General features: G+C 54.9%; 2 protein-coding genes across 7 annotated transcripts; one reads left to right on the top strand and one right to left on the bottom strand.

The window, feature by feature from the left end:
• Positions 1-22,502: 22,502 nt before the first annotated feature.
• Positions 22,503-52,701, top strand: CCR6 (C-C motif chemokine receptor 6). 6 transcript variants are annotated; one of them, XM_060617094.3, is made up of 4 exons: positions 34,960-35,189; positions 36,334-36,431; positions 49,549-49,654; positions 49,753-52,701. In XM_060617094.3, the coding sequence occupies exons 3-4, from the start codon at positions 49,646-49,648 to the stop codon at positions 50,872-50,874; spliced, it is 1,131 nt and encodes a 376-aa protein (XP_060473077.1). In that variant the 5' UTR covers positions 34,960-35,189; positions 36,334-36,431; positions 49,549-49,645; the 3' UTR covers positions 50,875-52,701. The 6 variants fall into 6 exon arrangements, with proteins under 6 accessions (XP_078303690.1, XP_060473082.1, XP_060473077.1 ...); XM_060617093.3 differs by having other exon boundaries at positions 36,337-36,431; XM_078447564.2 differs by lacking the exons at positions 34,960-35,189; positions 36,334-36,431 and adding an exon at positions 22,503-22,792.
• Positions 52,702-58,198: 5,497 nt separating this feature from the next.
• On the bottom strand, positions 58,199-65,804 carry GPR31 (G protein-coupled receptor 31). The gene has a single exon (XM_060628023.3). It carries the CDS (start codon positions 65,669-65,671, stop codon positions 64,730-64,732), a length of 942 nt encoding a protein of 313 aa, XP_060484006.3. The 5' UTR covers positions 65,672-65,804; the 3' UTR covers positions 58,199-64,729.
• Positions 65,805-70,195: the final 4,391 nt, after the last annotated feature.

The following is a 70,195-nucleotide window of genomic DNA, read 5'->3' on the forward strand; positions in this document are numbered from 1 at the left end:
CCAAATTCACGTCCACCTGGAACCTCAGAACGTGACCTTCTCTGGAAAGAGAGTCTTGGCAGACGGAATGAGCTCCGGGTCTCAGAGGGAATCATCTTGGCTTGAGGGTGGGGTGCCCGGCCCAGCCTCAAGCCGTGTCCTTGTCAGAGGAGAGGGCGCAGAGACGCACAGACGGAGGTGTGCAGGGGGGGGGGGGGGGGGGGCAGAGACGGAGGGGTGTGTCTGCCCCCGGGAGCTGGGAGGGAAGCGTGGCGGGGTCTGTCTGCCGGAGCCTCGGCAGGAACCAGCCCCGATTTGGGGCTTCTGGCCTCCCGACCTGTGAGTGAAAAAGTCTCTCGTTAAGCCACCGAGTGTGTGGTGCTTTGTTAAGACCTCCGTGGGGAACGGGAGTGGGGGCTCGGCCTGGATGGAGCCAGACGGGGCGGGGCCCAGGGGACCCTGACCTCCAGGGCAGAGAAGGCGAGGGCCCCAGAGCAGGACCGGGCTCAGGCTCTTCAACGTTCCCGTGGGATCCAGAAACAGCCCCCGTGGGAAACAACAGTTGGGAGCTGCCGGCTGCGGGAACGAAGCCGCGTGTCGGGCGGGCCATCATTCGGCCTCGCCCCGGCCCGGTGCCCAGTTCTAGAAATCCACCTCGGATGTCTTCGCCCGGTGGGGGGGTGGCACGTGTTTTAAAAGTCAGCTTTATGGAGAGACAACTTACATGCCACAAAATGCGTTCATTTTCAAAGTCCTTTCAGCAATCAAAATAGAAAATCTGTCTTCCGTCCCGGAAGTTCCCTGTGCTCCTCTGCCGTCACCCCCTGCCCCTCCCCCTGCTGTGAGCCTCCCCTGACCTGTGCGGGGCCACTATGAGCCAGGGGCTTCCCCTGGACCTCCTGTCCGTGGAATCACACGGAATGTACTCTCCTGTGCGTGCTGTTCTGAGCCCTCCACCCTGCAGGTGCATCGGTGGGCGGGAGCCCCGGGGCCGGCTGCACATCTCTCCCCGGTCCCGGGTCGGTGGCGTTGTGGGGCCGCTTGACCTTGGCTGACGCCCCAGATTCACACCACAGGAGTCGGCAAAGTGCTGTCAGCTGGGCCTTTTGGGCCTTTTTATCTCCCGCAAAGCCAGCTGATACGTGTTTAGGAGCCTACCGCCCGTCACGGCTCTAATTTCCTCATCGTTCTTCTGGCCACGGGAGCAGAAAACCCAGCACCTGTTGCTGCTTCTGTCTTTGCAGCCCTGCTCACACCTGACTGCCCCCCATCTCCCAGGAATCCTGGGAGGGTGCCCTCGAGGGGCTTGTCCTGCTTCGAAGGCACCACTGAGGGAGAAATGGAGACCCTGGCCCATCCCCCAGCCTGAATGCATGGGGACACGTCTTCGGTTGTCGTGGCTTCTGTCGCACGGTGGTAGGAGGATGAGTGGTCCCTCGCGGTGGTTCGTCTGGAACGTTGTGCGGGCCCGAGGGGGTCTCCCCACGGAAGGGGACACCACCACCGAGTCAAGGGTGTAGCCTGCGCTGGCACAAACTCAGTTGTCCCCCGGTGTGCTCAGCCCACTGGTGGAGGGACAGGCAGACCTATGAGTCCTGGTCACCTGTTGGTCCCCCCTCCTTCATGGCCTGTTTCCCCCGGGGCTTGTGATGTTCTCTTGGCCAGTGGCCTTCAGTGGAGACCACCCTAATCGTCCCGGAAGTTTTGGTAATGCTGAACCCCCAAAAGAAACCTATGGCTTTTCTCATAGGGGTGCCTCTGTCCCGTGCAGATTTATGCACCTTCTCCCCAGAGCCTGACAGTTTTGTAAACTGAGTCAGAGAATGGCTCTCGTCGAGCCGGCTACAGAAGTTCTCGTTCCCACCCGCCACCGTGGCCTCCTTGTCCTCCGCTTACATGACTTCTGAGAACCAGGAGGGTTCCGGAACCTCTTCGGGTTTCTCCGGAGGCTGGCAGGAGGCTGTCCGCTTTGAGCCCGCGGCCCCTCCAGCTGTGTGGGACTCGGCGTCCCCGGCAGCCGTCCCCACCACGAATTCCCGGGACTCGAACTTGTACTCATAAGGAAGCAGGCGATTCGGCGTGATGTGCTTGCTTTTCACGCCAAAGCCCCGGCTCTCCTGGTCCTGAATTCCAGCTCGGGTGCTGCTGGCCGTTTGCTGTGGTTTCGCCCGGAGGAAGCTAAATGACTTCGCTGTGGACAGGAATGCTCAGCAGTCCCACCATGAGCCCCACGAGAAGGCAGGTCTTGCACGGGTTCAGGCTCACGGACGCCGTGTCCGGGTTTGTGGTTGGACGGTGACGGGAGCCGGGAGCGCCGCACGGATGAGCCCAGCCTCCGTTTTACTTCTGGCTCCACCGGCTGTCGTCCCCCGTGAGCCCCAGTCCCAGGCCGGTCCGCGCTTTCTCCCCATTTTGTGTCACAAAACAGTGCCCCGGACACCTCGCGACTTGGGGCTGGTTTGAAGACGGGCCATCGTGTCTCCGATGGGAGCCCTTTGGAAGTCTGGCTGGGTCTGTAGGCAGAAGGGTGCTGTGACGTGTCCCCACGCGCCAAAGAGCTGCAGCTGGGAGGCCGGCGCGGACAAGAAAGTGCTGGAAGGCCCCCTGGGCGGCAGCTCCGTGACCCAGCCCCGGGAAGGGGTCCCTCGGTTCCCCACCTCTGCCCGAGTACTTCTAGTCTCAGACCTCATGTGGCAGGTGCATCATTTGATAGGAAGGAGTCCTTTTGTTAGAAAGTTCTCCTTTGAATGAACCGGTATCTGCTGGAACTTCCCTTATTCGGCCGGTCTCCTCATCTGGCCCACTTCCTCGTGTGACACGATCCCTCAGAAAATAGGGGAACTGAGAGGAGCGCTGCTTCTTGCCCGGGATGGCTCGCCCCAACCTGAGGACAGCTGTCGGGCCGTCCCCCCCGCCACGTTCTCGTCTGGGGCCCACACGGGTGCAGTTCGTGTGGCTCCTTACAAAGGGCAGGGTCCCGGGAGCTCAGCCGTCAGGCCGCGTCACTCCGAGGACGCGGTGCCCGGCCTGGAAGAGACGACCCGCTTGTGTGGTCAGCGCGGACCCCGCCTGAGGTGGACAGGTGGCCCCGGGGGCCCCGCGTGGTGGCCCAGCACTCCTGTCCTTTGCAGTGGGGTTTCACAGTTTCCTGTCAGGAGGCGGACCGTCTTCCCGGCTCGCGGGTCTGCCTTGGCCATCTGGCTCAGTCGTAGAGCCGCCCAGCTTCCCCGTAGACTTTCGAGCGATAACGAGGGTCAGCGTTGCACGCCACTGAGGTGCTAGGGCTGTTTCTCACGCAGTGTCCTTTTGGTCGTAGATCACCGATACCTCCTGCCACCCGTGCCGTCCAGGACCGGATGACCTATCGTAGTGACTCGCGTCAAACCTGCGAGCGACCGCCTTCAACTCGCAGTTTTGACCTCTACCCACGTGGGACTCGTGCCACCCAGTACGGTGGCCGTAGCCACGCACGGCAAGGGCACACTTGGAATGCGCTCCGTTGACCTGACCAAACGCACATCTGATTTTGAAGCCTTCATACAAAAATAAGGAAAAGTGCCTCACCGATAAATTTCGTATTGATTACATGTTGAAATGATTACATGTTGGATATACGAATATTTCAAAGATGAATCTCCTCCGTTTCTCTTCACCTTTTTTAAATGTTCTACTAGAAAATTAAAAATTACACGTGGGACTCATGTGTCACAACACCATTCAAGATAGTATCTTTCCAGCCTCTGTGTTTATAGTTTTATTTATTTGCTTATTGAAAGAGAGAGAACACAGGTGCGGGACGGGGGCAGGGGGAGAGAGAAAATCTTTTTTTTTTTTTTTACTGGGCAAAGAACTTGATTCCAAGTCTTCTTCAGCTTCATTAGCTGCAAAGAATGAATTGTGTCTAAGCAAATACTGAAAAGAGCTGTGATGTCCGAGGGGCTTGGGCTTTAAAAATATTGGCAATTGGGGTGCCTGGGTGGCTCAGTCGGTTAAGCGTCCGGCTTTGGCTCAGGTCATGATCTCGCGGTCTGTGGGTTCAAGCCCCGCGTCAGGCTCTGTGCTGACAGCTCAGAACCTGGAGCCTGTTTCAGATTCTGTGTCTCCCTCTTCCTCTGACCCTCCCCTGTTCATGCTCTCGCTCTCTCTCTGTCTCAAAAATAAATAAATATTAAAAAAAAATATTAGCGATCTAGATTTTCTCAGCTCCGTGAACACGATTTTGACAAAGCAGTCATAACAAAATGGCAGCTCCCAGGAATTTCTTCACATTTTATCTTCTTCAGAAGTTGACACAATTCCGTTTGCTTCATTCATTGATGAAGCTTGTGAACACATCCACTTCTTCAATACCAGAGAGGTTGTTTACCCCAACTTCTTTAAGGAGAACTGAAGATTTTTTATCACCTGCCGTGGCTGTTCTACGAGCCACCTTCTTTCGGCCAGCGGTTCCTTTCCCATCAATGCACACTTGTGCTCGCGGTGCGGCGAGTTTCTCCTGGTTCGTGACAGCGTCTTTCAGTTTTGTGAAGTGCTTTGCCGAAATGAAAACACACTTGTGGAAATCCAGATCTGCAGGACAGGGGTTAAAATGGAGATCTGCAGAGTGAGGGGTGCTCCCCAGCATGCACCAGTGAACTGACACCACGAGAACAGAAACCAGGCGTGAATCAACCAAGATGATGGCACAGGACGCTCCTGAGCCCCCCTCCTCCCACGGCCACACCGAATTTGCAGCCACACACAGAGCAATTCCCTCTGAAAGAAATCCAGACGCTGGTGAAGTGACTTCCACACCTGAGACATGTGAACAAACACCCACGTCCAATCGCCTAAGAAAGGCTGAGACACACGTTTACCATAAACTCTGCCCCTGGCCCAGCACCAATCAGGCAGGAACCCCAACTCCTAGCTTCTCCCCGAGGGGTAAAGGGTTTGCATCCCCCACCCAGTACCCAACTCTTAAGGCTCCCGCCAGAGGGGAGGGCCCCTGCAACAACCCGCTCCGAAAGCCACTGGGATGTGTGTCCCTGAGACTCACAAGACTGGGGCAACGGGAGAGGCAATTGTCGATGAGCAAGCAGGTAGGCACCTGGCCGTCCCCCCAAAGTCAGCCCGGAGAAAGCAGGCAAAATTGCCCATCTCCCAGTCTTTCTCCGAAAGCGGGTTATCTGCATACTTTAAAAGTTGGTATCCAGAGGCCACGTTTCTAGTTTAGAAGGCGTCAAGGTGCCGGCGGAAATATTCCCGAGACTGGGCTGCTGGTCGATACCTTTGATCCTCTTGCCCTCCAGTCATAAAACCCAGCCGCCAGTGTCTCCTTGGAAAGCTCTTGCACACACGTGTGGCTTCTCAGCTTTGTGGCTGCACCAAGGGACAGAGCCACAGATCACCCGTCCCCAGTGGCCAATGGGGCTTGTACTTACGCTTCCCAGGGCTGTAGCAAACAAACAGTTCTTTTTTTCTTTCAAAGTGATTTCTTTCTATTTTTTTTAAAGTTTCTTTATTTATTTTTGAGAGAAAGTGTGAGGGCAGAGGAGAGAGAGAGAGAGAGAGAGAGAGAGAGAATCCCAAGCAGGCTCTGCACTGTCTGCACAGCCCCTGATGTAGGGCTTGAATTCACAAACTGTGAGATCGTGACCTGAGCTAAAATCAAGAGTCAGATGCCTCACTGACTGAGCCACCTCGGCACCCCAAACAAACAGCTCTTAATGGTCACAGGAGCAACATATCCTCATCTGCCCCACGTGCCCTGCCAATGGCTGTACACCCAGGCCCAGAACAGAGGGAGCAGGTAAAAATGCCCATCTCCAAGTTTCTCCCTCGAAGGGACCTATTTATTTTCTCAGCTTCTAATCAGCCTGCAGCTAGGTGCTGACTGCAATCCCCCCCTTTGGGTTGATGATGGGTCTCAGTACCCCTCAAGCATGGGAAGCCACTGAGAACAAAGAAGGAGGCTTGGAAAATCACCAGAGTTTGAGAGACAAGGAACTAGGAGCATGGGCCAGGCTGACTGATGATGTTCATCTACACAAGAGTATTCTTGTCAAGTCTAGGAGAGGTGGCCGCTTTGGCCAATGTGTAGAAACCAGAGCAGAGAGTAAAGGAAAAGAAACAGAGAAATACATTCCAAAGAAAAGGACAAGATAAATATCCAGAAAAAGATCTTAAACAGAGATAAGTGATTTACTTGATAGAGATTTCAATATAATGGTTATAAAGATGCTCACAGGGATCAGAACAGTGTATGAATGAAGTGAAAATTTCAACAAAGAGATAGAAAATATTCAAAAGCACCAAATGAAATCACAGAACCGAAACATCATAACTGAACAAAAAAATTCAGTAGAAATGTTCACCAGCAGACTAGATCAAGTAGAAGAAAGGATCAGCAAGCTTGAAGACAGAGCACTGGAACTCAAAGGGGGGAAAAAAGAAAAAAAAAAGTGGAAAATAGTGAAGACAGCTTAAGGGACTTATGGGACATCATCAAATAGACTAATATAGGGGCTCCTGGAGCCCCAGTAGGGTTATATCAAATATAGTAGTCTATCAAATAGATTAATATAGGGGCTCAGTAGGTTAAATGTCTGACTTTGGCTCAGGTCATGATCTTGAGGTTTGTGAGTTCAAGCCCTGTGTCAGGCTCTGTGCTAACAGGTCGGAGCCTGGAGTCTGCTTCAGATTCTGTGTCTCCCTCTCTCTCTGTCCCTTCCCCACTCACGCTCTCTCTCTCTCTCTCAAAAATAAATTAAAAAAAATTTTTTTAAATTTACAAATGGACTAATATATGCATTTTAGTGGTCTCAGAAGGAAAACAGAGAGAAATGAGCAGAAAGTTTATTCAAGAAAGTAATGGCTGAGAATGTTCCTAAGCTGGGGGGAGACACAGACATCCAGATCCAAGAGGCTAAGACCGTTCCAAAGGTGAATCTAAAGAGACCCACTCTGAGACTCATTGTCATTAAATTGTCAAAAGTTAAAGGCAGGGAGAGAATCTTAAAAGTAGCAAGAGGAAAGCAACCTGCTATGTATGAGGGGACCCCCATCAGACCATCAAGAGATTTTTCAACAGAAACTTTGTAAGCCAGAGGGAGTGGGATAATGCATTTAGAGCATGGAAAGAAAAATACTGCCAATCAAGAATACTCTACCTGGCAAAGTTGTCCTTCAGAATTGAAGAGAAATAAAAAGCTTTCCAGACATAAAAAATATGTGGGGGTGAGGGTCTTTGGTATATGTTCAGAGTTAGAGTCTTATCAGCTTAAAATAGGTGGTTATGAATATAAGATATTTTATGTAAGCCTCATGGTAACCATAAAACAAAAGCCTGTAGAAGATACACAAAGCATAAAGAGCAAGGAATGAGCACACCGCTCCAGAAAGTCTTCGAATCACAAAGGAAGAGAGCAAGAATAGGAGAAAGGAACAAAGGAACACAAACCACCAGAAAACAGTGAACAAAATGGCAACACAAGTCCCTTATCTATTAATGATTACTTTAAGTGTAAATGGACTAAATTTTTCAATCAAAAGACATAGAGTGACTGATTGGATTAAAAAAACCCCAACTAACTACATGTTGCCTACAAGAGACAGAAATAGACTAAAAGTGAAGGGATGTAAAAAGATATTCCATGCAAATGGGAAAAAAAGCAGAGGTAGCTATACTTGTATCAGACAAAGTATACTTTAAGTCAAAGACTGTAATGAGAGACAAAGAAGGTCATTATCTAATGACCAAGGGGTCAAATCAGGAAAAGGATACGTGACAAGTGTAAATGCCTACGCATCCAACATAGCAACACCTACATATATAAAGCAAATGTTAACAGAGCCGAAGGGAGAGATAGCAATACAATAATAGTAGGGTACCTCAGTGCCCCACGTTCAACAACGGCTAGAGAATCCAGATAACAATAAAGAAACACTGGACTGCACCACTGTTAGACCACATAGGCCTACCAGATATAACATTCCATCCAACAGCAGCAAGACGCACACTCTTCTTGTGCACATGGAAGGCTCCCCAGGATGGATCGTATGTTAGGCCAAAATGCATGCTTTATTAAAACAAGTCTTAATAAATTTCAGAAGGTCAAAATCATATCAAGCGTCTTTTCTGACCACAATGGTATGAAACTAGACATCAATGATTATGATAAGAAAACTGAAGAATTTACAGAAATGTAGAAACAAAACAACATGTCCCTGGCCAACCAATGGGTCACAGAAGAAATCAAAAAGTAAATTTGAGACAAATGAAAATGGAAACACAACATATCAGAACTTATGTGGTGCAACAAAAGAAGTTCTAAGAGGGAAGTTTATAGCAATAAACACATACATTAGTAAAAAGAAAGATCTCAAATAAACAACCCACCTTTACACTTCAAGGACCTTTACACCTGAAGGAACTTGAAAAAGCATAACAAAGTAGGCCAAAGTTAGTAGAAGGAAGGAAATAACAAAGAGCAGAGCAGACATAAAGTAGAGACTAAAAAGGCAATAGAAAAGATCAATGAAACTAAGTTGTTTTTTGAAACAATAAACAAAATAGGAACCTTTAGCTAGACTCCCCAAGAAAAATCGAGATGACTCAAATAAATAAAATTAGAAATGAAAGAGGAGACATTACAACTGATCCCACAGAAATACAAAGGGCCATAACAACTGCTGTGAACAATTACACACAAAAAATTTGACAACCTAGAAGAGGATAAATTTCTACAAACATGTGACCTACCAAGACTGACTTGTGAAGAAATAGAAAATGTGAACAGGCCAATTGCTAGTAAGGAGATGGAATCAGTAATCAAAAATCTCCCAACAAACAAAAGTCCAGGGCCAGATGGCTTCACTAGTGAATTCTACCAAACATTTAAAGAAAAATTAATACCAATCTTCTCAAATTCTTCTAGAAAACAAAAGATATGGAAACATTTTGAAACTCATTTTATAAGGCTGAAATTATTGCCCTGATGCCAAAGCCAGACAAAGTCATTACAAGAAAAGAAAATTACAGGGCAATTCCCTGATGAACACTGATGCAAAAATCTTCCACAAAATGTTAGCAAACTGAATTCAACAGTACATTGAAAGGATCACACACAATGATCAAGTGGGATTTATTCCAGGAAGGACAGCTCCACATCTGCAAATGAATTAACGTGATCCACCACATTAACAAAAGAAGGATAAAAATCACATCATCATCTCAATAGATGCAGAAAAAGCATGTGACCAAATCCAACAACCTTTCATGATAAAAACTCTCAATGAAGTGTGTATAGAGGGGACATCCCTCAACATAATAAAGTCCGTATATGATGAACCCACAGCTAACAATGTACTCAGGGATGAAACACTGAAAGCCTTATCCCAAAGGTAAGAAGTAAGACAAGTATGCCTGCTCTCACTGCTTTTATTCAAGATAGTGCTGCAAACTGTAGCCAAAGCAATTAGTCAAGAAAAAGAAATGAAAGTCATCCCAATCAGAAGAAAGAAATGAAACTGTCTCTCTTTGCAGAGGACATGATATTACAGAGAGAGAACCCACAACACTACACCAAAAACTGAACCAAAATTATTTCAGCAGTACAGGATACAAAATCAACACACCAAAATCAGTTGCATTTTTATACACCAATAATGAACTATCAGAAAAAGAAATTGAGAAAACAATCCCATTTACAATTGCATCCAAAAGAATAACATTCTTAAGAATAAACTTAACCAAGGAAGTGAAAGATCACTGAAAGATCACACTGAAAAGTGTACGACATTGATGAAAGAAATTGAAGAAGAAATAAATAAGAGGAAAGCTATTCTGTGCTCACGGATTAGAAGAATTAATACGGTTCAAATATGCACGGTACCCAAAGCCATCTACAGGTTCAATGCTATGCCCATCAAAATCCAATGACATTTTTCACAGAGATAGAGCAAGCAATCCTAAAATGTGTGGAGAACCTCAAAAGACCCCAAGGAACCAAAGCAGTCCTGAGACAGAACAAAGCTGAAGACATCACACTTCCTGATTTCAAACTATATTATAAAGCTACAGAAATCATACCAATATGGTAGTGGCATAAAAACAGACACATAGATCAATGGAGCAGAATACAGAGCCCAGAAATAAACGCATCCATATATGGTCAACTAATTTGCCACTAAGGAGCCAAGAATCTCCAATGGGGAAAGAACAGTCTTTTCAATAAACACTACTGGGAAAACTGGACAGCCACTTGCAAAAGAATGAGACCGGACCCCTATCTTACTCCCATACACAACAATCAACTCAAAATGGATTAAACATAAGACCTGAAACCATAAAACTCCTAGAAGAAAACATAGAGAATAAGCTCCTTGACATCAGTCTCGGTGAGGAGTTTTTGGATATGACACCAAAAAGCAGAGGCAACAAAAGCCATAATAAGCAAGTGGGACCGTATCTCATGAAAACGCTTCTGCACTGTGAGGGAAACCGTGGCAAAGTGAAAAGGCAAAGTGCTGAACAGAGAAAATATCTGCAAACCGAATATCCGAGAAGGAGTTAATATCTAACATATACAAAGAACTCCTACAACTCAAGAGCCAGAAAATCACCCCAAAATAAAGCCAATTGAAAAATGGGCAAAGAACCAAAATAGACATTTTTTCCAAAGAAAATACAAATGGCCAACAGGTAAATGCTCAACGTCACTAATGAATCACCAGGGAAATGCCCATCCAAACCTCAGTGGGTTCCCCTTAACCACGCCAGGATGGCTGCTGTCAAAACCAACAAGAAGTTTAGGGGCACCTGGGGGGGGCTCAGTTGATTCAGTGTCTGACTTTGGCTCTGGTCATGATCTCACGGTTCGTGAGTTGGAGCCTCGCGTCGGGCTCTGTGCTGACAGCTCAGAGCCTGGAGCCTCCTTCCGAGTCCGTGTCTCCCTCTCTCTCTCTGCCCCTCCCCCGCTCATGCTCTGTCTCTCTCTCTCTCTGTCTCTGTCTCAAAAATAAATAAAAACATAAGAAAAAAGACAAGAGGTAACAAACGCTGGCGAGCATGTGGGGCAAAAGGACTGTTGGTGGAAGTGTCAGTGGTGTAGGCAGCCATGGTGGGAGAAGGTATGGAGGTTCCTCAAGTAACTGAAGATAGAACTACCGTGTGGTCCAGGAATCCCACTTCTGGGTATATGCCCGAAGGGGATGCAGCTGTTGTCTCAAAGAGATGTTTGCACTCTCGTGGTTGCTGCAGCGTTCTTCACAATAGCTGAGATGCAGAAACAACCCAAGTGCGTGTTGACTCAAGATAAAGAAACTACGGCACACGTACACGATGGAGCATTGTTTATCCCGAAGCAAGAAAGAAATCCCGTCGTTTGCAGCAACCTGCATGACCCCGGAGGGCATCGTGCTACGGGAAATAAGCCAGGCAGAGAAAGACAAAGGTGGCGTGGCGTCACTCGTATGTGGAACCTAAGACAAGAAAGTTGCACTCGAACGGACAGCAGAAGAGTGCTTGGCCGGCGCTGGGGGTTCGGGGAAGGTAGGGAGAAGTCGGTTTTCAGAGTACAAATTTTCAGAGCGAGGTCTGGGGATCTAACGTCCAACGTGGTGACCGTAGGTGATCTCACTACCCCGTGCGATTGACATTTGCTCCGAGCGGAACGTCAGTGTTGTCACACGTTGAAACCCAAGCTAGTCCTGTGAGGCGGTGGGTGCAGTCACTCCACGGGGGGGAGTCCTGTCACGTGACACACGCACTGAGCCATCACGCCGCAGGCTTTAAATATCTCGCCATTTTATGTGCCAACGTAGAGCGAAGACGGTGCTTTCCGACCATGTGCTCAGAGGCCTCCGAGAGTATTCATGAGACAACACGTCCTAAGACACGTCTGGGTGTCGAGGGGCAGCTGGTCCTCCGTGCTTGTTTTCCGTGCTGCTTCTTGGAACTCGGGACATCTGTCGTCTGCAGCTCGGTGGGGGTCCCTCCCCCTGCTCCCATCTCCTCAGGCGTGCGGGACGTTGGTCATCGTCACGCTGCGCGTGCTTCCGTTCCCTGGTCCCCGCCAGGCGTCAGAGGCTGCCGGCCTCCGCACAAACCCACTCAGACCGTCAAGGTCCTGCAGAAGTCACTGCTGAAATGCCTCAGTCAGGGTGGACCCCGGAGCCACTTCAGCCCCAGACATAAAAAGTTCTGTTCATGGAGGCAAGCTGAGTTTTTCACTTAAACAGTGAGAACAATCTCCTCTGAAGTTTTCGTAAAGTTCAACACCTTCCTTAATACTCTCGATTTGACTTTTCTCCCATGAAGTATGTTCTCACTTGTAAAGGACACACGACAGATTTTCTCTAGGTGCCCTCACACCTGCACCTGTGAGCCCCTGTGCCTCCCGCATGCGTTAGGGTCCCGTGGGCACCTGAGAAGGAGCTGCTGGGGGAGGGGGAGGGTTAGGGTCCTGTGGCCCCTGGACAGGAAGGCTGGGGGACGACTCCCCAGCCTCAAGGCTTTGCGCGTGCTGTTCGCTCAAGCCTGGAACGTTTTCTCCCCACGCTCCCTCTCCGGAAGGTGGCCGATCAAGGGCGCCCAGCGCTCTCCCGGCACTGACCCCCGCCTGCCACCTGTGTGTCACGCTCGGCCCCCGAGTTCCGGATTCAGGTGTCAGTTCTGCTAACTCTTCCTTCAAAACCTTCTCCTACGTTTCGGTTTTCCTCTTTCGTCCCCCCCGGGTCCTGTGCCGTCCCCCACCCTGGGTTCTCCAGCGGGGGCCCCGCGAGGAGGGCTGACCACTGGCCACACTCGGATCGACAGAAGCTGATTCGGACGGCATTGTGTTTACTTGCGGGGGCGCCCGGAGATGAGTCCCCCGACGGCTGGTTGGAGTGCGGGCCTGGACACCATCGGTGAAGGGCCAGAGCTTCTGGGCAGGGGGAGGCGGGCTGGGGACGGCCAGGAAAGTAGGGTGAGGAGGGCCGCGAGTCAGGTTTGCCGTGCAGATTTAAGCCTGTGCCTGCTTCGCTGGGGGAACTGGTGAGGCCCCCGCTTCCCGGGCTGGGGCAGGGGGATGTGCCCCTTTCCCCACGAGAACGTGTGCCAAGCTTTAGAACTTGTTCCCACATCTGCTGGTTCTCAGGGGGCTTTCGTCCAAAACAATCTGTACGCCAGAGAGACAGATTTTGGGGTGGCGTGTCCCTTGCCCTCGCTGTGTCCAGACCGCTGCGGTGGTTTACTTAACTCGTCCGCCTGCCTCTGTTTCCTCCAGCTGACCGGGCATCCCGCCTCCAGCATACGGACCATACTGTAGAGCAGTGTTCAACCTGCTCACCAGTGCATGACCCTCAGGGGCTCCGAGGGCCTCTGGCTGTAACGGTCAGGCGGCTCTCACTGTCTCGGACCGACCTGATCTTGCTTCTGCCTGCAGACCCCGGCAGTACTGACGGGCCGTCCGGCGTGACTGACCGTGTGGGCTGTTCTCACGTGTGGGGAATTATTCTCGTAGGACCATGACCCCCCGAGGATATTTGGATGCGGCATAAAACCCGTTGAGCGTTCCTCTTTGAAGCGTTGCCCGACGGTGTATGCGGTGGGACTGTCTCCTGTCTCTAGTCCTCCCCGTCCCCCCCGACCCCAGGCCTCCTTGCTGCTGCCCAAGGATCCTGAGGGTTTACTATTTTTACACCCTGAAGTGAGTTTTCTTACGCGGGCGAGCGCGACGTCCCACACGGCAAATTCGGGCTTGAAAAAGCCGAGTCAAAGCCTCTTTATTCCTGTCTCCTCTCCAGGACGAAGCGTGCTGATCCCGCCTCCCCACCCCCCAGACGCCCGGGTGTCCTCCCCTTGTTCCTTTGTCCCAGCCTTCCTTCCCCGCGATGTCCCGATGCCCACAGTCTCCTACCTGCGTCCTTTGGGAGACAGTGCAGGGGTCTGGCCGCCGACCTCACCTCCTTGAGAGCCTGTTTCCTGCCGCTTCTCAGGACCGTCCCCGGGTATCTGTGCCCTGGATCGAACCCCCAGGAAGGCTGTGGTTGCGTTTTGTTATCTTTTGTCCCCGTATCAGCTAGCCGCGAGCAGTCTGAACACACACAGAAAACTTGAGTCTCAAGTGAGGTGCGGTTGGCTTTTTCTGCTATACCGTGGACGAGCTGTCCCTAGACGCGTGGCCCGGGGCTCCCTGCCCCCACTGTCCCCTCTCCCCAGGGTGGGCCCTCTGCTCACACGGTCAAATGCCGTGGACGCCTCCCAGCCAGGGCCTTGTGACGTTGCCGCGCTGGATGCTGCCAGGCTGCCGTGCAGACCCAGGCCTCTGTCCCGGGGGCCCGCGTGTGCAGGCAAAACGCCCACCAGGGTGGGAGACAGGGCCACGGTCTGGGGGGGGGGAATCAGTCTCTAGGACAGCACTCTCCCTCACTGCCATCACGGGGACCTCTGTCACGCGTTGTGACTCGCCCGCGGGGCCACACGTGGGTCCAAAGACAGAACAAACGCTCGGGAAGTTTCGGCGGCTTGGGCCGAGGCTCTTGCTGGCTCGCATGAGATGCCCTCCTCCGACGGTCTTCCTTGAGCCCCGTGGAGCCGTGTCGTCTCTGTGTTTCCTACGGAAGATGCAGTTTTAAGCAGTTCAACGATCGGAGAGTGTGCGTGTAAGTGGTCAGAGGCTGGTGGCTTCGGGAGGCAGGGCCCCGAGCGGAGAGCTGCGCGCCACAAAGGCGGCGGGACGGCCTCGGTGCTCAGCGCCTGTCACCCCGGGGCCGTGGAGAGAAGAGGAAGCCGGCCTGGGTGGGGGGGACAGCACCGAAAGCCCGTGTGGTGCAGGCGGCCCGCCGTCGCCGGGACAACCAACCCCGCAGGGTTTGTTTGGTTACAGCCGTGACCCTCCAGGAAGTGAATGAGGGACTTGGGGACAAAATAAGAAACAAACGCCTTTGTGAACAAGAGAAATAGGCTCTTTCCGGGCTGCTTAGGGTACGTGGCCGGTGACTTTTACTGGCAACAGCTGAAAAGACTAGTCACGGACAGAAGTCATTTCTGTCTCTCGTATGTCCAAGGGAATGTCCTAGAAACCAAACTAAGGTCACGGTCCGGGAAGATACCCGGATTCTCGAGAGTAAACGAGGAGCGGAAGTGTGGACTCGGAAAGTCCTAACGAATCCTGAGGTCCCGATAAACGTTAACCCAAAGGATCATATTCTAGCATGAATCAGAGTCTCGGTACGTACTGACCAAGTGAAAGAACTCTATTTGAGGAAAATTTTGTTGACAAGTTTCTTCAGGTGGTTGGAGAGAAACAATGTTCGTGAGTTTACTCTTGCAGTCATCTTTTCTTTCTTTTCTTTTTATTTTGTTTTAACATTTATTTATTTTTGGGACACAGAGAGAGACAGAGCATGAATGGGGAGGGGCAGAGAGAGAGGGAGACACAGAATCCAAAGCGGGCTCCAGGCTCCGAGCTGTCAGCGCAGAGCCCGACGTGGGGCTCGAACCCACGAACCGTGAGATCATGACCTGAGCCGAAGTCGGGCGCCCAACCGACTGAGCCACCCAGGCGCCCCTGCAGTCATCTTTTCATAAGGGCTGATGTGTTAGTAAATATCTGAAGAAAGTTGAAGAGCCTGGAAAGGAAACTAGGGTCAAAAACTCCCCAAACTATGATTGAACGGTACACAGACTCTGATTTTTTCAGTGTACATCCTGTGCAACCATGAGCAGCAGACCAGCTTACAGCTACTCGTGTGTGAGTTAACGTTCAAGTGCCTGGGGGAGCTGTGGCTGTGGACGCTTGGTGCAGGGTGGACACATAGCCCAGAACACAAGAGGGTTAAGGAGGTGGCTTATGTGGGAGTGTGGGTGGCAGCCCAGAGTGGGGTGTGAGGGCCAAGGCAAGTGGAGACGGTAGCGTCTCAGGATGGCAGCAGTGGTGATGGGAGCCTGGTTGGCTAGAGGGAGGGTTGATCCAAGAGATAAATATCCTGAGGATTGTGGAAGCCACGTTTCTCGTGGTCAGAGAAGGGAATTACGAAGATGGAAAGAGAGAAGACTAGAATAAATTATCGGGCGCTGAATTAAAATTGGGGGTATTCGTGGGGAGTCCTGGTTTCAGCCCATGTGGGCAGATACGAGTACAGGGGCACGTGTGTGCTCTAGCAGGTGAGTGTGTGTGTGTCAACATAAATGTATCCCCCAGCTTTTCCACCCAGAGGGCCTGGGAGCAGACACCCCACAGCAATGCACCTGCTAGAGCTCACGTATTAGTTTCTATATACGGTTCCCCTCAGAAAGGAGCCAGACTTGGAGAAGTGGCAGATTCCAGGGCGGGGGCTGGAGAAGAACGGGACGGGCTGAACGCGGGATGTAGGAGGTCCCAGCCTGAAGGGGCTCCTACTGGTCGGCTCTGGAGTGACATTCCAGCAAGATAAAGAATGATGTTCACATTAGTGGAACAACAGCGGGTTATTCAACAAATAAAATAGGAATCCAGGAGTCTGTTTTGACATCGACGAATGGGGAAAAGAGGAAGCTTTCAGCAGGAGGCCAGTCTCGTGATGTCGAGGGGCTGGGGAATGGACAGTCACCCCTGGACAGTCGTAATGAGTAATGCGAGAGATACCCGGGAGTGAGGGGGCTGGCGGGGGGCGGGGACACGTGCAGAGCCTCACCGGCTGCTCCTCCTATGATGCATATTCATTCCAAGGTGGAAGAGAATGATTTGCCAGAGGTGAAGTCCGGTAGGGCCACCTCCATCACGGGGTCACTGTTAACACTGGCCTGGGGACAAGTCCCGGCCGAGCACCAGCCGGCAGGACCCGGTGATAAGAGCACAGCATCACCTCTGTGATATCTCCGCCAGAAGTGGGTATCCCGCCTCGAGGCATAAGGACAAACCCAAACTGAGGAGCATTCTGCAGTCATCAGGAGTCAAGGTCTTGAGACCAGCGACAGACTGGTCTCGGTTCTGAAGGAGACCTTGAGAACGGGACAGGCCCCGTGACTGTAGACGGGCCGTTTTGCTCCGAATGGCTTTAATGGGACAAGTGGTGACCCCTGAAGGCAGCTGAGGATGCGATGCTGGCGACGGGTCTGTGCTGACAGTGAAGGTTTATCGGCTCTTGTGTCTGTGTCGTCACGGGATCCTTACCGCTACTCCGTAACATGGCGAACCACAGCCTGGCCACAGATAGTTTCTTCTACATTTGCTGCCCACTTAGAGCCGGGAAACGCGGGATGTTGCGAAAAATGGAAGGTGGGTCCAGAGGAAGTGACTTAATGGAGACCTCATAAGATACCAGAGAAGCATGTTCAGCGGTCGGACGGTACAGACCGTGGAGTTAGCGTTTCAGTTTTATCATGGTGACCCTTTTCCCATCAGACACTTGGGAGCTCACTCTATTTCGGAATTCCCTTTGCACTTATTTTCACGAACGAACTTTCCGTTTTATCTGACCATGTGTTGGTTCCGAAGCACTAACACAAACAGGGAGCATCACTGGAAAGCCGAATGCCCGAATGTGACCGATGTTTAGAAATTTAATCTTGGGAGAGATGTAAGGCAGCGCGTGGGACTCTATGACCATATTCAGAATTTGACTACGACCTCACGTCAGCCCCTCTTCTTGGGAGCCGTGGGACGGCCAGGGGGGCCGAGGAAACGTTGAGCCGTTTTGTTCAACTCCTGGAAGCTCTGCTTTTAGCTAATAATCACGTCAACCCAATACGCAACAATGGGTGCCAGCGATGTTTCTACATAATGAGGTCTCACTATGCGCTAAGGGAAGTCATTACCACGAGGGTTAGAACGAACAGCCTTCATTATTTACACTCGCAAGGAGTCTCAAATTCCCTGCGTGCAATAGCACACTCCCTGTTCGTGTTACTCGTGGTTATTAGCGGTTCTTCTTTAGAAAGAATCGAGTCCCGCAACGTTGTTCCGTTTGGCAGCAGGAGGCAGATTGGGCCCATTTTACTCTTTCAGAATAAACGAGTTTTGTGACCGGCATGGGTCTCCTCCTCAAACGTTAAGGAAGTCTCCTGCCCACCCTGCCAGAGCCCCGTTTGGTGTTCTCGCAATTGTGTCTTTCAACAAGACAAAACGTTTAACTGTGATATCTTTTGCACGTTTTGAAAAACAGTGTATGTGTTAAACCAATGAAAACAAGGCGCCTGGGGGCTCAGTCGGTTGAGCGTCCGACTTCAGCTCAGGTCGTGGTCTCGCGGTTCCGTGGGTTCAAACCCCGCGTCGGGCTCGGGGCTGACGGCTCGGGGCCTGGAGCCTGCTTCGGATTCTGTGTCTCCCTCTCTGTCCCTCCTCCGATCACACCCTCTGTCTCTCTCTGAAAATAAATAAGTAAATAAAACATTTAAAAAATAAAAAAAAAAAAAAACCAGTGAAGGCATACATTTATCTCAGGGCAATGTTTACAAGTTTTCTGAGTTCTTTGGCATTTGCTGGAAACAGGCCTTGGGTTCGAGCTGGGACTCGCTCTGTGTGTTTCCGTGGGCTCAGGTGACTCAATTATTCCGGGTGGTACAAAGTCAGGCCAGCCAGCTCAGTGGAGAAGAACTCGCTCGGAAGGTAAGTCACCTTCCGACTTCCTGCTTATTGGCAGCACGTGGGAAGCTCTGTGTGCGACCTGGGTCACAGCGGGACACCTATAGGGGACTCTCAGGGCCACCACACCCTGGTCCCGCCGCCTGCTTTCCCAATGGTCCCAGGGTTCTGACACTGCTCTCAGCCCCTGGCCACACAATTGCCCTTTCGGTGCCTAATTCTGAAGACCTTTTCTTTTCTTCATTCCCGTGCCTGTGACGCTCCTCTAATGTCTGGCCAATGTATGGGGCCGGGTGTTCCCTCCAGTTTAGGGTTAGTGGAGTGCTGGCTACATCACAGGTGAGGCCAGGGCAAGCTAAAATCGAAGGTTAGAAATCTCCGTGCCCCCAGATTCATGTTATTTTAGCAGAGTAATGTCTCCCAAACCCCGGCCCAGGTTGGTCTCTGGGCCTCCATTTGATGTCTAAGAGCACCCATTATTAGCAAGCTTTCGGTATCAGTACGGGCAGGTAACCCCAAGACCTCTCATCCCATTTATTGCACTCGCTAAGAACGCAGAAACAATTTCAGTTAGCTTTCGCTTAAGTAGCACTTTTACCTGCCTGCAAAATATCTACCGCGTAAACGGCCTGATGCAGCGATCGTTATTATCGAGGACGTTCCTGTACGACACGTGGGCTTGCCTGCTAAATATCAGAACACGAGAGCGTATTAGATGCAGCGTCGGAGACAAAACCGTGGGTTGGCTAAACCCTGTGTCTGAAGCTAGATGGTGATTGTTATTTTTTTGGGGGGGGGGTGTTATTTATCTTTGGGCCATCACCGGGATATTCTGGTTGGAGGGGTCTGTCCATGGGCCATCACTGGAGTATTGTGGGTGACGTGGGTAGAAGGCAGTGTAATACTTCTGTTGCACACACTGTCACCAACTGGCACGCTCTCTGTCTTACTCAGCTGGCTAAACCACGGCCCTGCTTGAATTAACCTCTCCTCCTACTCAGCTCTTACACCCACACAACTGATACGTCTACAAAAAGACAGCAAACAATGATGGGGGCTGGCCTCGCTGTGGATTCACGGTTGCTCGCCGACTGTTGTCTGGCGGCTAGAGAATTCTCTATCTTTCCCCCCCTGGCTGCCTCATTCTGCTTTCTCTCTGGTCAAAGCTCTGACACCTCTCTTTCCATCGTTCCTCTCAGGGCATGGCCCGGTTTCCTGTCTCACTGAGAACTCAGGACCAATCGGAAAGGAACCTGCAGAAGCATGACCACCCCCACCTGCTCCCGGCCTCGGTGCCCACGGTGCTGCCTCCGCGCAGGGTGGGGAGGGAGGGCCGCCCCGCTCCTCGCCCTCTCTCCCAGACACCTCGGTCTCCTCGGTGATGGAGAGTGAGCACGTCTCCCTCTCCTGCATCGTCACCGTTTTCTTCTTTCCTGGGCCATTCCCACCAATAGGCAAACCCCTCCCTTATTTCTTGCATCTGAACCAAATATTTTTGACTTTAGTATCATATCTAGCTACTGCCTATTTCTCTTTCCCTCATGCAAACTCCCTGAGATAAACGTCTGTATTCTCTCCTATTTTTAACCCTCTTCCAGTCAGATTTTTTTCCCCTACACCACTCGACAGAACCCACGTTGAGGTTGCAGGGATTTGCATGTTGCTAAATGGTCTGGTGGTCAATTTTTTCAGTTTTGTGTTGCTTGATTTGCCGGCAGCATTGACATGGTTGACTATTCTCCCCTTCTGGAGACACATTTGCACTTGGCCTCCGATTCTCAGACCCCGGGCGTCTTCTCTTGTCCATCTACACCCCCTCCCTTGGTGACCTCATAAGCCCATGAGCCCAGACGGTCCACGTCTGGCCCCACGCTCTCTGGACTCCGTAAACACGTATGTGCTAAATATCGCCGCTGGGACGGTCCACTTGTTCTCTGACTTCTCAAGTCCCTAACCTACTTCCTGATATCTGCCCCCACCCCCCACCCCTGCCGTTGCTTCAACGTTTCCCACCGTGCTAGGAATTCCATCTCTCCACGGTCCAGCTCAGCCACCCTGGGGTGATGGTTAGTGGCTTCCTGTCTCCCAAACCCTGTGTCCGGTCCAGAAGATCCAGCTGATGTTTTCTCCAACACGGACTCATCGTTTCTTGCTGGGATGGTCACCGTAATTGCGCCTGGGTTCTCCCTAATCTACTCTTAACATGGACACCAGAGTAACGTCCTTACAGCGTAAGTGACAACAGAGATACCGTCCACTAGCTTCCCACCTCACCCCGACGGGAAGGCAGAGGTGAAGTCATCACCGTGGACGGCACGGCCCCACGACCTGGCTCCTGTCACCTCTTTGACTTCAACTCCGGTCGGCCTCCCCTGGCCCACCCCACCCACACTGGCTTCGAGCATGTCGGGGACATGTGTGCTGCAGGGACGCGGTCTTTGTTGTTCCTTCATCCTGGAATGTTCCTTCCCCAGGCGAACGTATGACTCACCCCCCCCCCCCCCCTCAGGGCTCCCCTTAAGTCGTGCCTTCTCAGTGAAACTTTCCCTGGTTATTCTACTTGAAATGGCCTCGACAGTCCCTGTCTGACCCCCCCGTGCTTGATTTTTCTCCCTGGAGCTTACCACCATCCACCATACTGTATATCTTTTTATTTAGTTTGTTTATTGTCCAGCTCCCATGACTAGAATGTGAATCCCACGGGCTCAAGGATTTTGTCTGTTTTATTCACTGCTGTAACCCTTTTGCCTAGAAAAGTGCCAGACGCATAGCAGGTGCTCAGTAAGTGTTTCCTTCAGCAAATACAGTGTAAGGAGACTTAGAAGACCCGGGGCTTGCTTTTTGAGTCCACTATTCCTGATTTACAGACTCGGGCAAATCAGTTAACATTAACCTGAAATGTTAACATAAATGAACATCTACGTGCTAATTTCTTTCCATCTGTAGAACGTCTCTTTTTTTGTCTTTTGCTTTTATTTATTTACTTTGAGAGAGACAGAGACAGTGCAAGTGAGGGAGGGGCAGAGGGCGGGGGTAGGGATCCCAAACGGGCTTTACGTTGACGGCATAGAGCTGGACGCGGGGCTCGAACTCATGAAACCACGAGATCATGACCTGAGCCCAAACCAAGAGTCAGACGCTTAACCGACTGAGCTACCCAGGCCCCCCATCTGTAAAACATTTCTATTCGTCAAACACTTTACGGAAATTGTCAGGATGAAACGAAATGATAAACATGAAAAATACCTTCTAATTTGTGTCTATACAAGAGTTAATTGACATTAACAATACTACCGATTATCCTCTGAAAAAGAAAGGAAGCAGACGAACCAGAGGTGTGTCTTATCACTTTTGCCCAACAGAGTCTTGTGTTTTATATCAATGGTCGAGCTGGGACCTTTCCTGGGGCCTCTGTAGCTTGAATAATGCCCATTTTAGATAGATAGAGACGGTAACTCAGATTGCCCCTTGAATTACAGGGCTGTCCCCAAACTGAATTTTGATAGTTGCTCTGGGGATATGAAAACTCGGGTTTCTGTTCTCCTTAAATAGGTCAAGTTGTGATATAATGGCCACATGCTGCAGAAAACAGCTAGGAAAACAACGGGGGGGAATTTCTCCTTTGCAACTGGGTGATGCCTTCTTTCTGAGGTGATCACTGGCCGGTGATGTTTGCGACACACTGATTCTCTATTCGTTGTATTTTTACCTACAAAAGCATCACTCACATTTTCTTTCAGGCTTTTTGTTCTTTTCAGAACAGGAACGTGGGTAGTTGGTTATAAAGTTCATTAGGTATTGTGTGGAGCTTTTCAGAGAACTTTATAATTATTCTCATTAATTTGGAATTTCCAAGAAGAATGAAAAGATATTCCACAGACTAATAATTCTGAAACAAAAAGAATGTGTATCTAAAATTGCGATTATCAAGTGACCTACTTGCATAAACTTGTCTTCCTTCCTCCACGTTACTTGTTACCTTTGTGTGATCTGAAGTATGTTCTGGAAGAAGAAAATTTGTGGTGAGGCAGTTCACCACACCGCCCAGCGTGTGGGCCAAGAATGAGAGAGCCGTCGCTCGGGAAGGTCGCCCGGCAGTGAGCGTAAGGACACCCAGGGCGCAGGGGTCCTTGGGCGGGACAGCATTCACGCGGTCTTATGTGGCAAGAAGGCCAGGGTGTTTACGCCGGTGAAGAGAACCCTGAAGATTTAAGAAATCTGAGATTGAAGGGGAAAAGGCAGTGGCCGCTTCTTTGTGGAACAAAGAGCTCCCTCTCCCACTGGTAAGTTTCTGGTTTGTTTTGGAATTTAGAAAATGTCGTACCTGTGTTGTCTTAATAACTGTTTAATGACTTGAAGGTAAAAAAAAAACAAAAAAAAAACGTTGCAAAGTTGATATCCTCAAGTTCCGATGATGGTCCTTGGAGGCGGGTGTGATTCGGGACTCGGACAAAGTCACCCCGTCAGTCTGGGGCAGTGGAGGGATTTGGGTCCAGATTTGTCCGATGCCAGCGTCGGCGCTCTTTCTGTCTCACAGAGACGTCAGACACGACCTTCAGCTGCCTGTGACCTGATGCCCGGGGGCTTGCCCGCTGAGAGGCCCGTAGCATTGGCCAGGAGCCTAGGAAACTAGGAGCAGTCATGGGCATGAGCCATCACTGTAAGGGAGACAGGCACACTCTACGAACCCAAGCCCCACACAGTCTCCCTGACTTGCCGCGCACGCCGTGGGCTGTGTTACAACACGGGGTGCTGCTGTGTGTCCACATGGATGGAGTGCAGAGGAGGGGAGAGGCTGTGTGGGGAGAGGGAGGGAGTGACATGGACGACCGGAGAAAGGGGTGGGGGAGCCTGGAGGAGAGCGAGGGGTGCTGGCCAGCAGGGGTGATGGCAGGAGGAGGGGTGGGGGAGGCAGGAGGAGAGCGAGGGGTGCTGGCCAGCAGGGGTGATGGCAGGAGGAGGGGTGGGGGGGCAGGAGGAGAGCGAGGGGTGCTGGCCAGCAGGGGTGACGGCAGGAGGAGGGGTGGGGGGGGCAGGAGGAGAGCGAGGGGTGCTGGCCAGCAGGGGTGATGGCAGGAGGAGGGGTGGGGGAGGCAGGAGGAGAGCGAGGGGTGCTGGCCAGCAGGGGTGACGGCAGGAGGAGGGGTGGGGGGGGCAGGAGGAGAGAGAGGGGTGCTGGCCAGCAGGGGTGATGGCAGGAGGAGGGGTGGGGGGGGCAGGAGGAGAGAGAGGGGTGCTGGCCAGCAGGGGTGATGGCAGGAGGAGGGGTGGGGGAGGCAGGAGGAGAGCGAGGGGTGCTGGCCAGCAGGGGTGACGGCAGGAGGAGGGGTGGGGGGGGCAGGAGGAGAGCGAGGGGTGCTGGCCAGCAGGGGTGATGGCAGGAGGAGGGGTGGGGGGGGCAGGAGGAGAGAGAGGGGTGCTGGCCAGCAGGGGTGATGGCAGGAGGAGGGGTGGGGGAGGCAGGAGGAGAGCGAGGGGTGCTGGCCAGCAGGGGTGATGGCAGGAGGAGGGGTGGGGGAGGCAGGAGGAGAGCGAGGGGTGCTGGCCAGCAGGGGTGATGGCAGGAGGAGGGGTGGGGGGGGCAGGAGGAGAGCGAGGGGTGCTGGCCAGCAGGGGTGACGGCAGGAGGAGGGGTGGGGGGGGCAGGAGGAGAGCGAGGGGTGCTGGCCAGCAGGGGTGATGGCAGGAGGAGGGGTGGGGGGGGCAGGAGGAGAGAGAGGGGTGCTGGCCAGCAGGGGTGATGGCAGGAGGAGGGGTGGGGGAGGCAGGAGGAGAGCGAGGGGTGCTGGCCAGCAGGGGTGACGGCAGGAGGAGGGGTGGGGGGGGCAGGAGGAGAGCGAGGGGTGCTGGCCAGCAGGGGTGATGGCAGGAGGAGGGGTGGGGGGGGCAGGAGGAGAGAGAGGGGTGCTGGCCAGCAGGGGTGATGGCAGGAGGAGGGGTGGGGGAGGCAGGAGGAGAGCGAGGGGTGCTGGCCAGCAGGGGTGACGGCAGGAGGAGGGGTGGGGGGGGCAGGAGGAGAGCGAGGGGTGCTGGCCAGCAGGGGTGACGGCAGGAGGAGGGGTGGGGGGGGCAGGAGGAGAGCGAGGGGTGCTGGCCAGCAGGGGTGACGGCAGGAGGAGGGGTGGGGGAGGCAGGAGGAGAGCGAGGGGTGCTGGCCAGCAGGGGTGACGGCAGGAGGAGGGGTGGGGGGGGCAGGAGGAGAGCGAGGGGTGCTGGCCAGCAGGGGTGATGGCAGGAGGAGGGGTGGGGGAGGCAGGAGGAGAGCGAGGGGTGCTGGCCAGCAGGGGTGATGGCAGGAGGAGGGGTGGGGGGGGCAGGAGGAGAGAGAGGGGTGCTGGCCAGCAGGGGTGATGGCAGGAGGAGGGGTGGGGGAGGCAGGAGGAGAGCGAGGGGTGCTGGCCAGCAGGGGTGATGGCAGGAGGAGGGGTGGGGGGGGCAGGAGGAGAGAGAGGGGTGCTGGCCAGCAGGGGTGATGGCAGGAGGAGGGGTGGGGGAGGCAGGAGGAGAGCGAGGGGTGCTGGCCAGCAGGGGTGACGGCAGGAGGAGGGGTGGGGGAGCCTGGAGTGAGCTCGGCTGGGGGCGCGGGGCCACCCATAAACACGCGTTCGTATGGGCACGTCCTCCTGGGTGCGGCCCAAGAGGCTTCCCCATGGTGTAATTCATGGGAAGATATTCTTGTGATAACATCTCTTCCAGGCGAAAGTGACAAATGGGTGACAAATGGTTTCGCCGTGTTGTGGGTTACGCTATTGATGCCATTAAAAAAATACCGTTGCTGCATTTACACAACGATGCTGGGGACATGTGCCTGGATCTTGCCTTGTGTTTGCTCGTATTAAATGTCTCAGACCTTCTGAGCCGTCCCTTACCTGGAGGTCTCTCATCTAATTATATCAAGTCCCTGAGGCCGACTCAGAAAGAGGAAACGAAGCCGGAGAGAGAGAGAGACTGCGCAACCAAAATAAGTCCCGCTGAGCCCGGACCTCAACCTTGTGAGTTTTTTCCCAGGGGAGACCCTCAGGTGCACACTCAGATGGCCGACTCTCATTTTAGGCGCAGTTCTGATAAGTGAGGCTGTTTGGCTTCCCGAAGTGGAAAGGTCAAGTGCCTGAGTCAGACCCTGAGAGCCGCAGGCCCGGCAGCCGTCAAGGGCCGGGGGGGGGGGGGGGGGGGGGAGGGGAGGGGACGGATCCCGAAGGACAGACTGGACGGCGCCACGCACGTCACCGGGGGGGTCGCGTCGGGCCGACGGGCGGGGCCCCGGGAGGCGAACAGCCGGGGCCCGGCAGTGGGCGCGATGCGGCAGAAGCTGGGGACCGCGGGGACGCCGGGGCGGGGCTGGCCGCGTTCTGGCGGCCCGTTCGAGCGGCGCGTTCGCGTCCGACGGCCAGGTCTCGGCTTTCAGCGCAAAGCTGCCAACGATCGCCCTTCGTTGGAGTCACGTGCAACCGCCGGGCACCGCCGAGGGGCGGAGGGCGGGAGGCTCGGTGCTCAGGTCCTCGGTCAGAGCTCAGAGGACATAATGGCCACACGCCGGTCTTAAAATCCGAGAAGGGTTCCGTGGCAGAGAGGCCTGGTTCGGAAACACAGACACTCCTTCTTACCTTTCAAACCTTGTTTCGTTTTGGAGGAAGAACGAGGGAGCGGGTGTGTCGAAAACAGCACCGAGCAGAGAAAGAAGACAGGTGCGAAAGACGGGCGGCCGGGGAGGAAGGGCGAGAGGTCGGAGGAAGAGAAGCGAGGAGAGAGGCAGAGGCTGCAAAGGGGGGAAACCGAGGCAGGGCCGGCGGCCTCGCTGGCGGAGGGTCCCCGCCCACGCGGGGGTGCGGGGGTCCCAGAAGCGGGGCTCTGCGCCTCCCCGCTCGGCGCCCTCCTCCCGCCATCGGCGTCCTTCCAGGTGGGGAGCACTCCGGGCTCCTCCCGGCCCCGGGCACACCCTCCTCCTCGCGGTACCGCGGCTGAAGTCCTGGGGGCCAGGGCACCATGAGCTTCCTGAATGCAAACTCGGAGCCCTCAGCGGAGGCCGTGTGGACCCTTCCTGCTCAAGCGTGGTGCTAGGACTGCGGGATCGCAGGCCCCACCCGGCCTGCAGGGGTGGGGGCTCCGCATGGAGCCTCAGCCGTAGGGACGGGCCAGTGTAGGGACGGGTCAGTGTACTCACCGGCCAGGGTTAGGAGGCCGCCGGGGCTGCTGGCCTTGTTCTCCCTGTAAATTTGCTGCAGGGATGAGCAACCCCCCTTTTCTGGTCCAAACCATGGAAGCAGCTGCCTGCTGTGACTCCCGGAGGGGTTTGGGGTGTGTGTGTGTGTGTGTGTGGGTGTGTGTGGGGGTGTATGTGGTGTATTTGAGGTGTGAGGCATGTGCGTGTGGGCGTGTGGGGTGTGGGGGTGCAGGGGTATAAGCTGCGGTGTCTCTGAGGTGTGTGTGGGGGGGGTGGGAGCAGCCTGTGACCGTCTATGCCCACGTCCCCTTTCTCATGTCTGTAGCACCTTTATAAATCAGCCTGGCCTTTGCCATCAGAATGAAAATGCATCTGGTCCCGAATCTGGGTCACCGGGGAGCGCAATGAATCGGCGGAGGCCTCCGGCCCTTTGCTCGGCACCTCTCCCCCGTCATGCACAGCGAGCCCCGTGGGGAACTGAGGCGACGATGTCTTTACAGGCTCAAGGAAGGAGGCTTGAGCCTTTCTTGTGGCTTTATCTGACATCAAAGTCATGTGACGTGTGGCTTCCAGATTTCTTTCTGGCAGATAAACAGATGTTTGAGCACAACACCGTCCCCTGTCTTGTACGTACAATTAAATGAAAATACGATGGGACAAGTCAGTGTCCGTTGCTCTCTTGGTCAGTTTGAGCTTTCTCGGGGTCTGTGGGGTCAGCTGGACTGACCCGGGGAGTTCCTCCCGCAAGCGCTTCTGAAACCGTGGTTGGCACAGGGGCACGGGGGTCTCTCGTCTCCAGCCTCGCGTGGGCCAGGGGGTCCGAGCCCGGCCCGGAGTCCTCTGGGCTCCCGATCTGGCGGAAAGGTGCCGAGCAGACCCTCCCGTCGTCCTCGCTCTATCTTGTGGCGAAACTAGTCATGCCCGCCTGGAGGCATTTTGTGCTAGTTTTCAGTGAGTCTGAGACAGACCCGTCCCGTTGGAAGTTCGTTTTAGGGCTACTTAGAGCTGTTTTCTTCATCGTGATCATGTCGTCCGGTAGAGGAGGGCATGTTCCTTGGCTGCCCGGACCGAGCCGGGGCTGGTGCCCAGCAATCCGACATTTCCTGGATCTGCCTTGAAGCAAACTAGCCTGCTCACGGTTCTGGAAACTGACAAAAAATGACGCTTACAGGAACACCCAGACAGCGCAGATGGTCGGGAAACATCTAGAGGGTGCAAATTTTCCAGCAGTGGTACCTGTCATGGTCGTTGCAGTCCCCATCTCCCAGTTCATAGAAATTGTTTCATTGTGTGAACGGCGTATCTCGTTGACCATGTGTCTGAGAGACATGGAAAGAAAGGGACACTTCTTACATTAACCCCCTAAGCCCTCACCACTGTCGCTTTAATGTTTCCCATCCCACGCTCCATTCCGATCAGAGTTTTCTCATCCTTTCTCACTTTGACTTATAACAACTCATAATTTTTCACACTTACGGTGTCTAGAATGTTGTGGTCAGAGTTAGAACTTTATTTATTTATTTTTGAGAGAGGGTGGGGGGGAGAGAGGAGAGGGAGAGAGAAAGAGAAAGAGAATCCTAAGCAGGTTCCACGCTCAGCACAGAGCCCGACGTGGGGCTGGATCCCACGACCCTGGGATCATGACCTGAGCCGAAATCGAGAATCAGAGACTCCTCTGACCGAGGCACCCAGGCGCCCCAGAGTTAGAGCTTTAAACGTGGGACCTCGAGCAAAATTTTGTAGAGGTGGCTATTGGCGTGAGGCCAAACCTCGCCTTCGTGCTGTGTCTCTGGAAGACGGGGGGAGCCCGCACCTGTCTCGCTCCCACAGGAGCACTTTCCTACACTGCCTCGCTCGCGTCCCTCATTCTCCTGGACTCCCCAGCTTTCCCAGACCCTTTCGCGGGGCCCCGGACTGCCTCTTCCACACGCTGCCCTCCCAGCCTTTCCTTGCTCCCACTACCGCCTAGCTCCTTAGCTTCAGGCCAGACTAACCTCCGTTCCCGGGTACGTGAGGCCACAGACCCGCCGTGTCCAGTCTCCTGACTCGGCTGCACAGCACATCTGGGGAGGGGAGAGAACGGCTCCAGGACCGGGAAGCCAGTCCTCCCCCTCCCCCCCACCAGTTCCTCCTGTCTCCCAGCTGAACCGTCTCCATATCTTTTGGCCCAAGTTTTCCTCTGATACAACGGAGAAGGAGGCCAGCGGGCGCTTGTCCCGGGGGGCGGGGGGAGGCAGCCACCTTCCCCGTGGCCTCCCGGCCCCAGGCCGACCAGCCTCCCTCCTCCCCTCGTCCGTCCTGGTTTCAGGCCCAGTCATGCTCTGCAACGAGGCAGCCGGCTGTCCTAACTGTGGCAGGGTGGATGGGCTCCTTCACCCCAGTCCCCGGGGCCGTGACTTCCGTCACACGCAGAGTGACCGGCCCAGGACCGTCCTGGTCTCAGCCCTGAGGTTGCCGCATCCCGCGAGGCCCTCCCGTTGCTGGCGAACCCGGCTGGTCGGCCCTGATCCCGGCAGCCCCACGAGGGGAACGAGGAGGCCAATGCTGGCGTGAAGGGCTGACCCTTGTTGCTGTGGGCTTGGGGGTTCCGTCCTGGTCTCTCAGGGGCCGGGGTCTTCTCTGCACTCGTGGGCTGTGCCCGGGGGCTAAGCAGAAACAACCCGAGTCAGAGAGCCAGAGGGGGTGGTATCCGTGCCCGGGTGAGGGTCCCGGGGGTCCGGTGTGGGGTCAGAGGCGCTGAGTCTTGGAAACTGCGCTCGTGGTTGCCGCTCTCCGTCGCCCCATTCCGTGGCCTCGAGTCTCAGTGCTGATCTCTCGGCAACAGATTTCCTACAGCTGCGGCCTCGGTTTCCTCGGTGTCGTCTCCTTTAAACCCTCGCAACCAGCCCTCACCCGGACGTTCCCACTGAGAGTCTGTCCTCAGGGAGCACCGTGAACCCTAGCGACCGCACACGAAGGTCGCGTTTGAGTCCTCACTCTGCACCTGCCTTCAGGCCCTGTCCTGCCCTGTCTGCCTCAGTAACGCCGTGGCAACTCTTGTGTGGCGTGTTCTTCCGGCCACTTCTTTCCTGTTTCCCTCACTTCAGTTTGTCCTTCTGCTCCTAAGCATAAGCGCAGGTTCGGAGAGCTTCCGTCCACACCTCTGAGCTCAACCACACCCTCTCCACACAGAGCTCTTTCTGCACCTCTGCTATAGCTGCTCATTTAGGACCCAACACCACCATCGCCATCACCAGCATCCCCACCATCATCATCACCATCATCCCCAGCCCCATCATTCCCATCATGACCACCGTCATCTCCATCATCATCACCATCATCCCCAGCCCCATCATTCCCATCGTGACCACCGTCATCTCCATCATCACCATCACCATCATCCCCAGCCCCATCATTCCCATCGTGACCACTGTCATCTCCATCATCATCACCATCATCCCCAGCCCCATCATTCCCATCATGACCACCGTCATCTCCATCATCATCACCATCATCCCCAGCCCCATCATTCCCATCGTGACCACCGTCATCTCCATCATCATCACCATCATCCCCAGCCCCATCATTCCCATCATGACCACCGTCATCTCCATCATCATCACCATCATCCCCAGCCCCATCATTCCCATCGTGACCACCGTCATCTCCACCATCATCACCATCATCCCCAGCCCCATCATTCCCATCATGACCACCGTCATCTCCATCATCATCACCATCATCCCCAGCCCCATCATTCCCATCATGACCACTGTCATCTCCATCATCATCACCATCATCCCCAGCCCCATCATTCCCATCGTGACCACCGTCATCTCCACCATCATCATCGCCACCAGCATCATCATCAATTTTTGTGGGCCAAACACTGTGCGTGATAAGCACTTTATGAATCTTCACATGAATCCTTTATAAATCCCTAACCTTTATCTTATCAAGGAGGAGACAGACCCCCAGATTAACTTGACAAACAACCAGTTTGCGGCTGAGATGGATCTAAGTCTTGTCAAGAATCTCCAGTGGCACAAGCCTCCGTTTCCTCACAACCCGTGTACCCTACATTCAACTCGTTTCCTTCCCCCTCAGATCAGTGTCTGTGATTTCTCCTCATAGGAACACGTTACAAACTTCGAAATAACTTCCCTGGGCTCATCTCTCTCTACCCCGTTGAGATGAAAACTTTGGCATCATTTCTCTTGTTTCTTACTAACTTTTCAAAACATCTCCCAGACATGCCTGAACTTTGGGATCAGATGACATGACGTTGAGCCTCCTCAAGTTCTGAAGCGTATGAATTTGAGGAAGTTGCTTTATTTCTCCGAGTTTCAGTTGGACAACGCCAGCACGGTGTTGTGTGAGGATTAACGAAACAGAATAAGGGAAGTGCCAAGGTATGTACCCACAGTGCCAGGTGCCAGTCCTTGGACAGCTTGTCCCTAGTCCGCCGGCTCCCCCCTCTCTGCATCACGATTCCGCTGTCTCTTCCTCTGCAGTGGGTTCCGTGACCTGTCACTGCACGACTCACCAAACTCGCCTGCTGCCGGTCTCCTGTTCTGGCCCCTGTTTGTGCTTCCCTCGCGGGTGCTGCTTGCCCCCCTGCCCCTTCCTACCTGGCTGGGTCCCCCTCGCGCTTCCTGACCGAGCACCGTCCTTCTTCCCCAAGGCCCCTGGGACCATTGCAGCGGCCAGAGCACGCACCCCCTCCTCCTCTCCACTCCCCCCTTCTCGACGCGTCTCCTCGGTGATGAGTCACATTCAGCCCTGCCGCACGGCACAGCGCCGTGTGAGGTTCTTAAAAGCAGGAACTAGACCGCGCCAGCCATCTGTGTTCATGGCACCACGCACGTGGTAGGTCATCTGGAATGTGAGCTTATAGCAGGCAAATTAGGTCGGTGTGGAGTGCCTTTTACGAGTACAGTTTTCAGGCCAGAGAGTTTAGGGCGTAGAGTAACCGTGTCGAAACTCGGCAGGTGCAAAGGCATAGCAGGCAGCGGACCTGAAGGGTGTACAGCTTGACGTCCTTGCAAATCCTAAAATTTGAGATGTCGGCAGAGCCGGTGAGTCCCCTACGAAATGCACTTTTATCCTAACTGGGGGATTTGCTGACGTCACTCGATGAATAGCATTTTCTTATTTGTATACGGAAGAAAAGGGATAGACCCAAACGGTGTGGCACGGATCTAAGCCACTGCTGGATTCGATACCCTATCACCGACGTACCTGCTCCTGCCTTTCCCGGAACACCGCCATTTTCCATTCCTCATTCCTTCCCTCATCCTGCCCCCACTTCCAGCACCTGTGCCAACTGCTGCCTCTCTTGGGGAGGATGTGTTTTGTTGCTTCCTTCCTTCCTTCCTTCCTTCCTCCCTCCCTCCCTCCCTCCCTTCCTTCCCATATAATTTATTGTCAAATTGGCTTCCGTACCACACCCAGCGCTCATCCCAACAGGTGCCCTCCTCAGTGCCCCTCACCCACATTCCCCTCCCCCCCACCCCCCACCCCTCCTCAGTTTATTCTCCGTTTTTAAGAGTCTCTTATGGTTTGCCTCCCTCCCTCTCTGTAACTTTTCTCCCCCCCTTCCCCTCCCCTCTGGTCTTCTGTTAAATTTCTCGCGATCCACATAGGAGTGAAAACATATGGTATCTGTCTTTCTCTGCCTCACTTATTTCACTCAGCCTAACACCCTCCAGTTCAATCCATGTTGCTGCAAATGGCAAGATTTCATCATTTTTAATGCCTCTTGATGATTTCACAAGAGGTGTAGAATGCACGATGAACGGTAGAGAGCATTCCGGTTACCTATCTGCTGGCAAACCACGGCCAGCCGTGGCTCACAACAGTGACTTGTTATTAACTCTTGTGGCTCCGGGGGCTGACTTGGCTCAGCTGAGCGGCTCTGGTGCACGTGAAGTCAGAGGGCGGCAGGTACCTGAGTCCTGCGAAGGCTCCAGGGGGCTGGCTGGTGTCGGGGACCCCAGCCGAGCTCCCCGCCAGGCTGCTTCCGGCCCCTCCTCGCACGGTCTCGGCCGGGGTCCCAGAGGAGGCCTGCACCCCGGCCGTGGGGGGGCTGCCTTTCTGTGACTCGGCCTCCGAAATCCCCGATCGCTACCCGCGCTGGATGCTAGCGGTCAGGCCGCTGGCCAAGTGCAATGCAGGTTCAAGAAGACGGAAATTAGAGTGTACCTTCGGACGCACGAGCGGCACTCCCATTTGGGGAGGAAAGGAAGTGAAAGTGGCCTCTTCCAGGGCCATCCCAGGGAGGAAACACAGCACCGACCCACAGGTGCCCAGGTCAGCGGGGTCTCACCATGTCAGCACCCCGCCGCCCCAAACAAGACCCGGATGTGCTCCCCACAAACGCTGCAGACGACTGCGTTGTGACCCGCATCCTGGGCCGCGGGGACTGCTCAGCAGGAGTTGAGTCAGCGAGGGCCACGGGCCTTCCCAGCGGTTGAAGGGGCATCGACTTTTCCGGCCACGTGCCCACCAGCAGACGTCGGTCACCTGAGTGTCAAACACCTTCTGACACTAACCTCCAAGCTGAAAGCCCGTCAGACCCTCTGTCATCCTCTAAGGAAACAGTACAAACTGTGAGGAAGGCGACTGGACTGAGAAACATTCTTTACACGACTGTGGCTTGAAATCGTTGACATTTTGACCATTCTATACGTTTTATGATTTAAGAAGCGGTTTCTTCATGATTATCGACATTTGCCGAGTCCCTGGTGTCCCTTTTAACTTCTTCTTCCTTAAGGGAGCCAGTGTGGGTTCTCGGCCGTGGCTGCCTGGCCGGGGCCTCACTTTGGTGCTGTAGTCGAGGGTCCGGAGAGGCCCTCCCAGGCCCCAGGGCTGCCGGCCGGCAGTTAGCGTGGAGCAAACAGCCTCACCTCGGAGTCTAAAGCGATTCCTACGGCTGCGATGTTCATTCACCAAACCACACCCGGAATTTGTCCCGAACGGACTTCTCACATTCACCGTCAAACTTCTCGGACTGGAGCGTCGTATATAGAAAATGCATCCCTGCATGCCGCATTTCTTGCTTTCACGGAGCTCGCCGTGTCGATGCAGGTGCGCGGCCCGATTTAAATTTGGGGGAGATCACGTAAGGCTGAGACCTCACAGGATTTTCGACCCAGGAAGTCTCTGGAGAGATCAAGGCAGAGTGGGCCGAGCCTCCTAAGGATGACCTATGCTATGGATCTGCTTTAAACTACAGAAGGACTCTGGAGGCACAGGACACAGCAGGCACGTGCGGGCCAGTGGCCCCAGGGTAGCGGCCTCAGCCGTGGGGCCGTGGAATGGAAGGGCGCCAGGCCCGCGGCTGGCTCTGCCCATCCGTGTCTCCCTGGGGGCGGGAGAGGAGCGCGAGGGGAGGGGGTCGAGCCTGGGGAGGCTTTGTGCCACCTCTGCCTCCTCGAGTTCCACTTCTGAAGGGTGGCCCGCGAGTCGGCCACAGGTGTCCCTGCCCCCCAGGTAGGGCGCTGTGACTGAGCCCCTGCTCTGTGGCTGCTTCCCTGTGTGACCGCACTGTTCAGCTTTTCTCCACTTGCTACTTTGCTGGACTTGGGGTCTTAGCACAATCAGATTTCCCTTCCTTCCTTCCTTCCTTTCTTTCTTTCTTTCTTTCTTGCTTTCTTGCTTTCTTGCTTTCTTTCATGTTTATTTTACTCATTTTGAGAGAGGAAGCACAAGCAGGGGAGGGGCAGAGAGAGAGGGAGACACAGAATCGGAAGCAGGCTCCAGGCTCCGAGCTGTCCGCACAGAGCCCGACTCAGGGCTCGAACTCACAGACTGTGATATCGTGACCTGAGCCGAAGTCAGACGCTCAACCAACTGAGCCACCCAGGCGCCCCTACATTTATTTATTTTTGAGAGACAGAGACAGCGTGTGCAGGGGAGGGGCAGAGAGAGAGGAAGACACAGAATCCACAGCAGGCTCCAGGCTCCGAGCTGTCTGCACAGAGCCCCACGCGGGGCTCGAACCCACGAACCGCGAGATGGTGACCTGACCTGAGATCAAGAGCCGGACGCCTTCCCGACTGAGCCCCCAACGCCCCTCCTTTTAGATGCGGACCAGCTCCAGGCTGTAATCGCGGTGGAAGGGCTGACCTTCCCATCTGCCTGTCACACACGGCCATTGCAGGGGAGGTTAGCAGAGACAGAGCACAGGACACACGGGGACCCGGTTCCCCAGGTGGCCCGGGGCCCCCAGCAGGCGGCCCTTCCAGCAGCTTCCACCTCCGGCAAGGGGCAGGAGCGCGAAGGGCGGAGGGATGAGGAGGCCACGGCAGGAGGAAGAGCGGGGAGGCGGTCCCTTTTCTCTCCACCCAGCCCCGGCCTGTCACAGGGACAGAGGGAAGTCACTTGGAGGCGGGCCTCTCGAACAGCAGGGGACAGGGCACCTGCCTCAGTGGGAATCTTAAGCTCTGCCACAGACACCACCTCGGGACTCAGGGAGGAGAGATCCTTATTCAAAAGGACTATTGTAAGGCAGGGCCAACGGGTCCCTGCGACATAAGGTCTGTGAGTGGCTCGGAATGAACCAGAAAACGTTCTTGTTCCGCAGGGTGAGGGGAAGGAGGAGAAGAAGCAGGCGGTTTGGGGGGGGGGGGAAGCTGGACACAGGGAAGGGCCGGTCCTGCCAGGACGAGCGACCGCCGTGGCCAGCCGGGTCCCGGGAGGAGCGCCGAGGGGACAGAGTGCAGGGGTGCACAGGAGGCCTGAAGCCCGACTGACGGGCGTGGACTCCGTGCAGGGTGAGCACCCAGCGGTCGGGGCGCCCGGCGAGCTCAGCGAGGGGAGGACCGACAGCGCCGGCCGGTCTGGCCTCGGGTCGCGTTGGTCTCTGGGTCCCGTCGCTCTAAGACCTTTGGCACTTCCTGGGCCTCGACTTGCAGCAACACACCCTACGAAGATCTGGATTATGGTCCCAGAATTCTTTCTCTATTTCTTTCTGTTTTTGCTGTTTTTAAGCCGCTCACACCTAAACATGAATCCCCGGGGGGGGGGCCTCGGTTACCACGTCGAACCGCAGGGCGCTCCCACCTGTCGCCTGCCGTCTCACAAAGGGCCCAGGCCCAGGGCTTAAGGACTTGCGTGTTGGACCCAAACTCGCCGAGAGCCCCGTCTGCTTCGGCACCGTTCCAACTGCTCCACGGGGACGGCCGCCGATGCTTCTGGGGACACGCCGAGGCCGCTACCTGACTGGGGATGGGACCGGGGTGTGGAGGGGGCCAGTGGTCTACCTGTGGGGGCACAGGTTTGGGGGGAAGGTGGGCACAGGGGCTCCAGGGGCCGCCTCACGGAACACAGTCTCGGGCGCCCTTTCCCAAACATTTCTACGGCCCCCCGGGCGGTTTGCAAAGCGCCCTGGTTCACGGGAAGTAAACGGGCACAGGAGGGGGAAGGCGCGAGGGCAAACCACAAGCGGCCACACGTGGAAAAGCAGCTCAAAGGCACCCTGAGGAGCACCCAGCTCGGCTCCGCGGCCGGCGTGAGCCTGCTCCCGGGGTCATGTGATCGCTCGATCACCTACGGGACGTACACGGTTAACCTTCTGCATTTGGGCACATAGGCGTCACTCTTCAGTAGGAAGTGGTCGCAGTTCAGCAACTCGCTCTCGGCCACTTTTGGTCTCTCCCTGCTTTTTTTCTGCACGACCAGTAGAAACTGCATCGGGTCAACAGCGTCCCGGTGCTGACGGGAAGCATCCCCGGGGGCCTCGGGCAGGACGATTCCCGTCGGATCCCAGCGCTTCTCAGGTGAGCACGGCCGAGCCCCTCCCTTCTTTGAAAAGCATCTTCACATCCTTGACGCCCCCTCCTGATGGAGCGGTGGCCCTCCGGGGATTTCCAGAAGGCTGGCGTGGTGACTGTGCCACTGGATAAAGCTCAGTCTTGCTTTCGCCAAGACGCTGTCCTTCTGGGTTGAGGAACAGGGCCGGGCTGTCGGGGATCTTGCCTTTCCTCTCAGCGTGCGGGCGGTGATCTCATCTCCACCGCCCGGACGACTCGGGCTTTGCTACTTTATGGGGTTAAACCCCCACGGGGCAGCAGTCTCGCGTGAAATGCAGCCGTTTATGTAGCTAAGCACACAAAGAGTTTGAAGAACTAGCAACAGAGCTAAGAGACGTTTTGGCAGCAATGCAGAAAGCGATTTGTGCAAAGAAACACGGCGAGGGGGCGTCTTGCGCGGCTGGAGATTGAGGGGGAAGGAGCTTGTCAGGTGTTATTTAAGAGAAATCGATGGGGTGGAACCTTTTATGAGAGTCAGGGAAATACAGAAGAAGCTCTGATAAGGGCTGCAAATGCCATCACGATTGTGAAGTCAGTGTCTCGTGACCACAGAAGAATACATAATGATCTTCAAGATCTCAAGCCTGTCCCAGGCTCCCTCCAAAGCCTGTGTAGCAGCAAAACTAGATACTGTGGAGATCGGCGCTGTGAGGACGTACACGCGAGGTCCCGATTAAAACTATCCTTGAAGGGATGAAAAGTTTAATTTCTGCAACCGAAAAAGAAAATGTAAAAGCGAGCTTCCAAAGAAGCAAAGGAAACCAAAAGAAAAAAAAAAAAAAAATCACCAACCTATATACAAATCATTGGAAAAAACCTTCTGGCTTCTCTCTTAACCACTTATTCGAAAGCAGAAGGAAGCTGGCCTAGAGTTTCAGCTCTGCTGCTCTTTATCTAAAAAAGGATAAAACACCGTGAGCCCGCGGTTCAAGTGATTGAGAAAACACACATTTATGAATACCGACAACTGCAGTATGAGAGATTCTGGTATCAGTTAAGAGGCTGTACAGTAAGTAGGTTATTTAAGATCTTCTGGGGATTTATGGGGCTTGAGGAAAACCCTCTGGAGACAGAGTGAACGGGACGGTAAGGGTGAACAGCCCTCCTGCCTTCCATCTGTAGAATGGGTATAGCGTGTGCCTTAAAGGGTTTCTGTGGAGTTAAATGAGATGATAGTGACCCCAGCGTCCAGTGTGCACTTATAACTTAACGTGTAGTACACCCCACAGTGCTCTCACACACGTGCACACAGGCATGCACGCATATACGTACACACGCCCGCATGCACACAACATACACACGCAGGCACACACAACACGCGTGCACACAAACACACGTGCACAAAAATACACACGCGCGCACACACGTGCCCACATAAGACACGCCTGTACAAACGCACGCACACGACATACATATGCAGGCACATGCGTAACACGTCCACACGTGCAAATATACGCACAGAGCCCACGCGTACTCATACACTTAGGCACACAGGTGCACGCACACAGGCACACACCTATCCGCTCGTAGTTGGTTCTTGTTCTGTACCCTGCGGGCCATCGCTATTTACGAAAGCAAACACAGATTTAAAACCCTCTGCTTTAATTCAACTTATGACAGACCGTGAAAACGACTATAGAATTTGTTTTCATTCAGACGTGAAGCTTCCCTTGCTGATAATATTTTGATGAATCCTAGGAACGTTTTCCCCTTACTCAGTGTTCTTGGGCAGAGTCTGCCCTTGGCCAAATGGGCAGTGGAAGCCGGCCTGTCGGCCGCCCCCTTCTGCTTTTTCAGCGCCTCCTCCCTTCTCTAGGGGATCCTACTTCCCTTTCGCTGCCCTGTGTCGGCCACCACCCACTCCCGGCCCCAACGGGCGGCCGGCCGGCCCGAGGCTGTGTCAGTTAGCCGGTCCCAGCTGGGACACTCGCAGTGGTGGCCACCTGCCCCCGGTCAGGTGACCGAACACCCCCCAGAGCCCTCAGGGCTCCAGAGCAGAGGTGCGGCGGGAGGGGTCCGCCGAAGCCAGCAGGCTCCTGTTGGGGGCGGTCGGCCGCCCGCCCCTGCGCTCTCCTAAACTGTAGCCAGTGGATGGGCCGCTTTCCTCGGCTTCCTGGGCGGGGTCTTTTAGGTCACAGACCATCAGACGGTCTCCTCGTCTGTGAACGAGTCAACCAATTAGCGGTTACTTTCTGAGACTCTCTTGCCTGTGGTCTTCAACAAAAACCACGCTAGTTTATTGCGATAAAACCCTAAGTCAGTATTTTAAATGCTATCTTTAAAAGCGTTACTCCACTTAGGTAACATCACATTTTTCTTCAAGTGACACTTTCTTTTCACGTGTGGTCACCAGACCTTTGACGTGTCGACACCCAAAAGCAGACACTGGGATCAGTTACCGCACGTCTACGTGTTGTCCTGGGAGTTTAGCACATTTGCTTTTCGCTTAGAAGGGCGATGTATCTGTACGGTTTCAGAACGTGACTGGGCAAGTCGCGCGACATTTGACCTGTCGTCACGTGACTCTAAAACAGGAAGGGGAGGCCCGCACAGGCACGTCTTCCAACGAAAGCTAATTTCTGAGTCGGGGCCGCTGGGAGAAGAGTCAATCAGGCATCAGCGTGAGGCCCGCATCGTTTTTGTTTCGTGAGGTTTCTGAGTGAAGGGATACGCCCCAGGTTAGAGACTGAGGACGCCGCGCGGTGCCTGAAGCTGGGTGACCCTCTTGCCTCGCTGGCGTCCCTTGCACGCTCGCCGTATCAGGCACCGTCAGCCCTGGCGGGACCGATCTGTCGGCGAACGGCAGGTGTGCCCGGAGCTTAGCCCTCTCTTTGAATGGGCTGATGCATACCTCCTCTGGGTCCGCTGTTTCCCAAGTGTTTTCCAAAGAACACTGGCTCCAAAGGGTCTGTGGGTGAAGTAGGTTCGGGGGATTGTGATGGCTCAAGCAGGGCTGAGAGCCGTTGACAATGCGCTGCCACGTAAGGATCCAAGAGGAGGGTGCGGTTAGTGGCATTTCCCAAACTTATTTAACCACAGAGCAATCTCTTCCCTCTTCCCTTCCTTCCTTTTCTCTTTCTACCCAGAACCTTTCTGGGGACTCTCTTTTATTTTATTATTATTATTATTATTATAATTTTTTAACGTTTATTTTTGAAGGAGAGAGAGACAGAGCGTGAGTGGGGGAGGGTCAGAGAGAGGGGGAGACACAGAATCGGAAGCAGGCTCCGGGTTCCGAGCTGTCAGGACACAGCCTGATGCAGGGCTCGAACCCACAAACCGTGAGATCATGACCTGGGCCGAAGCCGGACGCTCAACCGACGGAGCCCCCCAGGCGCCTGGGGACTCACTTTTGAAGTCTGGTCTGTTCCAGTGACTGCGTCTCTTGGTGCCGGAATCCCCCTGGGAAGGAGCAGTTCCCGCACGGGAATAAGGGTGACGGTAACGGGCGGGGCGTGTGGACTCCAACCGCCGAGTGGTCAAAGCAGACACTCACGGGACCTACAGATCTCACCTGAATCAAGCTGTTCTAACAAATCAGAAGACCCAGGCGACCACCAGGCACAGAGAAACATCCCTCTCCTGGAGGAGCCTCAAACCACTAGACAAGCTCACTAAAAACGGGCTTTGGTGACAAATTAGCATAAGGTGTGGGTGGAGAGCGAGTGTGGAAACACTGTTCTCAGACACCCCCAGTTTATACCCACTCATCACACAGATGGAAGGTCCCGGGCGCCTAGTTCCCATCCTCCCGCGGACCATGCTCCCGGTCCCTAAACTCGGGTTTCTCTGCAGTCAGAAATGTAGGGGCACAGGGTCGGTCTGCTTAAAAGCACGTTTAGGTAGGGACCCCCGGGATTCTCTCCTGTGGCAAATGCCATTAACGTACTTCCAAGGACGGCTGGTCAAGGCTCCCGGTCCCTGGCGCCCCGGCTGGAGGGGGCCGCTTGCAGCCTCCTTTCCAGAGGCTTCTAGCGCGAGAAACGCTGACTCGGTAGGTCCCATCCTCCTCACGCCTCCTCATTTTCAGTACAGACTCACCCCCCTGTGCTTGACAGATAAGCATCTCCTGGGGGAGCCCGGGGCCGGTTTTGCAAACTCTTCCTGATGTTGGGGGTGGCGATGTGTTTGTGGAACCTCCGCTTGTTGCTGGGCGGCTGAGGCCGGACCCTCGTTCACAGGACAGCCTTGCGGGAGAGCTGGTGACTTCCTTCCCACCTGACCCCTGATCGCTTTTAGGCGAGGCGGCTTCCGTTCTGATACAGTCGTTCCTTGTTTTCATCGTGGCCGTTTGGCTCCAGCTGAGTCCCGCCGGCATTTTCCCCCAACTTACTCAAAATTGCTCTAAATCCGACGGAGCGGAGGCGGAGACCATCACCCACCTCATTGCAGACCCTGCAGTTCTGCTTTGGCCTAAGAGGGTGAACACACTGAATTCAACAGGACGCACGCACCGAGCCCTGTTTTGGTTTTCTGTTGCTGTCCTCACGACGTCAGCGGCCTAACCCGCACACTCTTCGAACCTCCCAGTTCTGGAGGTCGGGGGTCTGATGCGGGTCGTGCAGGCTGAAACGGGCGTGTTGGCAGGGGCTGTGCTCCTTTTGGAGCCCCTAAGGGAGGATCAGCTCTTTGCAGGTGCAGGGCTGGGTGAGGTCCCCGTTGTCACGTTGGCTGTCGGTGGGGGCCGGGCCCGGCTCGTGGAGCCCACTCACCTGCTTGGCGTTCGAAGCGACGACGGACTGAGTCCCCCCCATGCTTTGAATCTCTCTCTCCCGCTCCCATCTCAGCTGGGGAAGGCCCCCACTTTTACACCAGGCCTACCTGGGTAATCTGGGGTCTGCTCTCCATCTCAAGGCGCTAACGCTTGGTCCCATCCGCAAAGCCCCTTTTGCCGCAGGAGGGCACGCGCGCACAGTTTCCGGGGATTCGGGCGCGATGTGGCTCGGGCGGGGTCATGGGTCCTGCTGACCACCTTGTCTGTCAGTACAGTGTGTGTGTGTGGGTGTTAGTGAGTGTGCAAGCAATACGTGATTGAGGAAGGGGGATACGATGTGGGAGAAAGGAAGCTTACGTTAGGTGGCTGGCCAGCAGGCTGACTGGTGTTGTTCCCTCTGCATGGATTCAGTCGTCTCTCCGTGAAATATCATATAAATCTCTTAAAATGTATCCTGCTGCCACACTTTCCGTGTGATTGCACCTGCGAGTTGCAGCCTTCAAACCCATGTTGCAACACCTCCTACTTTCGCCACGGAATTTCGCCATATTGGATTTGCCTCATTGTTTGATTCTGTCCAGAGTTTTTTCACACTGATTCACCCAACATAATGATTATATTTTCAGGCGTCCGGTCACCTCAGACGTGATGAGCCTGCCTCCTCTCTTTTTGTGCCTGACATTGATAAAAATGACGGGCAGCACAGGGTTGAGGACAGGGCCCAACATGGGGCCAGTTGGGGTCTTTGCCCAGGCGGTCACCCTACTAGTGAGCCACCGAACCGTCCTCCAGCCAGATCGTACTCCCACGTCTTTGTTACTTATCAATTTCAGATTCTTTACACGTTTATTTATTTTGAGAGAGAGAGAAAGAGGCAGAGAGAGAGGGAGGAACGGAACCCCAAGCAGGCTCCACGCCGTCAGCCCACAGCCCACAGCGGGGGCTCCCACAGTGGGGAGCCCCACAGCGGGGCTTGGACTCACGGCCGGTGACATCATGAAGATCGAGAATCGGACGCTTAACCTACGGAGCCACCCGGGCGCCCCTGCAAATTTCAGATTTAATCGTAGATTTGCGACGTCTGCAACGCCTGATCTGCAGGTTCGTGGCCATGACAGCCAGGCGTGGAGTGCCAGCCGGGCGTCTCCCGACAGAGTGCCCACCCCCCGGCATCCTCGCTAACACGCTTCAGCGCCCTGCCGGGCATCCTCGCCAGACGTTTGACCCCACAGGAGGTGTTTACCTTCTCTCCCCGCACATGAGTTTTGAGAGCTCCTACACGGCCTGTCCTCTGCTGGGACTCCACGGGCGTCGGTCAGCGGAGGAGGACGCCGTGCTTCTCGCGTCTCACTCGGTGCGATGCCACGGCGGGCCCGGAGGGGTGCGAAGCCTCTGAGGGGCTGACACCCAGGCAGGTGGTGACAGTGAGTCACCTCGGAAGCAACGCTCAACGCTTCACTCGAGGCGGCTGCACACCAGGGAAGGACAGTCTTACCTGCAAAACCAGATTGAGTAGCATAATATTTCTAAGTGCGTCATCATGATTTCTGCCCGAGGCCTCAAAACTTCCTCCCAAGGGCAATTTAGAACCGTCTGTCCCACAGATTCTCTTAAAACCAACTGGTTTTGTTGGCATGTCTGTATTCCCATCAGTCTGAGAGGCAGCGACTTAGGAAACACTTCCATTTCAAAGCTAAGCTGATTACATTTTGGGAATCAGTTGGGGCCGATGCACTTACATGTGATCTAGTGACTTCGAAATAAGGAAGGTCTGGCAGGAATGGTGGCGATGGTGAGGACGTGAGAGAGAGAGAGAGAGAGAGAGAGAGAGAGAGAGATGAGCTTTAAAAACAAGGTCGGGCGGGACTCCCGTGTCCCGAAGTCTCCCAACTGTGGGTTCGTCGGCTCAGCAAAGAATGATCAGATTTGGTGATAACGGCGGCCGCTCCTGTCAACCACTGGCGGCCAACACACAGTACCTGCCACCTCTGGTTCAGGGACACGGGTCTTCAAAAACGTCTCCGTGTCTCTACCACCCCGGTCTGTGCAACGACAACAACGAAATCCAGAACTTGTGTCTCCAAAGAGGCGATCTTGCTGCTCAAGATTGGAGGTGAGCGAGATACGTGAGCAAAACACCTTCTCTGCGTGATGTGGCGGCACAGACGCCAATCTGTCACCAACACGGTTTCCTGAAAGCAACTCACGTGATATCTGTGGTGAAAATGGTGGCCCGGCGCAGGCTGAATCATTTCCAGGTGCGGCAAGTGACTGGCATCCACGTGAACTTGACGACACTTTTTATCAAGAACACGGATTCCTGCTTAACCACAACCGCGTCACCTTCACCATCATCCAGATTTGCAGGCTGTGCCTTCCGAGCAGGCGCGAGCGCCACCCCCGCCCCGCCCCCCGGCTGCTGGGCTGACCTCACCACGGAGCGTCTCTGGCCCCAGCCTTCTCTTCGCCAAGAGCTGGTCACCTGTTCTTCTGGACCTTCCAGGGTCCCACGCAGGTTCCCAACGGTCTGTTCACCCGACAGCTTCCTGGAGCTGGAGCTGGTGCGTGACTGGTCTCTGTACCTACGGTGTCGTCCTCAACAGATGGTTCCTGAACAGTTGTTGAGCTCAGTTACATTTGAATTCGGGAAACATGCTATGTCACAGTGTGGGGGTCCGGCTGGGCGCTGAGCACACGGCAGGTGGGGACGTCCCTCCCGGCCTTTCCACGGCTCCCTTGTCAGCCTCCCAGCCTCCATGTGATCTGAATGTCACCGTGTCACCCCCCCTACGTGACCCCATCTCCCTGGGCCCCTCGGATTGGCACGTGGTCCGTCTCCGTCACCACGCCGGCTCTGTTCCCTCTGAGCGTTTCCTGCCGTTCCCCGCAGTAGCCCTGTGGCCCCCGTGCTACGGCTCACACGCTGCCCTGTCCCCATCCCCCTCCCGCTCACCTGTACCCCTTCTTTCCCAGGTCCTTCCTTGCGAGCCTGCCACAACCCCCTGAGTCCTCTGTGAGGACCCTGACCTATGGCACCTGTTGTCTCGAGGTATTTTACTAGCCTCGTCAGGGCAGAGTTTACTTAGCATTGAGGTCACCGATTTGAACTATGTGATGCGATACGTTGTGACAAGGCACGCCGACGTCACCGTCCTGATGGGGAACGTTTGCATCACCAGGACAGGGTCCCTGTGCCCCCTCAGCCAACGCTGACCCATGACAGTCGCCGATCTGATTCCCATTGCCGTCGTGTTTGCTTTTTCTAAAGCTTCACATAAATGGAATAATGTGGTAGCTGGTATTACACGTCTGGATTCTTCACCCAGCGGGAGGCTTTTGCGATTGGCCCGTGTTGGAGCCCGTATCTGTGGTCCGTTCCTTCTTGCTGCCGGGCGCTGCTTTATCACCCGGGGACAGCACGATGCGCTGTTCCGTTCAGCGGCAGATGGGAGCTTCGGTTCTTTCCACTTTCTAGCGATGAGTGTGAACGTGCCGTAGACTTTCAAGCGCTGGCCTTTCATTTTCTTGGGCGAAGCACGCGAGCGTCGGCTGCTGGTTCGTGCGGTAAGTGCGTGTTTTACTTCGTATGGAACCACGACCCTCTTTTCTCCCCGTGGCCGTGGGGGTTTGCGTCCCGCCACCAGAGCGTGAGCGCTTGGAGGGCACATCGTCACCCGCACCTTCTGTCTTGTCTGCTCGCTCTTTCAGCTACCAGCTTCCGGTGGGGAGCGGCATCTCAGCGCAGTTTTAATTTGCGTTTCCCGGATGATCAATCGCCTCGAACATCTTTCCTTGTGCATAATTGCCGTCCGTGTATGTCCTTTGGTGAACTGACTTCAGACTTTTTGCCTGTTTCTTGTTCAGTTGTGTTCTCCTGACACCGAATTTTAAGAGTTCTTTGTATCTTCTGGATACAATCCATGATCAGATTTAAGGTTACAAATTTTTTCTCCATTCTGTGGTCTGTGTTTAATTTTCTGAAGCATTTTTCAAAAAGCAGAAGCTTTAAATTCTGATCAATTTATCAAAAGTTATTTGTGTGTGTGTGTGTGTGTGTGTGTGTGTGTGTGTGTTTTCCGTTCATGCCTTTTGCAATTTAGATAAGAAATCTCTACCATTCCCCAGGGCACAAAGATTTTCTCTTCTGTTTTCCTCAGATGTTTCATGGTTTGGGCTCTTGCATTAAATCTATAATTCATTCTGAGTTATCTTTTTGTTTGTAGCAGGAGGTCAAAGTAAGGATCAACTTCCTTTTTTTTTTTTAATGTTTATTTACTTTTGAGAGAGACAGAGACAGAATGTGAGTGGGTTGGGGCAGACAGAGAGAGAGGGAGGCACAGAATCGGAAGCAGGCTCCAGGCTCCGAGCTGTCAGCACAGAGCCTGACGTGGGGCTCGAACTCATGGACCGTGAGATTATGACCTGAGTCGAAGTCGGATGCTCCACCGACTGAGCCATCAGGTGCCCCAGGAGACACAGAATCGGAAGCAGGCTCCAGGCTCCATGCTGTCAGCACAGAGCCCGACACGGGGCTCGAACTCACGAACCCGGAGATCATGACCTGAGCTGAAGTTGGACACTCAACTGACTGAGCCACCTAGGTGCCCCAGGATCAACTTCTTATGCATGAACATCCAGTTGTGCCAATACCATTTATTGCCAAGATTGCGTTTTCCCTATTGAATCAGTTGTCCGTTGACGTGCAGTCTATTTCTGGACTCCATTCTCTTCCATTGATTAGTGTGTCTGTCCTGCTACCAACAGAGTGCTGTCACGACACCTGTAGCTTCGTAGGAAGTCTTGCAATCAGATAGTATGAATCCTACGATTCTGTCCTCTTTTTCAAAACTGCTTTGGCTCTTCTAAATCCCTTGGATTTCTATATAAATTTTGGAATCGGCTTGTCGGTTTCTTCAGGAGTCCTGCCACAATTTTGATTTGGATTGTGTTGTATCTGTAGATCAGTTTGGAGAGAACTGACACCCTAATATCGAGCTGTCTAATCCTGAACCCAATACAACTCTCCTTTCGTTTAGATCTTACTTTCTGTCAGCAACGTCGTATAGTTTTCAGTATGGAAATCTCGTGTCGATTTCGATGACGTAGTCGTAAGTATTTTATTTCATGTTTTTGATGTCATTGTGAATTTTTTTCCAGTTTCAATGGCCAAATGTTCCAAATATTGCTAGGGCAGAGAATTACAACTGATCTGTGTATGTTAATCCTCATCAGTGTTTTTTTTTTTTTTTTTTTACATATTATATATTTCATCTACAGAACATTGATTTGGGTCTTTTTTGTATCTTTTGTCATTTTCTCCACTGTATTTATGCTTTCCTCTACCTTTCTGAGCATTTGAAGTGTATTTGTACTAGCTACAGAGCAGTTTTTTCTATCATCTCTGTTATTTTTCTGTTTGTTCATATAGATTATGGGTCATATTTTCCTGTTCCCTCAAATGTCCGCATTATAGTCCGTTAGTGGCTGTGACAGGTTACCACAGGGTGGCTTGAACAGCATACATTTATTGCTACAGTCGGGGAGGCTGGGAAGTCCAAGATTCGGGTGCCAGCAGGCCCATGTCTAGGGAGGACCCCCTCCTGGTTCAGTCTTCTTGTCGCCTTCACGTGGGGGAGAGCAGACAGAGAGCAAGAAGGCTGTCATGTGTCTCTTCTTCTGAGAACACTAATCCCACACGAGGGGAGGCCCCACCTATAGATGCCACCACCTTGGGATTGGGCTTTAGCGTCTTTCAGGGAGACACAGACATTCAGCCTACGGTGGTCTAGAGATTTCTGTTTGGGTGCCTGACATGAACTTCACATGGTCGAAGGCTGGATTTTATCGCAGGTTTTTGTTCTGGAAAGTAGTTCTATTGTTGGGATCAGATGGATCACATCCGAGACTTTCTTTTGTTATGGCAGGACCAGAGCAGCGTTTAAGGTAGGTTTATTTGAGTGGCATTCCTCCGAACACGGTATTGTTCCGAGGATGCTGTCCCATGATCTGGGACTTAGAAGGTGCCGCTACTCTTCCTGCGGGAGAGAACCATTCCTAGCCCGCGAGGATTCCAAGGATTTCTCTGTGTCTCCTTTCTGGGATCAGTCTTGCCTTGCTTCCTCTCAAGGACACGTCTCTGCCGCTGTCCTTATTTTTCTGTGTGTGGCTCCCTCCTCCCCCATATTTTGTCTCGCAAAGCATAGCTGCCTTGGCCTCCCAGGACTCCGATCCCTGCGTCCTCGGCGGGGTGGCCGTTCCCGGGTCAGGTAGCCCCCACGCCCTGCACTTGGAAACTGCTTCTGTGTAAGTTGGGGCTTCACAGAGCTCGGGGCCGTAGCACTCTCTGCCCGCTCTCTTCTCGTCAGGGACCATAACCCTGCGACACCAATGTCTGAAAACTGTTATTGGACATACTTTACAGGGTTTTCTGGTTGTTGAATGCCGTAGGGTGCATTCGGTTTCTGTTAATCCCTCCTGGCTGGAACCGTTAATCTTGTGGTCACGCTTGATTGATATGGTTCACCTGATGATCTGTTGCTATATCCACCCCCTCCTATTCTCTCACACACAAAGGCTTTACTTTGTGGTTCTCCATGCCCTAAAGCCCCGAGAATGTATGCTGGAGGTGACTGCAGATGTGCCCAGGTGACCCACGCCTCCCCCTAGTGGCACGTCCAGGGAAGCGGCTGGGAGGCGGCAAAGACTCCCCAAGTGACAGCTCCAGGCATCAGGGAAGGAACGGGCTGGGGGCTGCCCCATCCATGACTGTGTAAGCAGCACGATGAGAATCCGGCGATATGACAAGTAGGCTCAGAAAATCCTTCAGGGCGAGGGTGAGTTTTGTGTTATCCTGACTTCCTCCCAGAATGTCAGGTATGGGTACTGACTGTGTAGGTGATAGATTCCCTGCCGGTGCGCCTGGGGCGGGGCGGGGGGGGGGGGTAGGGTGGAGGAGGAGGATGAAGACACATTTGACACGATTATCAGCATCCTGGGCCAGGGAACTTATTGGGGACGGGGAGGGACAGATGATATATCAGGACGGTCACACTCAGTAACAGAGAATGGTTGGATGTGAGGGTCAGAGAATTCTCCGTCCCTTCCTGTTTGAGTTTGTTTCAAACGCCAGTGGTCAGAGCCCTTCCCTCTGAGATTCCAGCTCCGCACTCACTCGTATCCCGGCGAATTTCTTGAGCCGGGCCCCGGGCACTGCCCCTCTTGGCTTTGACCTTCCTCCCCGCGGTCTGGTTTCTGACGATTAGGATGTCGCTGCCCCTGCAGGTTAGTGGTTGTTGGCTGCAACAGCCGTGACTTTTAAGAAGCATATGTACGTCCCTCCTGCCTTTCGAGCCCGGGAATCTTAGTGTATCTTGAGGATGACTGTCACATTTAGACTTTTAAAAAAAATTCTACGGGAGATTCTCACATCCCCAGCAGGATGAAAAACACCGAATGATTCTGTCAACTAGTTGCAGGCAAAGACTGTAAATTCTAAGTATTGTAGACACACGTATACTTCTGTGGATGTTGTTCACTGGAATCTTACTGAACGTAATTAAATTGACTTTTGCACCAAGATTTCTGTGTAGGTCAGAATCTGTGGTTTTGCTGCTATCACCCTTCTTTACGCTATAGATCGGGGATTGACAAATGACGCCCCATGGACTCAAGCGCATTCATTTGTGAAATTGTTTATGGTTGCTTTCACGCCACCGGGGCAGGTCTGAGTAGCTGGGACAGAGACTATATGACCTGCAGAGGGAAAATATTTACCATCTGGTCCTTTACAGAAAGAGGTTGTGGACCCCTGTTCTAAATGAATATTTTGAAACAAATATTTCGGGGGGGGGCGCCTTGGTGGCTCGGCTGGTTGAGCATCCAACTTCAGCTCAAGTCGCGATCTCAGGGTTTGTGAGTTCAAGCCCCGCATCGGGATCCCTGCTGTCAGTGCAGAACCCACTTGGGATCCTCTGTCCCCGCCGCTCCCCCACCCCCCGCCTCTCTCTGCACCCACCCTGCTCACACTCTCTCTCTAGAATAAAACATTTTAAGTTGATGTGTTTATTTTGGGAGAGAGAGAGCGGGGGAGGGGTAGAGAGAGAAGGAGACAGAGAATCCCAAGCGGGCGCACGGAGCCGATACGGGGCTCGAACACGCGGACCGTGAGATCATGACCTGAGCCGAAGCCCAGAGTCTGATGCTTCCCTGAGCCCCCCAGGCGCTCCCCCCCGAATGGATATTTTCACGTAAGCCAGCATGCCGCACACGCTCTGGGTCCTCGTGAGACGGAATGCTGGTAACGCGATTCTCCGGCTCCCTGGGAACATTTCTGTCTCAACTACAGTGTATCTTGCTTTCTTTCCTCCTTAGACTCACTTCTCTACTGTCTCCGCTGGTGAGCCGGAGGGGCTGGACGCCCACCCCCTTCCGTACCAGGCCCGTATTTTCCGCCGCAAACAAGAGCGCGATGAGCGGGGTGAGCGTCTAGTCTCCTTTGGCGGGGGTACCGTTTCGGTCAGCCGGGGCTCCTCGGAAATCACACTGCAGCTAACTCTACCTCTGTTCGCCTTCCAGGAACCGATGAACATCAGCGACGTCTTCGGTCTGAGTGAGGATTACTTTGGGTCGGGTAATAATAGCTCGGATTACTCAATTGATGACAGCACGTTACTGTGCTCCCTGCAGGAGGTCAGAACGTTCTCTGGGCTGTTTGTGCCGATCGCTTACTCCCTGATCTGCGTCTTTGGCCTCCTGGGCAATGTTTTGGTGGTGGTCACCTTTGCTTTCTACAAGAAAGCCAAGTCTATGACAGACGTGTACCTCTTGAACATGGCCATCGCCGACATACTCTTTGTCCTCACCCTCCCGTTCTGGGCCGTCAGCCACGCCACCGGCGAGTGGATCTTCAGCAACGCCACGTGCAAGCTGATGAAGGGCATCTATGCCATCAACTTCAACTGCGGGATGCTGCTCCTGACCTGCGTCAGCATGGACCGCTACATTGCCATCGTCCAGGCCACCAAGTCCTTCAGGCTGCGGTCCAGGACGCTGGCGCACCGCAGGGCCATCTGCTTCGTGGTCTGGGTGGCTTCCGTCCTCATCTCCGGCTGGACGTTCACGTTCAACCAGAAGTACGACGTGCACGGCAGCTACGTGTGCGAGCCCCGGTACCAGGCGGTCTCGGACCCCATCAAGTGGAAGCTGCTGATGCTGGGGCTCCAGCTCCTCTTCGGCTTCTTCATCCCGCTGGTGTTTATGATCTTTTGCTACATGTTCATCGTCAAGACCCTGGTGCAGGCTCAGAACTCCAAGCGGCACAAGGCCATCCGCGTGATCATCGCGGTGGTGCTGGTGTTCCTGGCTTGCCAGATCCCCCACAACATGGTGCTCCTGGTGACGGCCGCGCAGCTGGGCAGGATGAACCGCTCCTGCCAGGGCGCCAGGCTGCTGGGCTACAGCCAGAACGTCACCGAGGTCCTGGCCTTCCTGCACTGCTGTCTCAACCCCGTGCTCTACGCCTTCATCGGCCAGAAGTTTCGGAGCTACTTCCTGAAGATCGTGAAGGACCTGTGGTGTGTGCGGAGGAAGCAGAAGGCGTCGGGCTTCTCCTGCTCCAGGCTGCACTCGGAGGCCTTCACCTCCAGGCAGAACAGCGAGACCGTGGACAACGACAACGCGTCGTCCTTCACCATGTGACCGGCCCGGGGCCACGGCCCCCCCGGCGGCTCGGGGAACGTGCACTTGGACCGGGACCCCGTCCCCCCGTGGGACCGGCCGCGGGGGTCTCATCCCGACGGGGCGGCCGGGGCCCCCGCGTGGCGTGTCCCCACTTTTCTTCCCCGCAGCCCCGAGCCCCCCGGGGCTCCCCACGGCTGGCGTTCCCCGGAGCAGAGAGGACTCTTGACAGACGTGGACGTTTTCGGAAGCAGGCGTGGAACCGCCCCTAGAGCACGGTGTCTCCTGGTCACAGCACACACGCGCGGGGTTCGCGAGATGGAAGCAGAGAACGTCACACGAGAGCCTCACACAAGGCAGCACAGGCAGACGCTGAAACGCGTTCCCCGGGCTGCAGAAGCGGCCCGGCGGACGGGAGAGAGCGGGTCGCCACGCGCCGTCGGGAGAGCAGACGTTTGCTTTATTTCCCTGGGAGAACGGTCACTGCAGATACGACAATTCTCCTCCAAAAATCTGTTCGACAGAGTTCCACGAAGACGCATGCCATCGGCACACTTTCAGCACATGGAGGGGCTTAATAAATACTTGTTACACAAAGCGTAGTGAAATTGGGGGTTGGAGTACAGTCGGGAGTGTTAGGTATTTAAATCTGAGTTTTAGAATGGAGCAAGGAAGCTTCCTGAGACAGTATACAGACAACTTTTGCTGCGCGTCCACAGCGGGTCAGAAGCGGCACACACATGGGGGGATGTGGGTAGGAAGCGCTTCACGCTGGTGGCGAACAGGGAGGGAGGGAGGGAGAGAGAGAGAGAGAGAGAGAGAGAGAGAGAATCTTAACCAGGCTCCACACTCCGTGCAGAGCCTGACGCGGGGCTCGATCCCGCGAACTATGAGATCATGACCTGAGCTGAAACCAAGAGTTGGACGCGTAACCGACTGAGCCGCCCAGGTGCCCCAGTCATGGAACCAGACTTTAACAGCGCTCCTCAACTTTGCAGACAAAGTTCCTAGACCGCAAGTTTTGAAAGTGCTTTGTAAATATATGAACGTGAGTGGAAGAAGGATGAATATTACAAAAATGCAGGCATTGTTACAAAGACCCTGACGTGTTTAATCTTGACTCACGTGTTATTTGAAACTTTCTACTGTTCTTGCAAGCTTCAACCGCATCTTTCTATGAAATTCGAAGTCATAGCTTAGGATCCAATGTCTGTATGTTTACAGATAGTTTTGGCTTTGCAAAAGAAAACTGTTTTGCACGGGAAGTAGGACTCGTCTTCCAGAATCGGTGTTCTGACGTGGGAGACTGTGGTGTTCAGAGGTCCCACCTCCTTGGAACCTGTCAGCGTTCGACTCCAGAAATCAAAGCACGGGGACATTACTCAGATGCCCCTCTCAGGACGGCCGATGCGCCGAGCGGGTCTCCGCAGCTCGGCGTGTGTCCCCGGCTGGCACAGAAGCGCCGTGTCTGCCGGGCACAGCCGGAATAAGTTCTTGTGTATGATTTTTCAGATAAGTGAAGCTTACTTCTTTATGCATTAGCCCGTTTACAATTTCAGCCATAATGAATAAAAACATTTCTAAAATATGACACATACTTTATTTCATTACATATCGTTTCTTGCTGCCTTGGGCACACCCATAAGTGTTCGGTGCCGAAATGCACTGCCGCCCTCAGGGGACCCAGAGCTACACGGATCCGCTCCCATATTAGGTGGCTCTGGTTTGTTCTTTAACGGTCCCGGTGTCTTCTTTTCATTGGTTTCCCCAAATCCGCTCCCATCGCAGGCTCTGGCTGGACCTTACGTGTGTCTGACATTAAGCCACCCTCCGCGCCTTGGCGAACGCGACTCTACCACGGCTGGGGAATCACCTATCTGTTCTTGCAAGAACTGTCTTCCCAGGGGCAACGACTTAGGATTTGCCCGTGTGTTGTTCATAAGTTAGTCGTATACATGTGCTTACGTTGATTACATACGCACGCGTGCGCATTTATATGCAAGCACAACTCCTTGTACGGCCAGAAGACAAGTTCTCTTGGTTCCTGTTCCAGAGTAGTTGAGGCGATCCTGAGCACTTATTTCCAGACAAGTGAGATTTCGCTACCCATAAATCTCGACAAAGGGGACACCGTGGGCAGGGAAGCATCACCTTGCAGACAGCGTCGTTATTTGCTTCCGGACAGATAGGCTAGTTTTAAAAGGAGGCCGGAAAAGTAGAGTATTTTCAAATCCTTTGAAGATTTCTGATAACGTGTGCCAATTCCAGGCACTGCGGAGGCGTAGGAACAGAGAACCTGGTCTAAGGAATACAGCGTGCGTGCGAGTCGCGCTTTAGTTTCGGAAGGTGCTGGAATAAAACGGCACCCACCCCGCAGCCGCCGTGGCGGACCTTTACTGCCTCACGGACGGTCCCGGAGGCTGGATGTCTGAGATCCAGGCGTGGGCAGGGTCGGTTTCTCCCGCGGCCTTTCTCCTGGCCGTGTAGACAGCCGCCTGCTCCCTGTGTGTGACCCGGTCACGTTGGGTCAGGGCCCACCCACAGGCCCTCACTTTGCCTTACTCACCTCTGTAAGGCCCCGTCTCCAAATTCGGTCACATCCGAGGAACTGAAGGTGAGGACTCCACCAGGTGAATTTGGGGCCACAAGTCAGCTCCTAACAACCCGTTTTCTGAAGGCAGAGCAACGTTTCACCCTCTGGTTAACGTCACACACTCGAGAATTCTTTCCCGGGGAGTCTCCTCCTTCCTGACAAGCTGTGTTGCAAATACCCGCTCCTATTTCAGGTTTTCAGACGCACATCCCCACGGAACGAAGGTGGGAAGGGGCGGCTGCCTGGGGTCAGGCCACGCCCTTCGCCTAAGCAGTGCGGTAACTGAGCACCCGCACCCCCCCACCCCCTCGCAACACTGGCGCGGAGAGCCTCAGCCCCAGGGTTCCAGAGGCCGGTGGGTCCCAGCCTCCCCAGGCCGCCCTCCAGCTCCTCTGTACTGGGGGTGGACAGCGCCCTCTTGGGGGGGGGGCGGGGGACGCAGCGTGGCCGCGGAAGGGGGTGCCGGGGGGCCCGGTTGTGCCCGCCCCGGTGCACACGCAGGGCGCTCCCGCGGCCGAGCTCGGGTGGCCTCCGCTGTCGTGGCCCCGTTCCGGGAGCCCTCACCTCCTCCCTCGCAACGCTGGGAAGAGCCACGATGTCCCACGATGTCCCACGATGTCCCACGATGTCCCACGTCTACTGTTAACTCTGTGGACTGTCATACCCCACCGAGTCCAGCGCCTGTGATGGAGCCCGACACTCTGCGCCTTGCCCTACAGGGAACCTGGCACGGGCGGTGTTTGTGCTCAGAGATTTTCCACCGGCGGGGGGCGGCAGCGTGCGCTGCTCGGAACCACCCGCCGCGACTTGTTTTCGCATTTCTCGGCTGGTGCGCGCACCTGCAACACCGCAGCCGCCTGCCAGCGCGCAGTCTCACGCTCCTCCCCGGCTTGCATCGGCTGATATAATAATTTGTCTCGTAGTGTCATTTCGGTAAATCCATAAGGGAGCTAGAGGCAAGCTGACCCCTCGGCTGACTTCTGTGTTGTTTTTGAGTCCACGGAGCCGATCCACGATGACCAGTAGGGCGCCGCCGCCGCCCTCAAGCCCAGGCGGTCCTCTTGGTGCAGGGGAGCCGCCCCAGCTCCCTCCGTCACGTCTCCATCCCGGCCACCGGAAAGGGGAAAAGGGGAAAGCAGGCGGCCTTTTCTTTTCTTTTTTTTTTTTTTTAATTTTTTTAATTTTTTTTTTCATCGTTTTTTATTTATTTTTGGGACAGAGAGAGACAGAGCATGAACGGGGGAGGGGCAGAGAGAGAGGGAGACACAGAATCGGAAACAGGCTCCAGGCTCCGAGCCATCAGCCCAGAGCCTGATGCGGGGCTCGAACTCACGGACCGCGAGATCGTGACCTGGCTGAAGTCGGACGCCCAACCGACTGCGCCACCCAGGCGCCCCAGGCGGCCTTTTCTTTAACGGGATGCCCTTCAAGTGGTGGGAGTCGCTTCTTCCTTGGCCTTACCTTCGCCGTGGGGTTACGAGCAGGGGAAAAAAGCCGGGGAGAAGTCCCCCGCCGGCTGCCCACGAGTCGCGTCCACACACCTGTAAAGGCAGGGCACACACAGCGGTTCCGCTGCTGTGTGCGAGGGGAGAAGGGGCGCCGGCAACCCGAACTTCAGGGACGGGAAGGACAGCGGTACCGCTCACGTGACGCGGGAGCAGGTGCAGCCGCGGGGGGGAGGCCCCACCCCCACCGCAGGGGCCACAGGCCGGCCCCCTCCCCCGCCCGGCGGGCAAACGCTCCGGGAGACCCCGCGGGGCTGCGGCCGGCTCCTCGGCGGGGCGCTGCCGCCCCCTGGTGGCCGCAGGCGGCGCGCGCAGGTCCGCGCGGGCTCGCGGACGCGCCGGCGCTCAGCGCCCCCGTACGGTCGCCGGGGTTGCCGGCAATGTGGCGGGCGTGCCCCGGGGCTCTTGGGGGGGGGGGGGGTTAGGCTCAAAAACAAATATTCGAAGTGGAAAAAAAGGAACCGCCTAAAAACGTGTACTCTGCTTGCACTCCGAGGCTTCTGAGTTCAGCGTGGCGCGTTTTCTGCTTGTGCTCTGTATTCTGTTACTCCATCCCGGGATTTGATCTCGTGTCGTGCCTTACTAACTCCTGTTACGTAGCACACGTCTCGGCGCTTGCTACGTAATGCTTTCGTTTTGTGTTGTGCTGGGATGATGCTGGAAACAAGGTGGGGACCGGGAAGGAGGCTCTCCAGGGAAGGTTCACGACTGTGTGCAAACTCCCCTTGCTTGCTTCCGCCGCAGGAAGTATGTTACCGGAATGCAAAGCTTTAACAAAACGGGGCTATACTTCCTGATTTGGAAACTAAACAAAAGGAAAAGTAACCGAATGGGCGATGACGGATCCAGGAACTGAAATACTGGCTCTGACGGGAAAGGGGCATGTAATGAAAGAGGAGATTCCAGATGGTTAGTTAGTTCCACCTTTTGAGCGGAGAGAAACAAAAATAAACTAGATGCCTTCAGAGTTGGTAGTTTTAGTAGGAGACCATGTATTTGCAACGAATAAATCTGTTTCACAGAGAGAAACCAAACGTACAAAACGAATGGGATCTTTTACCATTTCCTCCAGAAACTGCTATAAACTCGTTATAGTAACTATTAAGTTTGAATCCGATGGCAGCATGGCTCAATTCATTTTTAAGTTGCCTTTCATAGTCACATAACAGTAGATTGGCTCTTTATTTTAATTTTTTTCCACGTGAGTACGTACATTTTGGTTTTCAGGTCATGGTCTATGCATCTGTGTTTATGAATGTGTATGTATTTTATTAATGATCTAGAAAATACAGTATCTATACACCCTTTAAAGTATATATTCGAGGACAGTTTTTAGGGTCTCCTGAAGTCATAAAGAATAGATTTTTGGGGCGCCTGGGTGGCTCAGTCGGTTAAGCGTCTGACTTCAGCTCAGGTCACCATCTCGCGGTCCGTGAGTTCGAGCCCCGCATCGGGCTCTGGGCTGATGGCTCGGAGCCTGGAGCCTGCTTCCGATTCTGTGTCTCCCTCTCTCTCTGCCCCTCCCCCGTCCATGCTCTGTCTCTCTCTGTCTCAAAAATAAATAAAAACGTAAAAAAAAAAATTAAAAAAAAAAAAGAATAGATTTTTTTTTTTTTTTTAAAGAAGAGATATAGTCTCCTCCTCACCAGAAACAAATCCTCAGAATCTAAAATTAAACACTCATTTCCTTAGCTTTCTAAATTCTGGGTCGACCTGGTTCATTTTCCTCGAATTATTAGGACGACAGGGCAGGAGGGTGGCACTGGGGCGAGTCAGCACGCGGGGAGAGTCCTTATGCTTCCGGTCTGTGCCGTAAAGGCCCGGGGCGTGGTGGGTCGTCCCCTCTGCAGACCCCTCGCCGGTGGCACCGGGGGAAAAGCCAGGAGCCGGGCCAGGAGCCGGGCCTCACCTTTGGGAAGAGCCTCTCAACGGAGCCGGAGCCGGGCCTCAGTCACCCGGAGAGGGCCACGCAGCGGCCGCCACAGGATCCGGGAGCCGGGGCTCTGGGGCCCCACCGTGGAAACGCGCGGGACCTCGACAGCCAGGTCATCAGCTGGCTGCCCTTCGCCTTGGACTTCCGGGTGGGCCCTAGGCCTTCCGTCACTGTGGCACAGACACCACACGCCTACCGCCTTCCGCCCGGTGACTCTGTTCTAGCCGGAGATGCTGGGTACCTGTGTGCCCGTCATGCCGGGTGACCCGCGTCCCGCTGGCCGGGCCGCTCCCGGGTGCTCCCACGGGAACGAGAAATCGGGTTTGAGCCAACCTGCCTTTTGCTGTTACCATTGCAGGGCTGGCCCCTCCGAGCAGGGCCCGGCCTGGGCCTGGCCGACCTCCTCCCGCACACGATGCTTCCCGCTGCAGGCCGCGCCGTCCTCCCACTCACTCCTCCACACTCTCCGCCCCCTGCGGAGGGGGAGCCCCGAGGCGATGCCATCACGGGGAGGCCGGTCACCTTCCGCAAAGACGGCCCAGGCGTCTGCCGCGGGTTGATCATTGATCCGAGTGCCTCTCTCCCTGTTCCCCCCAGCCTGCGCCCATCGCTGCCCCCGGCCACGGCCCCCCGTGGGCCCCGCCACGCCCGACCCCCTGAGTTTTGAGCCATGGTTAATAATAACAAGCAGAAGGCAGATGTGCATTAAAGGACACGTGTCGCGGAGAAGCAAACTCGGAGCCCTCTCTGTAGGTCCGATGTGGGTCCTGCTGGGAGGTGACGGGTTTGGCTTCCCGCCCCTCTCCCGGGACGCTCACGCCCTGCGCGCCCACCCGGGGGTGTTGAGGACTCTGTCAGGATCTGACGCGGAAGGAGACCCTCAGCCCAGCGGCTCACCAGGCGGCTCCAGCTCCTGATGCTTCTCCAGGCTGTGGACGGTCACCACGATCAGCCACTCCAGGGGGTGTGGAGGGGGCGTGGGCAGGACCGGGAGGGGAGCCTGGGACGCCCCCTGGGCCGTGCTGAGCCGCGGTCTGGGTGGGAGTGGGCGTCTCCCCTGCCGTCTCCCCCCACTGAGGCTGGCAGGCTCTGTCTCCCTCTCTGCTAATGACCCTGTTCCTTTCCATCGCCCCCCAGGCCCCTTACATGTCAGGTTGGGAATGTGGTTTTCAAGTGATGTGACCTCCCAAGTCACCATGGCTTCCGGTGAATGTCACTACATCGTTTTTAAATTAAAAAAAATTTTTTTTAAAAATATTTATTTATTTTTAAGAGAGAGAGACAGAGAGAGAGAGAGAGAGAGAGAGTGCGCAGGGGAGGGGCAGAGCGAGAAGGAGACACAGAATCCCAAGCAGGCTCCAGGCTCCGAGCTGTCCGCACAGAGCCCGTCGCGGGGCTCAAACTCAGGGACCACAGGATCATGACCTGAGCCGAAGTCGGACGTTCAACCGACCGAGCCACCCAGGTGCCCCAATGTTTATTTAGTTTTGAGAGAGAGAGAGAGAGAGAGAGAGCAGGGGAGGGGCAGAGAGAGAGGGAGACACAGAATCTGAAGCAGGTTCTGGGCTCCGAGCCATCAGCACAGAGCCCGACGTGGGGCTCGAACCCACGAACCTCGAGATCACGACCTGAGCCGAAGTCGGACGCTCAACCGACTGAGCCACCCAGGGCCCCCTGTACCGTGAGGTTTTTGACGTGACACAAAAACCAAATGACGAGCTTTGGGGGCTTTGGACTGTCCTCAAGCCGGTAAAGGAAGACTGAGTAGGAGAGTCGGGGGTCAGGTGCCGCGTGTGTTGGGAGGAATGAGGGGCTCCAGGGACAGGAGGGCGCTTGGACGAGGAAGGGACAGAGCCTGGGTGAAAGTCTGAAGAACGTGAAGGAGACGTCAGTGGGGGCTGCAGGTGACAGCCGCAGGAACAGAGTGACAAAGTAAACCTGAAAATCGCACTGACAGGTGTCACCGAAGTCGCTGCTCTGACACATGGGAATGGGGGGCAGCAGGGCAGAGAGTTTGTGAGGGCTGCAGAGAAACAGCCCTCCGGGGTGCACACAGACACAGGGATTTACTTACGGGACGTGGCTCGTGTGCCTGTGGGGCGGGCAAGTCTGAAACTCAGGGGACAGGCTGCGAGCTCAGGCGGGGTGGCTAATCCCAGTCTGGAGGCACACTCAGAGCTTTGGCTTTTCAGACCTTCACCTGATTGGACGAGGCCCACCACACCAGCAGGGACAATTTTGTTTATTCATAGACAACTGCCTGCAGATGTTTACCGCATCCATAAAACACCTTCACACCTCACCGGGGTTCGCGTCTCATGAATCATTGGCCACCGAGGTGTGGCCAAATGGACACAAAGTCGACCATCACATTTACTAAGGAACACTGAAAAAGGATGCTTGGAACAGTGAAAGAATTCTGAGATGGACAGTCATTTAACCGTCTACACTCGCACACACACCGGGACACCCCGCCGGCCCCCCTGCCCCTGTGGCTCCGTAGGCCTGGGGGTCTGATGCTTCTCCTCCGGGTGCCCCGCGCGGCCTGCCCACCGCCTGAGCCTGTCTGCGGGGGCCGCCTGGCCCTGGGGGTCCCTGCCATTTTCCTCACGCACCTGTTCTCTGAACCCGCTGCAGGTGCAAAGGGAAGACGGCAGAAGAAATGTCACAGAGTAGTGACTCCGTTCCCTCCAGTCAAAGTGGCCCGTGAGGCAAACCGCCTAATGAATGAAAATGTGGAAAGCCTTCTGTGCTCCCAGCAGCCGACTGGAGAGAAGATTCCGGGGTGTTCCCAGAGGCCGCAGCCTGGGGACGGGAACGCTTCTCGGGGAGGAGATCCTGCGGGCAGCTGGGGTCCGACCCTGTGCGGCTCGGAAATGCCGCCCCTGCGTCTCACCAGCAGGTGGGAGAGAGGCCAGAACCCCTGGGGGCGGGAAGGAAGGACCGAAGGAAGGAAGGACCGAAGGAAGCACCGTAAGGAAATTGGTAACCGTCCTGCTCATGACATCGTGAACCCAGCCTCTTTCCCCAATTCCTGCTGTGTCGTGTTCAGAGGGTCTAACTTAGAAAATAAGACTACAGTTTGGGTCCAATATCCCCGCTGCTGTCCCTGATTAGAACGTTAAAAAAAATTGTTCCATGTCATTGTATACTTTCCGAATAAAATATGTAAAAGGGAAGCCCTGTGGCGGTTTTCGTTAATACCTCCTGCATTTGTAAGTTCTCTTTTCATTTAATATTCTTAATAGTATTTCATTCTAAATCGTCTGAATGCCCTACCACAGATGTGCCGCTGTTTCGATCACTCCTCACGGAAGGGGGGAGAGGGCTGACCCCCGGCGGGTGTGGAATCCGGGGTCTCCAGGCAGGTTGGACCTGGGAGCACTTTGCCGTTGAGCACGTGGGGAGGGAAAGGGCGTGGGTGCCATCAGAAGGACCTCGATCTGCAGGCAGGAGGCGAGCGGAGTGGCCTTGCTCTGGCTGGCAAGTGACAGCCCTCGAGGGGAGGAGCTGGGATTTTGTCCCAAGAGCGTCTGGCTTCCGCCCGAGCTTGTGGCTTTCAGTCCCTTCGAAAGGCGTCTCAGAAGCCTTTACGAAGAGCTTCCACTGCAGGACATTTCCAGAAGTTTCCACGGGACATACACAAAGCTCTGCTGACAACAGGCGGGGGGGGGGGGGGGGGGACAGGGTGACACTGGCCCGGGACACGGGAGGCTTCCCTTCCCCAGCTCTGCCTTTGTATTATTCTTGAATTTCTCCGTGGGCGTCTTCGTGGGCGGTCTTCATCCGTGCATCTCAGTTCTGTCCATCTCCCTGTCTGCACGGTGACAGCGGGGGAGGGTAGACACGCGGGGTTTTCGGGGACTGATGCCAGCTCGCAAAGGAACAGAAGGGGGGGCACAGCAGTGCTGTGCTGGCGACTCAGCTGTGGAACGTTCTGGAATCGGCGAGCTGGCCACAGGGGGGCTAGCAAACCTGCTTTTCTCCCAGAGGACCAGTTACTGGGACGCCACCAGATAGGAGGAAAATCAAAATATAAGTAAGCAGTGAAAGCCCAAAGAGAGGTCATATAGGAACACATCGTGCCAGGTCAACAGGCCAGACACAAAACTACGAATGCCGTTCAAGTCCACTCGCACGAGGTCTCTACGGTGGCACCATTCCTAGAGACCGGATTTCTAGGAGGCGGGTGGGCGCCAGGGGCGGGGGAGTGGGGACTGCTGTCTGATGGGGGCAGAGTTCAGTTTGGGCAGATGGAAAGTTCTGGAGACGGGTGGTGGGGATAGCAGCACAGCAGTGAGATTGTCTTACCGCCACTGGGCTATGCGCTAAAATGTACATTTTACCACAATTTTAAAGGAGACATTTCAAGGAGGACGTTGTTTGGGGATTCCATGAGCACTCCACGAGCACTAGTATGTTCCAGAAGCCTCTGAGAGTCACTGACGCACCTCTCAGCCCCCGACCCAGCCCACGGGCAGATATGCGGTCGGTTCATTCTCCTGACCCCTCAACAAATCAAAACTATTGTCTTGGTTGTTGGCAGAAGTGACCATGAAAATAGAGAGGAAAATCTTTCTCCAAAAAATATGAAAAATCGTCATATTTTCATTTGTATTAGTGTCTTCCTAGAGGATTCTGGAAGATACATTGTAAGTTTGCCTTGGGATCCTTGCCTGAGAATTTCAAACTGTATTAACAAAATCATTTTTTGTAGCCCGTGATAAAGTTTAAATCAGGTTAATTTGTTCATCGATTTGTTATTGAGTCCACGAGGGCACCGGGTGCCAGGCCTTGTGCACAGTGCTGGGGACACAAAGATAGGTGGGCATTTCCCAAGCTTCAGGGAGGTGACGCAGAGGGGAAGGCGGGCGTGAGCACCGGAGGGTGGCCTGTGGGGTGTGGGGAATGTGAGGGGTGCAGGTGTCGTGTTGTCGGGGGCTCTGTGAAGAGGCAGGTCTCAGGGGTCAGGCCAGGAAGGGCAGGCCGGAAGTTAGAGGACAGAGATCAGAACGGTCCGTGAAGGAGGCCCAGCACCCAGAGGACGTCTATGTAGCCGGGGAGGAGTCAGTGGCCGACTGGATTTTGGAAAAAGACAAGACAACACTTGCTGACTTTAAAAACACTGATAGCATCATCTGCCTGGGGAAACAGATTCATCGCTCAAGTTGAAATTCGGGCTCCCGGCTGTCCTTCCTGGATCTGCCACAGTTCAGACAATGCTGAGATTTGCAAGCCTCACAGACGGGACTGTGCACCTGCTATATTAGAAGAAGCGAGTCAAAGGAGAAAAGAAAGTAACACTTGCGGCCGGCAGCGAAGTGGTTGTGGTTCTGAGGCCCGTCATCTTCTGCCTGCCCACGGTTCCCTCTGACCCGTTTCCTTACCCAGAGAAGAGAGTTTGGAACAGGACAGCTCCTCCTTGGATGTCTCTGGAGGAGACAACCTTCTGAGGGCAGAGCTCGTGAGGCTTCTGTGATGGGAGTGACAGGACGGGAGGCCAGAGAAACATCCCTAGAGGTGGGTGTTGGCAGGATCCGGAACCTTCCAGCGTACCGAGAAGTTATCCCCTTTCACAGATGTGCAAGATAAAACTCGAGTCAGGCAGAATGCTCGCAGAGGATCTGGAGAGGATTTACTGGAAAGAAAGCGCACAGTAACAGACCTTGGACCTGGCAGAATGTTGCTGGAGGCGTCCAGGTCAAGACCGGCCATCCCGCTCTGGGCTCTGTGTTGAGGGCGCACAGGTGAAGAGCTGTGTCCCTAAAGGACACCCAGTCTGGCTGGGGACGTAAACAAAGTTAAGATCATAAACCGATGGCTTGCAAATAGCCAAGGGACAGCTACCGAGTGCTGATCGTGGGCCGGGCTCTGCGCTCAACGTTTTATGTATTATTTTACTTAAACCGTGCAATGGTCCCGGGGTTTGTTATTCACAGGGCAGTTGGGTGGCATGTCCCAGGTCACAAAGCTAGGAAGTGACAGAGCGGGATGTTGGCCCAAAGGCCCTGACCTCGGCCACTAACCCCGTGTCTGGCGTCAGCTCTGGCTGTGCGTTAACAGAGCTAACGAGGAGGCTTCCAAAACACCAGCGCCCGGGACTCCGCAGACAGACCGAGTCAGAACACTGGGGTTGGCCGAGGCATCAGGGTTTTCTGGGCCCCCCACCTGCCACGCGGGCGTCGTGCCGGGCTAACAATGAGCAGGGATTGGTGGGAGGTGTGGCCGGCTGAGCCCGGAGACGGACGTGGCCGTGCTGGGGGCTTTGGGCCCCCAAGGGCACGGCTGCAGTGAGGTCTATGGGGGCTGCGTGATGTCACAGGGTGATTTGCCTGTGACAGGACTGCAGATCATCGCGTCCAGACTCAGGGACGTGGTGAAGAGACATCTGGTAATTATTATTGCGTAGTCAAGTAAAGAACTGCCTGTGGAGAGCTTATCACGACGTGGGAAATGTTTATGGTAAGTGTTAGATTTTTAAAAAGCAGCACGTAGGACTGTCCGTGCAGGAAGCCGGGCACAGCGGGTCACACCTGCGTTCCAGGCCCCTGAAATCCCCTCCCCGGGGAGGACACAAAACCCACGAAAGTAGGGAGCATCGCTGAGAGACGGTGACCCCCCGGGGACTCTGTGAGGCAGATCTTGACATACGTCACGAGCTGGGCACAGTAAGACGAACACACTCACATGTTAAATCCGGTTCTGAGAAGGAGCCTCCCTGGTAGGACAGACCCACGACGATCTGCCATTTTCTACTGCCTGATGTCACCCGTGTCCACCTTAAGTATTACAGAGACCATGGGGTGGCCCGGGGAGAAGCGTGGGCCATCTGTCTGCGTGGGCAATGCAGGTGCGGCTCCAGGCAGGGTGACAGGTGTGGGCCTGGTTGCGAAGCCGATCCTGTGTCTAAGCATCCTGGGGAGTCTGTTTTGGGGACCGCACTACCAGGTTTGGACGGAGAGTGAGAGACAAGGCAGTTAGGGAGGAGGTTGTCACCGTCATGAGCTCCAGGCTTGGGACATAATTTAGAAGTATGACATGGGACGATGCACTGTTGCAGGAGCAGCAGGGCTGGGCTGGGGTGGCACCCCCTCCACCCCCCAGTGTCGGGTGGGGACCGCGGTTTGGGGTCTCCCCCTGTGCGTTTCTCCCATGAGGCATTACGTACAGTGACTTCCCAGAGCAGGGAAGCAAAGTGAATTTCAGAAGCATGTAGACATTCCGACTTGAGAAGGAAGTTCCAGAGGCAATTTCGACTCGCTTAGTAGGAACGTGTTTCTTAGGATAAACTAGGGAGCCGCGTGATCTTGGACATAAGGCACCGTCTGTGCAGACGAGGCAAGAATTTATGAAATGGAGAACCTTCCGCGCCAGGCAGAGCCCAGCACAGAGCACGGGAAGGTGCACGCCCGGAGCCTGGCCGGGCAGCCCCACGTCCCCACTTTCCCGGGTCCGTTACGAGTCCGTGCAAGTGGGAAGAAAGCAGACTCGGTGCGTTCGGGGGCTGAAGCAGACAGACAGCAGGCGACTCACCGAGAGCGGGCAGCGCGGGAACCCACGAGGGCGGCTTCCCCCGGTGGCGGCCGCCCGCGGCTGTGTGTTTCCAGGCCGGCCGTGCCGTCTGCGTCGTCGTGGGCGCAAAGAGCCTCTGGCTCGCCGATCCGAGGTCCGATCGCGCACAATAGCCGCGGGAAACACGGTAGGCCGCGGATAGGAGACGTTCGCTGCGGGTGCGCCGGAGTCGGGGTCCCCACCTTTGTAGCGCAGCCTGGGCATTTCCTCGCTCCGGAGCCCCAGGAGCCGGTCGTCACGGCTCAGCGCGCGGGGGCGGGTGGCCGGCCGGCCTCAGCGGTAGGAGTCGTTGATGTCACCCGGGGCCTCGACCTCCCTCCCTCGGCCTCTGAGGGTGTTGAAGACCCTGCGGTAGGAGCGTCTGAACGCGGGGTGGGAGAAGCAGTACACCGCTGGGTTCGGCATGCTCTGCAGGTACGTGAGGCCGTTGGTCACGTCGGACACGTGCACCATCGCTCCCAGGACCCTGCAGCCGCCCACCCCTCGGGAGACGGCCACCAGGACCCGGGCCAGGAAGCTGGGCAGGAAGCAGGCCGCGAAGAGGACGACGACCACGGTCACCAGCGCCCGGGCCCTCTGCAGCCGGGGCTGCCGGTCCGGGTCTCGGAGTCGCCCCCGGAGGGTCCTGACGATCCTGGCGTTGCAGAACAGGATGAGGCCGAAGGGGAGAACGAACTGCGCCGAGAACAGGGCTTCCTGCCAGAGGGCGCTGACGGAGAGCTCCCCCCGGGGCTCCAGGCCGGGGCACTCGGCCTCCGACACGAGCAGGCTCCGGTGGCTGAGGCCGAGCAGCAGGAGCCAGACGCAGCCCGAGACCCCCCAGGCCGCCCGCGGGGACAGCAGGTCGACCCTGAGCCGGGGGTGGACCACTCGGAAGTAGCGGTCCACGGCCACGGCCGTGAGGAAGGCGATGCCCGCCCCGCGGCTCAGCACCCGTAGGAACAGGAGGCCGCGGCAGGACGCGTGTCCCAGGGGCCACGTCTTGTGGAGCAGGTAGAAGGCGGCGTGGAAGGGCAGGCAGACGGCGAGCAGGAGGTCGGCGGCCACCAGGTTGAGCAGGTACACGGCGTAGGGCTTGCACACCTTGAGGCGGAACGCGAAGGTCCACAGCGCCACCACGTTGCCCAGCAGGCCCAGCCCGCACTCCAGCGCCAGCAACACGGCCACGGTCGCCTCCACCGCGTCGCTGTGCCGCGAGCAGTTGGCGGCCGGCATGTCCCCCCGCTCGCGCCGCCGGGGCCCCCCGCGAGGTGGCCAAGGGCCGAGAGCCCGGGCTGCGGGCGACGCGCCTTCCTGCAGAGGGAGAGACACGGCTTCTCCCTGCCGCGCAGGGACGGGAGTTCTGCATTTTCGCAGTAGGAAGAAACACTGAACCCGCGGCAGAATGAAGTCAAAAGCAAAGTAAAACGTGTCTGGGGAAAGGGGACCGGGGAGGGGAGGGGAAAACACCCTTTCAGTTTTGTTCTGCTTGGTTTCGCCCTAAAAAGGAGAAGCTATGTTTCACTTCACGTCATCTGCGCGCCACTGAAGCCACGAGGCCCTCAAGAGCTGGGTGAGCACAGGTCTCCGTCGGCGGGGGCCACGGAAGGAGCCGGAAGGCCCTCGCTCCGTCAGGCTTCTCGTCTCGGCCATCAGAGGGGGACGCTGGCGACCACAGGCTCCGTGAGCGTCGCAGTGCCTTTCGGGGAAGCTCTCCTCCTCCACGGAAGGGGCACTTCCCGAGACCCTTCTGCACGGCGCTCCGTTTCCCACACGGGCGGTCCGATCGGGTCACGGCCGTCACAGAGGAGGCTCAGCGGAGGCCCGGCCACTTCACGGCTGGCCCCTGATGCTTGTCCCCTTTCTTTGCCGGATTTGATTTTCTGCCGAGGGGCTCCCCTCCCCTCCCACTCTACCCGGATTCGGGTCCGGGCCCATGGGCCTCCACTGGCCCTGAGAGCTACATAGCACCGATGGCTGGTCAAGACGCACAGATTCCCCCCAGAATGTCAGGGGCGTGAGCCCGGGGACAGGCACTGTGTGCCAGCGAGAAAAGAGTGTCTGCGCAAAGCGGGCGTCGATCCACAACTGTCGCATGGGTCCAATTCTCCCTCCCCATTGCGGACCACGTTTCACTTGTTCTGGGCCATTCTCGACCCTAATTCAGCTGGGGCCTGCACACTGTTGACCCTTCCACCGTTGACCCTCACTCACCTGGGTCCCGACCCTCCTTTGACCCTCACGATCTGGGGCCTGACCCACTGTCGACCCTCACTCACCTCGTTTCTGTTTAGCCTGGTTTGAGCTCTCGAGTCGAGTATCTTCAGTTCCAACTCTGGTTTCTCCGGTCGGCAGCGGTGTGGCTCAGGGGACGCAAACCAACACGGGGCCCCTTCGCCGAGGAGTGACGGTGACGGCCCCTACTTGCAGGGTCGTGACGAGCGTCTGAGACGCTGTTACAGGCAGCGCACTTCGCACCTGGGGCGTCTCGCCCGCTGGACCTGCCTGCACTTGTCTCGCTCACCTGTACGTGACGCTGACTTTCAACACAACTCCTTTCGCTCCCAACCAGCGCTCCGCCCCTGCACCAAACATCCGTTCTAGGCTGCCCCGATGCCTTCGCTTCTGAGACCCGACCGCAAACCTCTGGAAACATCTCCGCGATGATCATCGCTGAGATTGGCGGCCTGTTTGTGAGGTGTCGGGCGATGCTTTCATTGTCTCAGAGTTTTCCTTTCCAGCCGGCCCACCGGCCCACGCGTCCCCCACCTCTGCTTCATGCGGGTTCGCCCGCCTGTTTCCCAAGCAGGTGCATTTGGAGAGTACCCCCCCCCCCCCCCCCAGTCAGAACTGCCACGGCCACAGCGATGCCTTCTCACTGGGAGTGGCTCCTCAGGAGCACGGGAGGGTGTGATCCAACACGTTCCGGGGCAGTGGTGCCCACAGGCCACGTGCCTCCCCTCTACGGATGCCATCGGCACACGACGACGCCCAGGAAAGCCGGTGGCTAAGTCTTCGGGGATGGAAGCTACTTGAATGTGTTTCTCTCCACACACTGAAAACTTTGACAGACCCTAAAAGCTACCCCTTAATTGCAGATTTCAGCTTCGACCCCCAACTTGCTAAATCAGAGATAGTCTAGCTCAATAGGTAACACAAACATTAATAACTACCCATTTTCCTTTTTAGATACAGGAACTAAAAATAACCGAATTTAAACTTCTGCTTCTTCCTCTCAGTATACATTTATCTTCCTTATTTCTAAAAAACTGAATTGTTCTTTTCTTCCTGGCTTTTCAAGTTATGATATCTGAGCTTCTCCCTTAGGGATCTTGTCTCTTGAAATCACGGTAACCTCAGGAACTCTTTCTTCAACCATTATTCTTTCTTCAATGCTCTTCCTGCTTAGGAAGCTTCTCTGTTCTCACCCGTTTTTGTGATGAATGCTTTATTTACGCACCTGTTCCTAAATTTAAATGAAAACCGAATCACGGCTTGAAATCCACACACATACCTAATGCGATTTTTCCTCTCTGGTTTTCCTTTTTTGTGTCCTTTTTGTCTCACCAGGTGGCAGACTCCGTAAAGCCTGCATGAGCACTCTGAATCAGACTTTCCCATCGCTTGCTGCGGAGTTAGCCAGCGGTGGGGTTTGGAGCGACAGGGCGGTCCCCACAAGACCACCTCCTGTCAGACCCCAACTTTAAGTCAGGGGTCTCCAAGACCACTCCGGTTTTGATAAATCTCTGGAAGGACCCGAGACCTCCCTGGACATTGTTCTGTTTTGTTCCAGAGAAAGGTCACAGATTGGGAATGCGTTGAGGGAGGGCGAGGGTGCCCGGGGCAGATTCCGGGAAAGGAGTCAGTATGAAGCTTCCTTTGTTCTCCCCGCGGTCAGGATGGGGTGGCTTTCCCAGTCCCCATGTGTGCCAACACCCGCCGGGCATGGTCAACTAGGGGACCCCCCAGCCTTGACGTCCAGGGTCCTTACTGAGATTCGTGACACGGGAGCGGCTGTCCACGTGGCCCATCTCAGGCTCCCGCCCCTCTGGAGGGCCAGCTGGTGTGTGTGGCCCCAGGCCCCCACCCCTCATCACAGTGTTTCTACCCCGCTAGCCCAAGGCCCCCGTGGAAAGTTGCCTCCACCAAGCATGACCTTCCAAGGGCTCCGAGATGACCTCCCAGCAGCTGGGACCAAAGGTCACACCTCTTTTTGGACAAAGTTAAAAACTTTACTACACACTTATTTATTTAAAAAAAAAAAACATTTAGAACATATTAAGTGTTGTTCCTTTTGTGCCGGGGATGCGAATACTTATAATGCTGATAATACTTCCTAACTTTAAGGACTCGTATTCCAACGGGGCAGGGAGGGGGGCAAGGAATACACCCAGACTTGTAAGGAACACATGATAAAATTAAATAATAGGTTTACAACTGGAATGGGATGGGGGAAGTGGGGTCAGGGAAGGAGGAGAAACATTACAGTCAGCAATGCTGGGGTGAGGCTCAGGGCAGGGACCGTACAGCTGGGGAGACGGACCCACGGCTTGGGTGGGTTTGTTGTGATGATACATCTACAGCAGGGGGATTTCCAACCCCCGTCAGCGGCTGTCTGTCTGTCTATTTCGAGAAAGAGAGAGAAAGAGCAAGCATGAGAGGGAAAGGGCAGAGAGAGAGAACCCCAAGCGGGCTCCGGGCCGTCAGCGCAGAGCCCGACGTGGGGCTGGGGGACCCACGAGCCACGAGATCATGACCTGAGCTGAAATCAAGCGTTGGACGCTTAACCGACTGAGCCACCCCGGCGCCCCTTTTGTGGCTATCTTAGAGACTCTCAGAAGTTCACTACATTTCATTTTCTTTTTTTGTTTTCACCCCTGGCCCGGGGAGGGGGAGCCTTAGGGGAAAGGAGCCGTGGTCATTTCCAAGAAAAATGATATTGTTGGCGAAAACGAGCTGGAAATGAAGTCTCCGAAGGTGGAAGTCACAGCACTGGGGCTGGGTCCTGTGACGGTCCTGAGCGCACGTCTCAGCTTACGGTTTGGGTGAAAACATTTCAGCAACCTCAGAATATCCCTACGATGTGAACACCATCGAAAGAGCGGATGACTGATGTAGTCGGTGTTTCACGCAGAAGAAACCACGCGGAACGTAGGTTCTTGTTATAGAAAAATTTGAACCCTAGAAAAACAAAAGTTTGACTTCTCACACTCAAGCTCCAATGGGAAAGTGTACAGGAGGCTCTTTGCAGCAAAAACAAGCAAACAAAAGCCCAACAGCGTTCTTTGTCGCCAATTTTTGGGTACAAGTTAAACAGCTTCACTTTCAGAATGATGGAAAGCCTCTAACTCTTCCATTTGCTAAGTGGACCCGCAAGAGGACGGTGTTCACGGCGGCAAAACCGAGGGCATCCAGGCGAATGGGACCAGGTTCTCAGAGATACTCTTTTTCGCTTCTTTGCTACTGGAGAAATGGGTTGAACATAGCAAGACATGGCATTTCTTTCATAGATTTTTGTGAAGCTGATAATTTTTAAGTACGCTATTCATGAGTGCGTCCGATAAGTCTATGGCACACCAACTGCGGTCCCATCCCGTTGGTGAGCCTGGAAGCATCTTTACAGAATAATCTTGAATGTTATCTGATTGCACATCTGGTATGTTCTCGAGGCATAAGCATGGAAAACATGCAAAAGCACAGAGGAAAGGGAAAAGAAATGAGCTGCAACACCCCAGCAGAGGCACGCGTGTCTTTTTCTCA

Source organism: Panthera onca, chromosome B2 (genome assembly GCF_046562875.1).
Source record: "Panthera onca isolate mPanOnc1 chromosome B2, mPanOnc1 haplotype 2, whole genome shotgun sequence".
NCBI lineage: Eukaryota > Metazoa > Chordata > Mammalia > Carnivora > Felidae > Panthera > Panthera onca.

Bases quoted from the DNA above. Each gene is read 5' to 3' on its own strand.
- GPR31 (XM_060628023.3), bottom strand. From the start codon at position 65,671: ATGCCGGCCGCCAACTGCTCGCGGCACAGCGACGCGGTGGAGGCGACC.